A 72,089-nucleotide genomic window follows, 5' to 3' on the forward strand; every position below is an offset into this window, starting at 1 on the left:
ATGGGGTGCCTAGATAATATTTAGAATTTTTTTGATTCGTGAAAATTTAGAATATCGTTATTTTACTTGGGAGAGCATATTGAGTAGGTGTACATAGTCCAAAACAGAGTAGAAAAGGGCATTGTGTATATTATCTGACAGATTATATTCAGAGCAATTTTGCTTTTAAACTTCGGGAGCCTAGATAATATTTAGATTTTTTTCGATTTGCGTATATTTAGAACTTCGGTATTTTATATGAGAGAGCATATTGAGTTGTTGTATATACACCAACACCGAGTGGAAAAGGGCATTGTATATTTTTTTTGACAAACTATATTAAGAGCAATTTTGCTTTTAATATTACGTTGCCTAGATAATATTTACATATTTTTTGATTCGCGTCAAAATAGAATTTTGTTATTTTACATGGGAGAGCGTATTAAGCTGATGTATATACGTTAAAACAAAGTAGAAAAAAGCATTGTATAATTTTTCTAACATATTATATTCAGAGAAATTTTGCTTTTAACATTGGTGTGCCTAGATAATATTTAGATTTCTTTCAGTTCGTGTAAAATTTGAATTTCAGTATTTTATATGGGAGAGCATATTGAGTTGGTGTATATACTCCAAAACAGAGTAGAAAAGGCCATTGTATATTATTTATGACAGATTATATTCAGAGCAATTTTGCTTTTAATATTGGGGTTCCTAGATAATATTTAGATATTTTTCGATTCCCTTAAAATTAGAATTTTGGTATTTTACATGAGAGAGCATATTGAGTTGGTGTATATACTTTAAAACAAAGTATAAAAGGGCATTGTATATTTTTTGTGATAGATTATATTCAGATCAATTTTTCTATTACCATTGGGGTGCCTAGATAATATTTAGATTTCATTTGATTAGCGTAAATTTTCCATTTAAATATTTTACGTGAGAGAGCATATTGAGTTGGTGTATATACTCCAAAACAGAGTAGAAAAGGGCATTGTATATTTTCCCTAACATATTATATTCAGAACCATTTTATTTCCACATTGCAGTGCCTAGATATTATTTAGATTTTTTTCGATTTGCGTGTATATAGAATTTTGGTATTTTACATGAGAGAGCTTATTGGGTTGGTGTATATACTCCAAAACAGAGTAGAAAAGGGAATTGAATATTTTTTCTGACAGATTATATTAAGAGCGATTTTGTTTTTAACATTGGGGTTCCTACATACTATTTAGATTTTTTTCGATTTGCTTAAATATAGAATTTCTGTATTTTACATGAGAGAGCATATGGAGTTGGTGTATATACTCCAAAACATAGTAGAATAGGGCATTGTATATATTTTTTTTACAAATCATATTCAGAGCACTTTTGTTTTTAACATTGGGGTGCCTAGATAATATTTAGATTTTTTCGATTCGGGTAAAATTAGAATTTCTGTATTTTCCATGAGAGACCATAATGAATGTCTGTATATACCCAAAAACAGAGCAGAAAAAGGCATTGTTTATTTTTTTCTAACACACTATATTTAGAGCCATTTTCTTTTGACTTTGGGGTGTCTAGATATTATTTAGATATTTTTCGATTTGCGTAAAATTAGAATTTCGGTATTTTACATGAGAGAGCATATTGAGTTGGTGTATATACTCCAAAACACAGTAGAAAAGGGCGTTGTATATTTTTTCTGACAGATTATATTCAGAGCAATTTTGCTTTTAACATTGGGGTGCCTAGATATTATTTAGATTTTTTTCAATTAGCTTAAATATATAATTTCTGTATTTTACATGAGAGAGCATGTGGAGTTGTTGTATATATTCAGAAACAGAATAGAATAGGGCATTGTATATTTTTTCTGACAGATTATATTCAGAGAAATTTTGTTTTTAACATTGGGGTGCCTAGATAATATTTAGATTTATTTCGATATGCGTAAATATAGAATTTCTGTATTTTACACTAGAGAGCATACTGAGTTGGTGTATATACTCCAAAACATAGTAGAATTAGGCATTGTATATGTTTTCTAACAGACTATATTCAGAGCCATTTTTTTTTAATTTTTTGCACCTAGATATTATTTAGATATTTTTTGATTTGCGTAAAATTAGAATTTAGGTGTTTTACATGAAAGAGCATATTGAGTTGCTGTACATACTACAAAAGAGAGTAGAAAAAAAGCATTGAATATTTTTTGTGACAGATTATATTCAGAACAATTTTGCTTTTAACATTGGGGTGCCTAGATAATACTTAGAATTTTTTCGATTCACGTAAAATAAGAATTTCTGTATTTTACATGAGAGAGCATAATGTGTTTGTGTATATACTCCAAAACAGAGTAGAATAGGGCATTGTATATTTATTCTGACAGATTATATTTAGAGCAATTTTGTTTTTAACATTGGGGTGCCTAGATGATATTTAGATTTTTTCGATTTGGGTAAGATAAAAATTTCTATATTATACATGAGGGAGCATATTGAGTTGCTGTATATACTTAAAAAAATGTAGAAAAGGGCATTGTATATTTTTCCTGACAGATTATATTAAGAGCAATTTTTATTTTAACATTGGGGTTGCTAGATAATATTGAGATTTTTTTCGATTCACTTAAATATAGAATTTCCATATTTTATATGAGAGAGCATATGGAGTTGGCGTATATACTCCAAAACAGGATAGAATAGGGCATTGTATATTTTTTCTGACAGATTATATTCAAAGCAATTTTTTTTTAACATTGGGATGCCTAGATAATATTTTGACTTTTTCAATTCGGGTAAAATTAGAATTTCTGTATTTTACATGAGAGAACATATTGAGTTGGTGTATATCCTAAAAAACAGAGAAGAAAAGGGCATTGTTTATTTTTTCTAACACACTATATTTAGAGCCATTTTCTTTTGACTTTGGGGTGTCTAGATATTATTTAGATATTTTTCAATTCGTGTGAAATTAGAATTTCGGTATTCTACATGAGAGAGCATATTGAGTTGATGTATATAATTCAAAACAGAGTAGAAAAGGGCATTGTGTATTTTTCCTGACGGATTATATTGAGAGCAATTTGGCTTTTAACATTTGGGTGCCTAGATGATATTTAGATTTTTTTCGATTCATGTAAAATTAGAATTTCGGTATTTTACATGAGAGAGCATACTGAGTTGGTGTATATACTTTAAAACAAAGTAGAATAGGGCACTGTATATTTTTTCTGTCAGATTATATTCAGAGCCATTTTGTTTTTAACATTAGGGTGCCTAGATAATATTTAGATATTTTCTATTTCGGTAAAATTAGAATTTTGGCATTTTACATGAAAGAGCATATTGAGTTGGTCTATATACTACAAAACAGAGTAGAAAAGTGCATTGTATATTTCCTCTGAAAGATTATATTCAGAGCAATTTTGCTTTTAACATGGGGTGCCTAGATAATATTTAGATTTTTCTCGATTCGCTTAAATATAGAAATCTGTATTTTATATGAGACAGCATATGGAGTTGGTGTATATACTCCAAAAGAGAGTAGAATAGGGCATTGTATATTTTTTCTAAGAGATTATATTCAGAGCAATTTTATTTTTAACATTGGGGTGCCTAGATAATATTTAGATTTTTTTCGATTCACGTAAAATTAGAATTTCTGTATTTTACATGAGAGAGCATATGGAGTTGGTTTATATACTCCAAAACAGAGTAGTGTAGGGCATTGTATATTCTTTCTGACAGATTATATTCAGAGCAATTTTGTTTTTAACATTGGGGTGCCTAGTTAATATTTAGATTTTTTCGATTCGGGTAAAAGTAGAATTTCTGTATTTTACATGACAGAGCATACTTAGTTGGTGTATATACTCCAAAACAAAGTAGAATAAGGCATTGCATATTTTGTCTAACAGACTATATTCAGAGCCATTTTCTTTTAACTGTAGGACGCCTAAATATTATGTAGATTTTTTTTGATTCACGTAAAATTAGAATTTCGGTATTTTACATGGGAGAGCATATTGAGTTGGTGTAAATACTGCAAAACAGAGTAGAAAACGGCATTGTATATTTTTTCTGATGCATTATATTCAGAGCAATTTTGCTTTTAACATTGGGGTGCCTAGATTATATTTAGATTTCTTTCGATTCACGTAAAATTAGAATTTCGGTATTTTACCTGAGAGAGAATATTGAGTTGGTGTATATACTCCAAAATAGAGTAGAATAAGACATTGTATATTTTTTCTAACAGACTTTATTTAGAGCCATTTTGTTTTAACTTTGGGGCACCAAGATTTCATTTAGATTTTTTTCGATTCTTGTAAAATTAGAATTTCGGTATTTTACATGAGGGAGCATATTGAGTTGGTTTATATACTACTAAACAGAGTAGAATAGGTCATTTTATATTTTTTTTGACAGAGCATATTCAGAGAAATTTTCCTTTTAACAATGGGGTGCCTAGATAATATTTAGATATTTTTTCATTGGCATAAATATAGAATTTCTGTATTTTACATGAGAGAGAATATGGTGTTGGTGTATATTTTCCAACACAGAGTAGAATAAGGCATTGTATATTTTTTCTTACAGGCTATATTCAGAGCCATTTTTTTTTTAACTTTGTGGTGCCTAGATATTATGTAAATTTCTTTTGATTCGTGTAAAATTTGACTTTCGGTATTTTATAGGAGAGAGCATATTGAGTTGGTGTATATACTCCAAAACAGAGTAGAAGAGTGCATTTTATATTTTATCTGACAGATTATATTTAGAGAAATTTTGCTCTTAACTTAGGGTGCCTAGATAATATTTAGATTTTTTTCGATTAACGTAAAATTAAAATTTCTGTATTTTAAATGAGAGAGCATACTGAGTTGGTGGATATACTCCAAAACAGAGTAGAATAGGGCATTGTATATTTTTTCTGACAGACTATATTCAGAGCAATTGTATTTTTAACATTGGGGTGCCTAGATAGTATTTAGATTTTTTGATTCGGGTAAAATTACAATTTTGATATTTTACATGAGAGAGCATATTGAGTTGGTGTATATACTATAAAACAGAGTAGAAAAAAGCATTGTATATTTTTTCTGACAGATTATATTCGGAGCAATTTTGCTTTTAACATTGGTGTGCCTAGATGATATTTAGATTTTTTTCGATTCGCATAAATATAGAATTTCTGTATTTTACATGAGACAGAATATAGAGTTGGTGTATATACTCAAAAACATAGTAGAATAAGGTATTGTATATTTTTTCTGAAAGATGATAATCAGAGCAATTTCGTTTTTAACATTAAGGTGCCTAGATAATATTTAGATTTTTTTCGATTCATGTAAAATTTGAATTTTTGTATTTTACCGGAGAGAGCATACTGAGTTGGTGTATATACTCAAAAACTTAGTGGAATAAAACATTGTATATTTTATCTAACAGACTGTATTCAGAGATGTTTTCTTTTAACTTTGGAGCGCCTAGATATTATTTAGATTTCTTTCGTTTCGTGTAAAGTTAGAATTATGGTATTTTACATGAGAGAGCATATTGTGTTGGTGTATATAATCCAAAACAGAGTAGAAATGGGCATTGTGTATTTATTCTGACAGATAATATTCAGAGCAATTTGGCTTTTAACATTCGGGTGCCTAGATACTATTTAGATTTTTTTCAAATCACGTAAAATTAGAATTTCGGTATTTTTCATGGGAGAGCATAGAGAGTTGGTGTATATACTCCAAAACAGAGTAGAATTAGGCATTGTATATTTTCTCTAACAGACTATATTCAGAGCCATTTTCTTTTATCTTTGTGGTGCCTAGATATTATTTATATTTTTGTCTATTCGTGTAATATTACAATTTTGATATTTTACATGAGAGAGCATATTGAGTTGCTGTCTATTCTTCAAAACAGAATAGAAAAGGGCATTGTATATTTTTTCTGACAGACTATATTCAGAGCAATTTTGTTTTTAACATTGGGGTGCCTAGATAATATTTAGATTTTTTTCCAATTTCTCAAAAGAGAATTTCTGTATTTTACATGAGAGAGCATATTGAGTTGTTGTATATACTCCAAAAGAGAATAGAAATGGGCATTGTATATTTTTTTCTGACAGATTATATTCAGAGCAATTTTGCTTTAAACATCGGGGTGCCTAGATAGCATTTAGATTTTTTTCGATTCGCTTAAATATAGAATTTCTGTGTTTTACATGAGAGAGCATATGGAGTTGGTGTATATACCCCAGAAGAAAGTAGAATAGGGCATTGTGTATTTTTTCTGACAGATCATATTCAGAGCAATTTTGTTTTAAACATTGGGGTGCCTAGATAATATATGATTTGATTCGATTCGCTTATATATAGAATTTCTGTATTTTACATGAGACAGCATATGGAGTTGGTGTATATTCTCCAAAACAGAGTAGAATAGGGGATTGTATATTTTTTCTGACAGGATATATTCAGAGCAATTTTGTTTGTAACATTGGGATGCCTAGATAATATTTAGATTTTTTCTCTTCAAGTAAAATTAGAATTTCTCTATTTTACATGAAAGAGCATACTGAGTTGGTGTATATACTCCAAAACAGAGTACAATAAGGCATTGTATATTGTTTCTAACAGACTATATTCAGAACCATTTTCTATTAACTTTCGGGCGCCTAGGTATTATGTAAATTTTTTTCGATTCGTGTAAAATTAGACTTTCGGTATTTTACAGGAGAGAGCTTATTGAGTTGGTGTATATACTCCAAAACAGAGTAGAATAGGGCATTGTATATTTTTTCTGACAGATTATATTCAGAGCAATTTTGTTTTTAACATTGGTGTGCCTAGATAACATTTAGATTTTTTCGATTCGGGTAAAATTAGAATTTGGGTATTTTACATGAGAGAGCATGTTGAGTTGGTGTATATAAAACAAAACAGAGTAGAAAAAGGCATTGTATATTTTTTCTGACAGGTTATATTCAGAGAAATTTTGCTTTTAACATTCGGGTGCCTAAATAATATTTAGATTTTATTCGATTCACGTAAAATCAGAATTGCGGTATTTTACATGGGAGAGTATACTGAGTTGGTGTATATACTCCAAAACTAAGTAGAATAAGGCATTGTATATCTTTTCAAACAGACTATATTCAGAGCCATTTTCTTTAAACTTTGAAGCACCTAGATATTATTTAGATTTTTGTCGATTCTCTTAAATATAGAATTTCTGTATTTTACATGCGAGAGCATATTGAGTTGGTGTATATACTCCAAAACAGAGTAGAATAAGGCATTTTATATTTTTTCTAACAAACTATATTCAGAGCTATTTTCTTTTAACTTTGGGGCGCCTAGGTATTATTTAGATTTTTTTCGATTTGCGTAAAATTAGAATTTTGGTATTTTACATGAGCGAGAATATATAGTTGGTGTATATACCCCAACACAGAGTAGAAAAGGGCATTTTATATTTTTTATGACAGATTATATTAAGAGTAATATTGCTTTTAACATTGGGGTGCCTGGATAATATTTAGATTTTTTCTGATTCGCTTAAATATAGAATTTCTCTATTTTACATAAGAGAGCATATGGCGTTGGTGTATATACTCAAAAATATAGTAGAATAGGGCATTGTATATATTTTCTGACAGATTATATTCAGAGCAATTTTGTTTTCAACACTGGGGTGCCTAGATAATATTTAGATTTTTTCGATTTGGATAAAATTAGAAATTCTGTATTTTACATGAGAGAGCACACTGAATTGGTGTATATACTTCCAATCAGAGTAGAAAAAGGCATTGTATATTTTTTCTGACAAACTATATACAGAGCAATTTTCTTTTAACTTTGGGGCACCTAGATATAATTTAGATTATTTTCGATTCACGTAAAATTAGAATTTCTGTATGTTACTAGAGAGAGCATATTGAGTTGGTGTATATACTCCAAAACAGAGTAGAAAAGGGCATTGTATATTTTTTCTGACAGATTATATTCAGAACAATTTTGCTTATAACATTCGGTAGCCTAGATAATATTTAGAGTTTTTTCGATTCACGCAAATTTAGAATTTCGGTATTTTACATGAGAGACAATACTGCGTTGGTGTATATACTCCAGAACAGAGTAGAATAAGGCATTTTATATTTTTTCTAACAAACTATATTCAGAGATATTTTCTTTTAACTTTGGGTCGCCTAGGTATTATTTAGATTTTCTCAATTCGTGCAAAATTAGAATTTCGGTATTTTACATGAGAGATCATATGGAGTTGGTTTTACTCCAACACAGAGTAGAAAAGGGCATTGTATATTTTTTCTGACATATTATATTCAGAGCAATTTTGTTTTTTCACCTTGGGGTGCCTAGATAATATTTAGATTTTCTCGAATCTGGTAAAATTTGAATTTCTGTATTTTACATGAGAGAGCATACTGTGTTGGTATATATACTCCAAAACAGATTAGAGTAAGGCATTGTATATTTTTTCTAACAGACTATATTCAGAGCCATTTTCTTTTAACTTTGGGGTGCCTAGATATTATTTAGAATTTTTTCGTTTTGCGTAAGATTAGAATTTCGGTATTTTACATGACAGAGCATATCGAGTTGATCTGTATAATCCAAAACGTAGTATAAACAAGCATTTTATATTTTTTCTGACAGATTATATTCAGAGCAATTTTGTTTTTAACATTGGGGTGCCTAGATTATATTAATATTATTTTCGATTCGCTTAAATATAGAATTTCTGTATTTAAAATGAGAGAGCATATGGAGTTGGTGTATATACTCCAAAACATAGTAGAATAAAGCATTGTTTATTTTTTCTGACAGATTATATTCAGAGCTATTTTGTTTTTACATTGGGGTGCCTAGGTAATATTTAGATATTTTTGATTCTGGTAAAATTATAATTTCTGTATTTTACATGAGAGAGTATACTCAGTTGGTGTATATACTCCAAAACAGAGTAGAAAAGGGCATTGTATAATTTTTCTGACAGATTATATTCAGAGAAATTTTGCTTTTAACATTCGGTTTCCTAGATAATATTTAGATTTTTTTTTGATTCGCGTAAAATTAGAATTTTGGTGTTTTACATGAATGAGCATACTGAGTTGATGTATATATTCCAAAACATAGTAGAATAAGGCGTTGTATATATTTTTTAAAAGACTATATTCAGAGACATTTTCTTTTAACTTTGGTGCACCTAGATATTATTTAGATTTTTTTCTATTCACGTAAAATTAGAATTTCGGTATTTTACATGAGAGAGCATATTGAGTTGGTGTATATACTCCAAAATAGAGTAGGAAAGGGCATTGTATATTTTTTTGATAGATTATATTCAGAGAAATTTTGCTTTTAACATTCGGTCGGATAGATTATATTCAGAGAAATTTTGCTTTTAACATTCGGTCGCCTAGATAATATTTAAATTTTCTTCGATTCACTTACAATTAGAATTTCGGAATTTTACATGAGAGTGCATTTGGAGTTGGTGTATATACTCCAAAACAGAGTAGAAAAGGGCATTGTATATTTTTTCTGACAGATTATATTCAGAGCAATTTTCCTTTTAACATTGGGGTGCCTAGATAATATTACATTTTTTTTCGATTCACTTAAATATAGAATACCTTTATTTTACATGAGAGCAGTTGGAGTTGGTGTATATACTCCAAAAAAGGGTAGAATAGGGCATTGTATATTTTTTCTGACAGACTATATTCCTAAAAATTTTGCTTGTAACATTGGGGTGCGTAGATCATATATAGATTTTTTTCGTTTCACGTAAAATTAGAATTTCTGTATTTTACATCAGAGAGCATAGTGAGTTGGTTTATATACTCCAAAACAGAGTAGAATAAGGCATTGTATATTTTTTCTAACAGACTATATTCAGAGCCATTTTCTTTTATATTTGGGGCGCCTAGATATTATTTAGATTTTTTTCGATTTGCGTAAAATTAGAATTTTGGTATTTTACATAAGAGAGCATATGGAGTTGGTGTATATAATCCAACACAGAGTAGAAAAGGGCATTTTATATTTTCTATGACAGATTATATTCAGAGTAATATTGCTTTTAACATTGGGGTGCCTGGATAATATTTAGATTTTTTTCGATTCACTTAAATATAGGATTTCTCTATTTTACTAGAGAGCATATGGCGTTGGTGTATATACTCAAAAATTTAGTAGAATAGGGCATTGTATATTTGTTCTGACAGATTATATTCAGAGCAATTTTGTTTTTAACATTGGGGTGCCTTGATAATATTTAGATATTTCCGATTCAGGTAAAATTAGAATTTCTGTATTTTACATGAGAGAGCATACTGAATTTGTGTATATACTCCCAATCAGAGTAGAATAAGGCATTGTATATTTTTTCTAACAGACTATATACGGAGAAATTTTTTTTTAACTTTGGGGCGCCTAGATATCATTTAGATTATTTTCGATTCACGTAAAATTAGAATTTTGCTATTTTACATGAGAGAGCATATTGAGTTGGTGTATATAGTCCAAAACAGAGTAGAATAGGGCATTGTATATTATTTCTGACAGATTATATTCAGAGCAATTTTGCTTTTAACATTCGGTTGCCTAGATAATTTTTAGAGATTTTTCGATTCACGTAAATTTTGAATTTCGGTATTTTACATCAGAGAGCATACTGAGTTGGTGTATATACTCGAAAACAAAGTAGAAATAGGTATTGTATATTTTTTCTAACAGACTATATTCAGAGCCATTTTCTTTTAACTTTGGGGCGCCTAGATATTATTTATATTTTTTTCGATTCGCGTAAAATTAGAATTTCGGTATTTTACATGAGAGAGCCTATGCAGTTGGTGTATATACTATAAAACAGAGTATAAAAGGGCATTGTATATTCTTTCTGACAGATTATATTCAGAACAATATTGCTTTTAAATTAGGGTGCCTAGATAATATTTAGTATTTTTGATTCTTTTAAATATACAATTTCTGTATTTTACATGACAGAGCATATGGAGTTGGTGTATATACTTCTAAACAAAGTAGAATAGGGCATTGTATATTTTTTCTGAGAGATGATATTCATAGCAATTTTGTTTTTAACATTGGTGTGCCTAGATAATATTTAGATTTTTTTTGATTCGCTTAAATAGAGAATTTCTGTATTTTACATGAGAGAGCATATGTAGTTGGTGTATATACTCCAAAACAGAGTAGAATAGGGCATTGTATATTTTTTCTGACAGATTATATGCAAAGCAATTTTGCTTTTAACATTGGGGTTCCTAGATAATATTTAGATTTTTTTCAATTCCCTTAAATATAGAATTTCTGTATTTTAAATGAGAGAGCATATGGTGCTGGTGTATATACTCCAAAACAGAGTAGAATAGGGTATTGTATATTTTTTTCTGACAGATTATATTCAGAGCAATTTTGTTGTTAACAGTGGGGTACATAGATAATATGTAGATTTTTTTCGATTTACGGAAAATTGGAATTTCGGTATTTTACATGAGAGAGCATAGAGTGTTCGTGTATATACTCCAAAACAGAGTAGATTAGGGCATTGTATATTTTTTCGGACAGATTTCATTCAGAGCAATTTTGTTTTTAACATTGTGGTGCCTCGATAATATTAAGATTTTTTCGATTCGGGTAAAATTAGAATTTCTGAATTTTATATGAGGGAGCATATTGAGTTGGTGTATATACTACAAAACAGAGTAGAATAGGGCATTGTATATATTTTCTGATAGATTATATTCAGAGCTATTTTGTTTTTAACATTGGGGTGCCTAGATGATATTTAGATTTTTTCGATTCGGGTAAAATTTAAATTTCTGTATGTTCCATGACAACGTATATTGAGTGGTGTATATACTCTAAATCAGAGTAGAAAAGAGCATTGTATATTTTCTCTGACAGATTATATTCAGAGACATTTTCTTTCAACATTGGGGTGCCTAGATAATATTTAGATTTTTTTCGATTAGCGTAATATTAGAATTTCGGTATTTTACATGAGAGCATATGTAATTTGTGTATATACTACAAAACAGGGTAGAATAGGGCATTGTATATTTTGTTTGACAGATTATATTCAGAGCAATTTTGCTTTGAACGTTGGGGTGCCTAGATAATATTTAAATTTTATTCGATGCGCTTAACTATAGAATTTCTGTATTTTACATGAGAGAGCAGTTTGAGTTGGGGTATATGCTCAAAAACAGAGTACAATAGGGCATTGTATTTTTTTCTGACAGACTATATTCAGCGAATTTTGTTTTTAATGTTGGGATGCCTAGATAATATTTAGATTTTTTTCGATTCGCTTAAATATAGAATTTCTGTATTTTACATGAGAGAGCATATGGAGTTGGTGTATATACTCCAAAACAGAGTAGAATACAGTATTGTATTTTTTTTCTTACAGATTAGATTCAGAGCACTTATGTTTTTAACATTTGGTGCCTAGAAATTATTTAGAATTTTTCGATTTGAGTAAAATTAGAATTTCAGTATTTTACATGAGAGAGCATACTGAATTGGTATATATGCTCCAAAACAGAGTAGAATAAGGCATTGAATATTTATTCTAACAGACTATATTCGGAGCGATTTTCTTTTAACTTTGGGGCGACTAGATATTATTTAGATTTTTTTCGATTCGCGTAAAATTACAATTTTTGTATTTTATATGAAAGAGCATATTGAGTTAGTGTATATACTCCAAAACAGAGTAGAAAAGGGCATTGAATATTTTTTCTTACAGATTATATTCAGAGCAATTTTGTTTTTATCATTGTGGTGCCTAGATTATATTTAGATTTTTTCCGATTCTCTTAAATATAGAATTTCTGTATTTTACATGAGAGAGAATATTGAGTTGGTATATATACTCCAAGACAGAGTAGAATACGGCATTGTATATTTTTTCTGACAGATTATATTTAGAGCAATTTTGTTTTTAACATTGGGGTGCCTTGATAATATTTAGTTTTTTTTCGATTCGCCTAAATATAGATTTTCTGTATTTTACATGAGACAGCATATTGAGTTGGTGTATATACTCCAAAAGAAAGTAGAACAGGGCACTGTATATTTTTTCTGACAGATGTTATTCAGAGAAATTTTGTTTTTAACATTGGGGTGCCTAGATAATATTTAGATTTTTTTGAATCGGGTAAAATTAGAATTTTTGTATTTTACAGGAGAGAGCATACTGAGTTGGTGTATATCCTCCAAAATATAGTAGAACATGGCGTTGTATATTTTTTTTGAGAGATCATATTCAAAGAAATTTTGTTTTTAACATTGGGGTGCCTAGATAATATTTTGATATTTTCAATTCAGGTAAAATTGGAATTTCTGTATTTTACATGAGAGAGCATATTGAGTTGGTGTATATACTACAAAACAGAGTAAAAAAAAGCATTGTATATTTTTTCTGAAAGATTATATAAAGAGAAATTTTGCTTTAATCGTTGGGGTGCCTTGATAATATTATGATTTATTTCGATTCACGTAAATTTACAGTTTCGGTATTTTATATAAGAGAGCATATTGAGTTGGTGTATATACTCGAAAACAAAGTAGAAAAGGGCATTGTATATTTTTTCTGACAGAGTATATTCAGAGCCATTTTCTTCTCACATTGAAGTGTCTAGATAAGATTTAGATTATTTTTGATTCACATAAAATTAGAATTTCGGTATTTTACATGAGAGAGAATATCGAGATGGTGTATAAAATCCAAAACAGAGTAGAAAGAGACATTGTATATTTTTTCTGACAGATAATATTTAGAGCAATTTTCCTTTTAACATTAAGGTGCCTAGATAATATTTAGACTTTTTCGATTCACGTAAAATTAGAAATTCGGTATTTACATGGGAGAGCATATTGAGTTGGAGTACATACTCGAAAACAGAGTATAAACGGACATTGTATATATTTTCCGACAGATTATTTTCAGAGCAATTTTGCTTTTAACATTGGATTGCCTATATAATATTTAGATTTTTTTCGATTCTCGTATATTTAGAATTTCGTTTTTTTACATGGGAGAGCATATTGATTTGGTGTATATACTACAAAAAAGAGTTGAAAGGGGCATTTTAAATTTTTCTTGACAGATTATATTCAGAGAAATTTTGCTTTTAACATTGGGATGTCTAGATAATATTTAGATTTTTTCGATTCGCTTAAATATAGAATTTCTGTATTTTAAATGAGAGAGCATAATGAGTTGGTGTATATACTCCAAAATAGAGTAGAATAGGGCATTGTAAATTTTTTTCACAGATTGTATTCAGAGCAATTTTGCTTTTAACATTGGGTGCCTAGATAATGTTTAGATTTTCTTCGATTCGCTTAAATATAGAATTTCTGTATTTTCCATGAGAGAGCATATGGTGTTGGTGTATATACTCCAAAACAGAGTAGAATAAGGCATTGTTTATTTTCTCTAAAAGAATATATTCAGAGCCATTTTCTTTTAACTTAGGAGCGCCTGGATATTGTTTAAATTTTTGTTGATTTGCGTAGAATTAAAATTTCCTTATTTTACATGAGAGAGCATACTGTGTTGGTGAATATACTTTAAAACAGAGTAGAATAAAGCATTGTATATTTTTTCTACAGACTGTATTCAGTGCCATTTTCTTTTAACTTTGGGGTTCCTAGATATTATTTAGATTTTTTTCGATTTGCATAAAATTTGAATTTTGGTATTTTACATGAGAGAGCATATTGCCTTGGTTTATATACTCCAAAACAGAGTAGAAAAGGGCATTCTATATTTTTTCTGACAGAGTATATTCAGAGCAATTTTACTTTTAACATTCAGGTGCCAGGATAATATTTAGATTTTTTTCGATTCGCAAAAATTTAGAATTTCTGTATTTTACATGGGAGAGCATATGGAGTTGGTGTATATACTTCAAAACAGAGTAGAATAGGGCATTGTATATTTTTTCTGAAAGATTATATTCAGAGCAATATTGTTTGTAACATTGGCGTTCCTAGATAATATTTAGATTTTTTCAATACACGTAAAATTAGAATTTTGGTATTTTACATGAGAGAGCATACTGACTTGGTGTACATCCTCCAAAACAGAGTAGAATAAGGCATTGTATATTTTTTCTAACAGACTATATTCAGAGCCATTTTCTTTTAACTTTGGGGTGCCTAGATATTATTTGGCTTTTTTTCGATTCACATAAAATTAGAATTATGGTATTTTACATGAGAGAGCATACTGACTTGGTGTATATACCCCATAACAGAGTAGAATAAGGCAGTGTATATTTTTTCTAACAGACTATATTCAGAGCCGTTTTCTTTTAACTGTGGGGCGTCTAGATATTATTTAGATTCTTTTTCGATTCGAGTAAAATTAGAATATTTTTATTTTACATGAGAGAGCATATTGAGTTGGTGTATATATTACAAAATAGAGTAGAATAGGGCCTTATATATTTATTCTGACACATTATATTCAGAGCAATTTATCTTTTAACCTTGGAATGTCTAGATAATATTTAGATTTTTTTCGATTCTCTTAAATATAAAATTTCTGTATTTTACATTAGAGAGTATACGGAGTTGGTTTATATACCTCAAAAGAGAGTGGAAGAGGGCATTGTATATTTTTTCTGTCAGATTATATTAAGAGCAATTTTGTTTTTAACATTGGGGTGCCTCGATAATATTTAGATTTTTTCGATTTGGGTAAATTAGAATTTCTGTATTTTATGTGAGAGAGTATACTGAGTTCGTATATATACTCGAAAAAAGAGTAGATTAAGGCAATGCATATTTTTTCTAACAGACTATATTCAGAGACATTTTCTTTTAACTTTGAGGCGCCTAGATATTATTTAGATTTTTTTCGATTCACGTAATATTAGAATTTCGGTATTTTACATGAGAGAGCATATCGCGTTGGTGTATATACTACAAAACCGAGTATAAAAGGTCATTGTATATTTTTTCTTACTGATTATATTCAGAGCAATTTTGCTTTTAACGTTGGGGTGCCTTGATAATATTTAGATATATTTTGATTCAGTTAAATATAGAATTTCTGTATTTTACATGAGAGAGCATATGGAGTTGGTTTATATACTCCAAAGCAGAGTTAAATAAAGAATTGTATATTTTTTCTGAGAGATAATATTCAGCGCAATTTTGTTTTTAACATTGGGGTTCCTAGATAATATTTAGATTTTTTTCGATTCGCTTAAATGTAGAATTTTTGTATTTTACATGAGAGAGCATATGGAGTTGGTGTATATACTCCAAAAGGGACTAGAATAGGGCATTGAATATTTTTTATAACAGACTATATTCAGAGCAATTTTGTTTTTAATATTGGGGTGCCTAGATAACATTTAGATTTTTTTCAATTCACTTAAATATAGATTATGTGTATTTTACATGAGAGAGCATATGGAGTTGGTGTATATACTTTAAACCAGAGTAGAATAGGGCATTTTATATTTACTCTGATAGATTATATTCAGAGTGATTTTGCTTTTAACATTGTGGTGCCTAGATAATATTTAGATTTTTTTTGATTCACGTAAAATTAGTATTTTGGTATTTTACATGAGAGACCATACTGAGTTGGTGTATATACTCCAAACAGAATAGGATAAGGCATTGTAAATTTTTAATAACAGACTATATTCAGAGCCATTTTCTTTTAACTTGGGGACCCCTAGATAATATTTAGATTTTTTTCGATTGGCGTAAACTTAGAATTTCTGAATTTTACATGAGAGAGCATATTGAGTTGATGTATATACTCCAAAACGGAGTAGAAAACGGCATTGTATATTTTTTCTGACAGACTATATTCAGAGCAATTTTGCTTCTAACATTCGGTTGCCTAGATAATATTTAGATTTTTTCCGATTCACGTAAAATTAGAATTTCGGTATTTTACTTGAGAGAGCATACTGAGTTTGTGTATATACTCCAAAACAGAGTAGAATAAGGCATTGTATATTTTTTCTAACAGACTGTATTCAGAGCCTTTTTCTTTTAACTTTGGGGAGCCTAGATATTATTTAGATTTTTTTCAATTCACGTAAAATTAGAATTTCGGTATTTTACATGAGAGACCATACGGAGTTGGTTTATATACTCCAAAACAGAGTAGAATAGGGCATTGTATATTTGTTCTAACAGACAATATTCAGAGACATTTTCTTTCACCTTTAAAGCGCCTACATATTATTTAGATGTTTTCCATTCTCTTAAATGTAGAATTTCTGTATTTTACATAAGAGAGCATATGGAGTTGGTTTATATACCCCAAAACAGAGTAGAATATGGCATTGTATATTTTTTCTGACATATTATATTCATAGCAATTTTGTTTTTAACATTGGGGTGCCTAGATAATATTTAGATTTTATTCGATTCACGTAAAATTAGAATTTTGGTATTTTATATGAGAGAGGATATTGAGTTGGTTTATATACTCCAAAACAGAGTACAATTAGGCATTATATATCTTTTCTTACAGACTGTATAAAGAGCCATTTTCTATTACCTTTGGGGTGCCTAGATATTATTTAGATTTTTTTCGATTCGCGTAAAATTTCAATTTAGGTATTTTACATGAGAGAGCATATTGAGTTGGTGTATATACTACAAAACAGAGTAGAAAAGGGCATTGCATATTTTCTCTGACAGATTATATTCAGAGCAATTTTGCTTTTAACATTGGGGTGCCTAGATTATATTTAGAGGTTTCTCGATTCTCTTAAATTTAGAATTTCTGTATTTTACATGAGAGAGCATATTGAGTTGGTGTATATACTTTCAAAAAGAGTAGAAAATGGCATTGTATATATTTTCTGACAGATAATATTCAGAGAAATTTTGCTTTTAACATTTGGATGCCTAGATAATATTTAAATGTTTCTCGATTCGCTTAAAATTTGAATTTCCGTATTTTACATGACAGAGCATATGGAGTTGGTGTATATAGTCCAAAACAAAGAAGAAAATGTTATTGCATATATTCTCTGACATATTATATTCAGAGAAATTTTGCTTTTTACATTGGGGTGACTAGATAATATTTAGATTTTTTTCGATACGTGTAAAATTTGAATTTCGGTATTTTACATGAGACAGAATATTGAGTTGGTGTATATACACCAAAACAAAGTACAAAAAAGCCTTGTATATTTTTTCTGACAGATTATATTCAGAGCAATTTTGTTTTTAACATTTGGGTGCCTAGTTAATATTTAGATTTTTTTCGATTTCCTTAAATATAGAATTTCTTAATTTTACATGAGAGAGCATATGGAGTTGCTGTATATACTTCAAAACGGAGTAGAATAGGGCATTGTATATTTTTTCTGAGAGATTATATTCAGAGCAATTTTGTTTTTAACATTGGGGTGCCTAGATAATATTTAGATTTTTTCGATTAGGGTAAAATTAGAATTTTTGTATTTTAAAAGAGAGAGCATACTGAGTTGGTGTATATACTCCAAAACAGAATAAAATAAGGCATTGTATGTTTTTTCTATCAGAGTATATTCAGAGCCATTTTCTTTAACTTTAGTGCACCTAGATATTATTTAGATTATTTTGATTTGGGTAAAATTAGAATTTTAAGATTTTACATGAGAGTGCATATTGCGTTGGTGTATATACTCCAAAAAAGAGTAGAAAAGGGCATTGTATATTTTCTCTGACACATGATATTAAGAGCAATTTTGCTTTTAACATTGAGGTGCCTAGATAATATTTAGATGTTTTTCGATTCACGTAAATTTAGAATTTCGGTATTTTACATGAGAGAGCATATTGAGTTGGTGTATATACTACAAAAAAGAGTAGAAAAGGGCATTGTATATCTTTTCTGACAGATTATATTCAGAGCAGTTTTGCTTTTAACATTGGGGTGCCTAGATAATATTTAGGTTTTTTTAATTCAGGTAAAATTAGAATTTCTGTATTTTACATGAGAGAGCATATTGAGTTGTTGTATATACTACAAAACAGAGTAGAAAAGGGCATTGTAAATTTTTTTTTACAGAATATACTCAGAGCAATTTTTCTTTTAACATTGGGGTGCCTTGATAATATTTAGATATTTTTCGATTCGCTTAAATATAAAATTTCTGTATTTTACATGAGAGAGCATATGGAGTTGGTGTATATACTACAAAACCGAGTAGAATAGGGCATTGTATATTTTTTCTGACAGATTATATTCGGACCAATTTTGTTTTTATCATCGAGGTGCCTAGATAATATTTAGATATTTTTCGATTCGCTTAAATATAGAATTTCTGTATTTTACATGAGAGAGCATATGGAGTTGGTGTATATAATCCAGAACACAAAAGAATAGGGCATTGTATATTTTTACTGACAGATTATATTCAGAGCAATTGTGTTTTTAACATTGGGGTGCCTAGATAATATTTAGATATTTTTCGATTTGCTCAAATATAAAATTTCTGTATTTTATATGAGGGAGCATATGGAGTTCATGTATATACTCCAAAACAGAGTAGAATAGGGCATTATATATTTTTTCTAACAGACTATATTCAGAGCCATTTTCTTTTAACGTTGGGGCGCCTAGATATTATTTATATTTTTTTGAATTCACGTAAAATTAGAATTTCGGTATTTTTCATGAGACAGCCTATTGAGTTGGTGTATATACTCCAAAACAGAGCAGAAAAGGGTATTGTATATATTTTCTGACAGATAATATTCAGAGCAATTTTGCTTTTAACATTGGGGTGCTTACATAATATTTAGATTTATTTCGATTCATGTAAAATTAGAATTTCTCTATTTTACATGAGAGAGCATACTGAGTTCGTGTATATACTGCAAAAAAGAGTAAAATACGTCATTGTATATTTGTTCTGACAGATAATATTAAGAGAAATTTTCTTTTTAACATTCGGGTGCCTAGATAATATTTAGATTTTTTTCGATTCAGGTAAATTTAAACTTCTGGTATTTTACAAAAGAGAGCCTACTCAGTTGGTGTATATACTCGAAAAAAGAGTAGAATAAGGCATTGTATATTTTTTTCAACAGACTATATTCAGAGCCATTTTTTTTGAACCTTGAGGCACCTAGATATTATTTAGATTTTTTTCCATTTGCGTAAATTTAGAATTTCGGTATTTTACATAAGAGAGCATATTGAGTTGGTGTATATACTTCAAAACAGAGTAGAAAAAAACATTGTATATTTTTTTCTTATAGATTATATTTAGAGCAATTTTGCTTTTAACACTGGGGTGCCTAGATAATGGTTAGATTTTTTTCAATTCGTTTAAATATAGAATTTTTGAATTTTACATAAGAGAGCGTATTGAATTGGTGTATATATTCTAAAACAGAGTAAAATAGTGCATTTTATATTTTTTCTGATAGATTATATTCAGAGCAATTTTGCTTTTAACATTGGGGTGCCTAGATAATATTTAGATTTTTTTCGATTCACTTAAATTTAGAATTTCGGTATATGACATGAGAGAGCATACTGAGTTGGTGTATATACTCCAAAACAGAGTAGAATAAGGAATTGTATATTTTTTGCAACAGACTATATTCACAGCCATTTTCTTTTAACTTTCGGGCACCTAGATATTATTTAGATTTTTTTTGATTCGCTTAAATATAGAATATCTCTATTTTACATGAGAGAGCATAGGGATTTGGTGTATATACTTCAAAACAGAGCAGAATAGGGCATTGTATTTTTTTTCTGACAGATTATATTGACAGCAATTTTCGTTTATACAATGTGATGCCTAGATAATATTTTGATTTTTTTAGATTCACGTAAAATTAGAATTTTGGTATTTTACGTGAGAGAGCATACTGACTGGTGTATATACTCCAAAACAGAGTAGAATAAGGCATTGTATATATTTTCTGACAGAATATATTCAGAGCAATTTTGCTTTGAACATTGGGGTGCCTAGATAATATTTAGATTTTTTTCGATTCGCTTAAATATAGAATTTCTGTATTTTACGTGAGAGAGCCTATGGAGTTGGTGTATATACTCCAAAACAAAGTAGAATAAAGCATTTTATATTTTCTCTAACTGATTATATTCAGAGCAATTTTGTTTTTAACATTGGGCCGCCTAGATAATATTTAGATTTTTGTGATTCGGGTAAAATTAGAATTTCAGTATTTTACATGAGACAGCATACTTAGTTAGTGTATATACTCCAAAACAGAGTGGAATAAGGCATTGTATATTTTTTCTAACAGACTATATTCAGAGCCATTTTCTTTTAACTTTGGGGCACGTAGATATTATTTAGATTTTTTTGATTCGCGTGAAATTAGCATTTCGTTATTTTGCATGAGAGCATATTGAGTTGGTTTTTATAACCCAAAACAGAGTAGAAGAAAGCATTGTATGTTTTTTCTGACAGATTATATTCAGAGCATTTTTGCTTTTAACATTGGGGTGCCTAGATAACATTTAGACTTTATTCGATTCACTTAAATTTAGAATTTCGGTATTTTACATGAGAGATCATACTGAGTTGGTGTATGTACTTTATAAAAGAGTAGAGAAAGGCATTGTATATTTATTTTAAAAGAATATATTCAGAGCCATTTCCTTTTAACTTTGATGCACTTAGATATTACTTAGATTTTTATCGATTCGTGTAAAATCAGAATTTCGGCATTTTACATGAGGATGCATATTGAGTTGGTGTATATACTACAAAACAGAGTAGAAAACGGCATTGTATATTTTTTTTGAAAAATTATATTCAGAGCAATTTTGCTTTTAACATTGGGGTGCCTAGATAAATTTAGATTATTTTCGATTCACTTAAATATTGAATATGTGTATTTTACATGAGAGTGCATATGGAGTTGGTGTATATACGGAGTAGAATAGGACATTGAATATTTTTTCTGAGTGATTATATTCAGAGCAGTTTTGTTATTAACAATGGAATGCCTACATAATATTTAGATTTTTTCGATTCTGGTAAAATTAGAATTTCTGTATTTTACATAAGAGAGCATACTGAGTTGGTGAATATACTCCAAACCAGAGTAGAATAAGGCATTTTGTATTTTCTCTAACAGACTATATTCAGAGCCATTTTCTTTTAACTTTCGGAAGCCTAGATATTATTTAGATTTTTTTCGATTCGCATAAAGTTAGAATTTCGGTATTTTACATGAGGCAGCATATTGAGTTGTTGTATATACTCCAAAAAAGAGTAGAAAAGAGCATTTTGTATTATTTCTGACAGATTATATTCAGAGCAATTTTTCTTTGAACATTGGGGTGCCTAGATAATATTTAGATTGTTTCGATTCACTTAAATATAAAATTTCTCTATTTTACATGAGAGAGCGTATGGAGTTGGTGTATATACTCGAAAACAGAGTAGAATAGGGCATTTTATATTTTTTCTGACTGATTATATTCAGAGCAATTTTGTTTTTAACATTGGGGTGCCTAGATAATATTTAGATTTTTTCAATTTGGGTAAAATTAGAATTTCAGTATTTTACATGAGGCAGCATACTGAGTTAGTGTATATACTCCAAAAAATAGTAGAAAAGGGCATTGTATATTTTTTCTGACAGATTATATTAAGAGAAATTTTGCTTTTAACATTGGGGTGCCTAGATAATATTTAGGTTCTTTTAGATTCAGGTAAGTATAGAATTTCGGTATTTTACATGAGAGAGCATACTGAGTTGGTGTATATACTCCAAAATTGAGTAGAATAAGGCATTGTATATTTTTTCTAACAGACTATATACAGAGCAATTATTTTTTAACTCTGGGGCGCCTAGATATTATTTAAATTTTTTTCGATTGGTGTAAAATTAGAATTTCGGTATTTTAAATGAGGGAGGATATGGAGTTGGTGTATATATTCCAAAACAGAGTAGAAAAGAACATTGTATATTTTTTCTGACAGAATATATTCAGAGCGATTTTGCTTTTAACATTGGGGTGCCTAAATAATATTTACGTTTTTTTCATTCGCTTAAATATTGAATTTCTGTATTTTACATGAGAGAGCATATGGAGTTGCTATATATAATACAAAACATAGTAGAATACGGCATTGTGTATTTTTTCTGACAGATTATATTCAGAGCTATTTCGTTTTTAACATTGAGGTTCCTAGATAATATTTAGATTTTTTCGATTCGGGTAAAATTAGAATTTCGGTATTTTACATGAGAGAGCATATTGAGTTGTTGTATATACTACAAAATAGAGTAGAAAACGGCATTGTATATTTTTTCTGACAGATTATATTCAGAGGAATTTTCCTTTTAACATTGCGGCGTCTAGATAACATTTAGGTTATTTTTGATTCGCTTTAATATGGAATTTTTGTGTTTTACTTGTGACATCATATTGAGTTGGTGTATATACTCCAAAACAGAGTAGAAAAAAGCATTGTATATTTTCTCTGCCAGACTATATTCAGAGCAATTTTGCTTTTAACATTGGGGTGCCTTGATAATATTTAGATTGTTTTCGATTCGTGTAAAAATAGAATTTCGGTATTTTACATGGGAGAGCATATTGAGTTCATGTATTTACACCAAAACAAAGTAGAAAAGGGCATTGTATATTTTTTCTGACAAATTATATTCAGAGAAATTTTGCTTTTAACATTGGGGTGCCTAGATAATATTTAGATTTTATTTGATTCGTATAAAATTAGAATATCCGTATTTTTCATGAGAGAGAATATTGAGTCGGTGTATATACTTTCAAAAAGAGTAGAAAAAGGAATTGTATATTTTTTCTGACAGATTTTATTCACAGCAATTTTGCTTTTAACATTGAGGTACCTAGATAATATTTTCATTTTTTTCGATTCGTGTAAATTTAGAATTTCGGTATTTTACATGAAAGAGCATATTGAGTTGGTGTATATACTTCAAAACACAGTAAGAAAGGGCATTGTATATTTTTTCTGACTGATTATATTCAGAGCCATTTTTTTTAACATTGAGGTGCCTAGATAATATTTTCATTTTTTTCGATTCGTGTAAATTTAGAATTTCGGTGTTTTAAATGAGAGAGCATATTGAGTTGGTGTATATACTCCAAAACAAAGTAGAAAAGGGCATTGTATATTTTTCCTGACAGATTATTTTCAGAGCAATATTTCTATTAACATTGGGGTGCCTAGATAGTATTTAGATTTTCTTCTATTAGCGTGAATTTAGAATTTCGGTATTTTACATGAGAGAGCCTATGAGTTGGTGTATATACTCCAAAACAGAGTAGAATAGGGCATTGTATATTTTTTCTAACGGACTATATTCAGAGACATTTTCTCTTAACTTTGGGGCACCTATATATTATTTAGATTTTTTTCGATTCGCTTAAAGTTAGAATTTCATTATTTTACATGAGAGAGCATATGGAGTTTGTGTATATACTGCAACACAACGAAGAAAAGGGCATTCTATATTTTTTCTGACAGATTATATTCACAGCAATTTTGTTTTTAACATTGTGGTGCCTAGATAATATGTAAATTTTTTTATTCGGGTAAAATTGGAATTTCTGTATTTTTCATGAGAGAGCATACTGAGTTGGTGTATATAATCCGAAACAAAGTAGAATAAGGCAGTGTATTTTTTTTCTAACAGACTATATTCAGAGCCAATTTCTTTTAACTTTGGGGTGCCTAGATATTATTTAGATTTATTTTGATACACGTAAAATTAGAATTTTGGTATTTTACGTAAGAGAGCATACTGAGTTGGTGTATATACTCCAAAACAAAGTAGAATAAGGTATTGTATATATTTTCTGACAGATCATATTCAGAGCAATTTTTCTTTTAACATTGGGGTACCTAGCTTATATTTAGGTTCTTTTCGATTTGCTTAAATATACATATTTTGTATTTTAAATGAGAGAGCATATGGAGTTGGTGTATATACTCCAAAACAGGGTAGAATAGGGCATTGTTTATTTTTTCTGAGAGATTATATTCAGAGAAATTTTGTTTTTACCATTGGGGTGCCTAGATAAAATTTAGATTTTTTTCGAATCGCTTAAATATATAATTTCTGTATTTTACATGAGAGAGCATATGGAGTTGGTGTATATACTCCAAAACAGAGTAGAATAGGGCATTGTATATTTTTTCTGACAGATTATATTCAGAGCAATATTCTTTTTAACATTGGGGTGCCTAGATTATATTTAGATCTTTTTCGATGCGCTTCAATATATAATTTCTGTATTTTACATGAGAGAACATACTGAGTTGGTGTATATACTCCAAACCTGAGTAGAAAAGGGCATTGTATATTTTTTCTAACAGACTATATTCAGAGCCATTTTCTTTTAACTTCGGGGCGCCTAGATAATATTTAGATTTTATTCGATTCATGTAAAATTAGAATTTTGGTATTTTACATGAGAGAGCATACTGAGATAGTGTATATACTCAAAAACAAAGTAGAATAAGGTATTGTATATATTATTTGACAGATTATATTTAGAGCAATTTTGCTTTTAACATTGGGGTATCTAGATTATATTTAGATTCTTTTCGATTCACTTAAATATTGATTTTCTGTATTTTACATGAGAGAGCATATGGAGTTGGTGTATATACACCAAAACTGAGTAGAATAGGGCATTGTATATTTTTCCTGACAGATTATATTCAGAGCAATTTTGTTTTTAACATTCGGGTGCCTAGTTCATATTTAGATTTTTTCGATTCAGGTAAAATTTGAATTTCTGTATTTTACATGAGAGAGCATACTGAGTTGGTGTATATACACCAAAACAGAGTGGAATAAGGCATTTTATATTTTTTCTAACAGACAATATTCAGAGCCATTTTCTTTTAACTTTGGGGCGTCTAGATATTATTTAGATTTTCTTCGATTTGCGTAAAATTATAATTTCGGTATTTTACATGAGAGAGCATATTGGGTTGGTGTATATACGCCCAGACAGAGTAGAATAGGGCATTGTGTATTGTTTCTAACAGATTATATTCAGAGCAATTTAGGTTTTAACATTGTAGTGCCTAGATAATATTTAGATTTTTTTCGATTCACGTCAAATTAGAATTTCGATATTTTATATGAGAGAGCATATTGAGTTGGTGTATATACAGAAACAAAGTAGAATAGGGCATTGTCGATTTTCTCTGAAAGATTTTATTCAGAGCAATTTTTCTTTTAACATTGGGGTGCCTAGATAATATTTAGATTTTTTCCATTCGTGTAAAATTAGAATTTCAGTATTTTACTTGAGAGAGCATATTGAGTTTGTGTAGGTACTCCAAAACAAAGTAGAAAAGGGCATTGTATATTTCTTCTGGCAGATTATACTCACAGCAAATTTGCTTTTAACATTGTGGTGCCTAGATAAACTTTAGATTTTTTTCGATTCGCGGAAATTTAGAATTTTGGTATTTTGCATGAGAGAGCATATTGAGTTGGTGTATATATTCCAAAAAAAAAAAAAGAAAAGTGCATTGTACATTTTTTCTGACAGATAATATTCAGAACAATTTTTTATTTAACATTGGGTTGAGTAGGTAATATTTAGATTTTTTCGATTTGCATTAATTTAAAATTTTTGTATTTTACATGAGAGAGCATATTGAGTTGGTGTATATACTCCAAAATTGAGGAGAGAAAAGCATTGTATATTTTTTCCGACCGATTATATTCAGAGAAATTTTGCTTTTATCGTTGGGGTGCCTAGGTAATATTTAGATTCTTTTCGATTCTCGTAAATTTAGAATTTCAATATTTTACATGAGAGAGCATATTGAGTTGGTGTATATACTCCAAAACAGAGTAGGGAAAAGCATTGTGTATTTTCTCTTACAGATTATATTAAGAGCAATTTTGTTTTTATCCTTTGGGTGCATAGGTAATATTTAGTTTTTTCAATTCTGGTAAAATTAGAATTTTTGTATTTTACATGAGAGAGCCTATTGAGTTGGTGTATATACTCCAAAAAATAATAGAAACGGGCATTGTGTATTATCTTTGACAGATTATATTCAGCGTAATTTTCCTTTTAATATTGGGGTGCCTAGATAAAATTTAGATGTTTTTTGATTCATGTAAAATTAGAATTTCGGTATTTTACATGAGAGAGCATATTGAGTTGGTGTATATACTCCAAAACAGAGTAGAAAAGAGCATTGTATATTATTTCTGACAGATTATATTCAGAGCCATTTATCGTTTAATATTGGGGTTCCTACATAATATTGAGATTTTTTTCGATTCCCTTAAAATTAGTATTTCTGTATTTTACATGAGAGAGCATATTGAGTTGGTGTATATACTCCAAAACAGAGTAGAATAGGGCATTGTATATTTTTTCTGACAGATTATGTTCAGAGCAATTTTGTTTTTAACATTGGGGCGCCTAGATAATATTTAGATTATTTTCGATTCGGGTAAAATTAGAATTTCTGTATTTTACATGAGAGAGCATATTGAGTTGGTGTATACACTCCAAAACAGAGTAGAATAGGGCATTGTATATTTTTTCTGACAGATTGTATTCAGAGAAATTTTGCTTTTAACATTCGGATTCCTATATAATATTTATATTTATTTCGATTCAGGTTAAATTAGAATTTCGGTATTTTACATGAGAGAGCATACTGATTTGGTTTATATACTACAAAACAGAGTAAAATAGGGCATTGCATATGTTTTCTGTAAAATTAGAATTTCGGTATTTTACATGAGATAGCATATTGAGGTAGTGTATATACTACAAAACAGGGTAGAAAAGGGAATTGTATATTTTTTCTGACAGATTATATTCAGAGCAATTTTGCTTTTAACATTAAGGTACCTAGATAATATTTAGATTTTTTTCGATTCGCTTAAATATAGAATTTCTGTATTTTACTTGAGAGAGCATATGGAGTTGGTGTATATACTTCAAAACAGAGTAGAATAGGGAACTGTATATTTTTTCTGACAGATTATATTCAGAGAAATTTTGTTTTAAACATTGGTGTGCCTAGGTAATAGTTAGATTTTAAGTATTCCGGTAAAATTAGAATTACTCTATTTTACATGAGAGAGTAAACGAAGTTGGTTTATGTTCTCCAAAACAGAGTAGAAAAAAACATTGTATATTTTTTCTAACAGACTATATTCAGAGCCATTTTCTTTTAACTTTGGGGCGCCTAGATATTATTTAGATTTTTTTCAATTCACGTAAAATTAGAATTTCACTTTTTTACATGAAAGAGCATACTGAGTTTGTGTATATTCTCCAAAACAAAGTAGAATAAGGCATTGTATATTTTCTCTAACAGTCTATATTAAGATCCATTTTCTTTTAACTTTGGCGCCCCCAGATATTATTTAGATTTCTTTCGATTCGCGTATAAGTAGAATTTCCGTATTTTACATGAGAGAGCATATTGAGTTGGTGTATATACTCCAAAACAGAGTAGAAAAGGGCATTGTATATTTTTTCTGACAGATTATATTCAGAGCAATTTTGCTTTTAACTTTGGGGTGCCTAGATAATATTTAGATTTATTTCGATTTGCTTAAATATAGAAATTCTGTATTTTACATGAGAGAGCATATGGAGTTGGTGTATGTACTCCAAAACAAAGTAGAATAGTGCATTGTATATTTTTTATGACAGATGATATTTAGAGAAATTTTGTTTTTAACATTGGGTTGCCTAAATAATATTTAGATTTTTTCGATTCGGGTAAAATTAGAATTTTTGTATTTTACATGACAGAGCATACTGAGTTGGTGTATATACAACAAAACAGAGTATAAAAGGGCCTTTTATATTTTTACTGACAGATTATATTCAGATCAATTTTGCTTTTCACATTGGGGTGCAAGGATAATATTTAGATTTATTTCGATTCTCTTAAATATAGAAATTCTGTATTTTACATAAGAGAGCACATGGAGTTGGTGTATATACTTTAAAACAGAGTAGAATAGGGCGTTGTATATTCTTTCTGACAGATTATATTCAGAGCAATTTTGTTTTTAACATTGGGGTGCCTAGACAATATTTATATTTTTTCGATTCAAGTAGAATTAGAATTTTTGTATTTTTCACGAGAGAGCATATTGAGTTGGTGTATATATTCCAAAACAAAGTAGAATAAGGCATTGTATATTTTTTCTAACAGACTATATTCATCACTAGTTTTTTGGAACGTTGGGGCACCTAGATATAATTTAGATTTTTTTCGATTCGCGTAAAATTAGAATTTCGGTATTTTACATGAGAGAGCATATGGAGTTTCTGTATATACTCCCAAAAAGAGTAGAATAAAGCATTGTATATTTTTTCTGACAGATTATATTCATAACAATTTTGTTTTTAATATTGGGGTGCCTACATAATATTTGGATTTTTTCGATTCGGGTAAAATTAGAATTTCTGTATTTTACAAGAGAGAGAATATTGAGTTGGTGTATATACTAAAAACAAACTAGAAAACGGCATTGTATATTTTTTCTGACAGATTATATTCAGAGGAATTTTGCTTTTAACATTCGGTGCCTAGATAATATTTAGATTTGTTTCGATTCGCTTAAATACACAATTTCTGTATTTTACATGAGAGAGCATATTGAGTTGTTGTATATACTCCAAAAGAGAGTAGAATAAGGCATTGTATATTTTTTCTAACAGACTATACTAAGAACCATTTTCATTAAAGTTTGGGACGCCTAGGTATTATTTAGATTTTCTTCAATTCGCGTAAACTTAGAATTTCGGAATTTTACATGAGAGAGCATATTGATTTGGTGTATATACTACAAAACAGAGTAGAAAATGGCATTGTGTATGTTTTCTGACAGATTATATTCAGAGAAATTTTGCTCTTTACATTCAGGCGCCTAGATAATATTTAGATATATTTTGTTTTCCTTAAATATAGAATTTCTGTATTTTACATAAGAGAGCATATGGAGTTGGTGTATATTCTCCAAAATAGAGTAGAATAAGCCATTTTATATTTTTTCTGACAGATAATATTCAGAGAAATTTTGTTTTAAACATTGGGGTGCGTACATAATATTTTCATTTTTTCGATTCGGGTAAAATTAGAATTTCTGTATTTTACATGAGAGACCATATTTAATTGGTGTACATAATAAAAACAGGGTAGAAAAGGGCATTGTATATTTTTTCTGACAGATTATATTCAGAGAAATTTTGCTTTTAACATTCGGGTGCCTAGATAATATTTAAATTTTTTTCGATTCGCTTAAATATACAATTTCTGTATTTTACATGAGAGAGCATACCGAGTTGCTGTATATACTCCAAAACAGCGTAGAATAGGGCATTGTATCATTTTTCTGACAGATAATATTCAGAGCAATTTTGCGTTTAACATTGGGGTGCCTACATAATATATAGATTTTTTTCGATCCACATTAAATTAGAATTGCGGTATTTTACATTAGAGAGCATACTGAGTTGGTGTATATACAACGAAACAGAATAGAAAATGGCATTGTGTATTTTTTCTGACAGATTATATTTAGAGCAATTTTGCTTTTAACATTGGGGTGCCTTGATAATATTTAGATATTTTTTAATTTGCTGAAATATAGAATTTCTGTATTTTAGATGAGAGAGCATATGGAGTCGGTGTATATACTCCAAAACAGAGTAGAATAGGGCATTGTATATTTTCTCAGATAAATTATTTTCAGAGCAATTTTGTTAATATCATTGGGTTGACTAAATAATATTTAGATTTTTTCGATTCGGGTAAATTTAGAATTTCTGTATTTTACATGAGAAATAATACTGAGTTGGTGTATATGGTCCAAAACAGAGTAGAATAAGGCATTGTATACTTTTTCTAACAGAGTATATTCAGAGCCATTTACTTTTACCTTTGGGGCGCCTAGATATTATTTAGATTCTTTTTGATACGCGTGAAATTAGAATTTCGGTATTTTACATGAGACAGCATATTGAGTTGGTGTATATACTCCAAAACAGAGTAGAATAAGGCATTGTATATTTTTTCTAACAGACTATATTCAGAGCCAATTTCTTTTAACTTTGGGGTGCATAGATTATATTTAGATTTTTTTCGATATATGTAAAATTAGAATTTCTTTATGTTACATGAGTGAGCATACTGAGTTGGTGTATATACACAAAAACGAAGTAGAATAGGGCATTGTATATTTTTTCTGAAAGATTATATTTAGAGCAACTTTGTTTTTAACATTTGGTTGCCTAGATAATATTTATATTTTTTTGATTCAGGTAAAATTAGAATTTCTGTGTTTTACAAGAGAGAGCATATTGAGTTGGTGTATATACTCCAAAACAAATTACATAAGGGCATTGTATATTTTTTCTTGCACATTATATTCAGAATAATTTTGCTTATAAGCTTCGGGTGTCTAGATAATATTTAAATTTTTTTTGATTCGCTTAAATATTGAATTTCTGTATTTTACATGAGAAATCATATGGAGTTGGTGTATATACTCCAAAACAGAGTAGAATAAGACATTGTATATTTTTTCTGAGAGATTAAATTCAGAGAAATTTTGCTTTTAACATTGAGGTGCCTAGATAATATTTAGATTTTTTTTGATTCGCTTAAATGTAGAATTTCTGTATTTTACATGAGAGAGCATATGGAGTTGGTGTATATACTCAAAAACAGAGTAGAATAGGGCATTGTATTGTTTCTCTGACGGATTATATTCAGAACAATTTTGTTTTTAACTTTGTGGTGCCTAGATTATATTTAGATTTTTTTTGATTCACGTTAAATTAGAATTGCTGTATTTTACATTAGAGAGCATACTGAGTTGGTGTATATACAACGAAACAAAGTAGAAAATGGCATTGTGTATTTTTTCTGACAGATTATATTCAGAGCAATTTTTCTTTTAACATTGGGGTGCCTAGATAATATTTAGATGTTTTTCGATTCGCCTAAATATAGAATTTCTGTATTTTAGATTAGAGAGCATATGGAGTCGGTGTATATACTCGAAAACCGAGTAGAATAGGACATTGTATATTTTCTCTGATAGATTATATTCAGAGCAATTTTGTTAATATCATTGGGTTGACTAAATAATATTTAGATTTTTTCGATTCGGGTAAAATTAAAATTTCTGTATTTTACATGAGAGATCATACTGAGTTGGTGTATATACTCCAAAACAGAGTAGAATAAGGCATTGTATATTTTTTCTAACAGACTATATTAAGAGCCATTTTCTTTTAACTTTGGGGCGCCTAGATATTATTTAGATTTTTTTCGATTCAGGTGAAATTAGAATTTCAGTATTTTATATGAGAGAGCATATTGAGTTGGTGTATATACTGCAAAACAGAGTATAATAAGGCATTGTAAATTTTTTTTCAGACAATATTCAGAGCCATTTTCTTTTAACGTTGGGGCACATAGATATTATTTACATTTATTTCGATTCGCCTAAAATTAGGATTTCTGTATTTTACATGAGAGAGCATATTGAGTGGGTGTATATACTTCAAAACAGAGTAGAAAAGGGCGTTGTATATTTATTGTGACAGATTATATGCAGAGCAATTTTGTATTTAACATTGTGGTGCCTAGATAATATTTAGATTTTTTTCGATTTGCTTAAATATAGAATTTCTGTATTTTACAGGAGAGAGCATATGGAGTTGGTGTATATACCCAAAAATAGAGTTGAATAGGGCATTGTATATTTTTTCTGACAGATTATATTCAGAGCAATTTTGAGGTTAACATTGGGGTCCCTAGATAATATTTAGATTTTTTTCGATTCGGGTAAAATTAGAATTTCTGTATTTTACATGAGAGAGCATACTGAGTTGGTGTATATACTCCAAAACAGAGTAGAAAATGGCATTGTATATTTTCTTGGACAGATTATATTCAGAGCAACTGTGTTTTTAACATTGGGTGCCTAGATAATATTTAGATCATTTTCGATTCACGTAAAATTTGAATTTTGATATTTTACCTGAAGAGCATACTGAGTTCGTGTATATAGTCCAAAACAGAATAGAATTAGGCATTGGATATTTTTCCTAACAGACTATATTCAGAGCCATTTTCTTTTAACTTTGGGACGGCCAGATATTATTTATATTTTTTTCGATTCGCGTATAATTTGAATTTTGGTATTTTACATGAGAGAGCATATTGAGTTGGTGTATATACTCCAAAACAGAGTATAATAAGGCATTTTAAATTTTTTTTTTAGACAATATTCAGAGCCATTTTCTTTTAACGTTGGGGCACATAGATATTATTTACATTTATTTCGATTCGCCTAAAATTAGGATTTCTGTATTTTACATGAGAGAGCATATTGAGTTGGTGTATATACTTCAAAACAGAGTAGAAAAGGGCGTTGTATATTTATTGTGACAGATTATATGCAGAGCAATTTTGTATTTAACATTGTGGTGCCTAGATAATATTTAGATTTTTTTCGATTTGCTTAAATATAGAATTTCTGTATTTTACATGAGAGAGCATATGGAGTTGGTGTATATACCCAAAAATAGAGTTGAATAGGGCATTGTATATTTTTTCTGACAGATTATATTCAGAGCAATTTTGAGTTTAACATTGGGGTGCCTAGATAATATTTAGATTTTTTTCGATTCGGGTAAAATTAGAATTTCTGTATTTTACATAAGAGAGCATACTGAGTTGGTGTATATACTCCAAAACAAAGTAGAATAAGGCATTGTATATTTTTTGTAACAGACTATATACAGAGCCATTTTCTTTTCACTTTGTGGCGCCTAGATATTATTTAAATTGTTTTCAATTTGTGTAAAATTAGAATTTCGGTATTTTACATGACAGAGCATATAGAGTTGGTGTATATACTCCAAAACAAAGTAGAATAAAGCATTGTATATTTTTTTCTGACAGATTATATTCAGCGCAATGTTGCTTTTAACATTGGGGTGCCTAGATAATATTTAGATTTTTTTCGATTAACGTAGAATTTGAATTTCTGTATTTTACATGAGAGAGCATACTGAGTTGGTGTATATACTCCAAAACAGAGTAGAATAGGGCATTGTATATTATCTCTGACAGATTATATTCAGAGCAATTTTTTTTTAACATTGGGGATGTTAGATAATTAGATTTTTTCGATTCGGGTAAAATTAAAATTTCTGTATTTTAGATTAGAGAGCATATTGAGTTGGTGTATATACTACAAAACAGAGTAGAAAAGGGCATTGTATATTTTTTCTGATAGATTGTATTCAGAGCAATTTTGCTTTTAACATTGGGGTGCGTAGATAATATTTAGATATTTTTCGATTCGTTTAAATATAGAATTTCTGTATTTTACATGAGAGAGCATATGGAGTTGGTGTATATACTCCAAAACAGAGTAGAAAATGGCATTGTATATTTTCTTGGACAGATTATATTCAGAGCAACTGTGTTTTTAACATTGGGTGCCTAGATAATATTTAGATCATTTTCGATTCACGTAAAATTTGAATTTTGATATTTTACCTGAAGAGCATACTGAGTTCGTGTATATAGTCCAAAACAGAATAGAATTAGGCATTGGATATTTTTCCTAACAGACTATATTCAGAGCCATTTTCTTTTATCTTTGGGACGGCCAGATATTATTTAGATTTTTTTCGATTCACGTATAATTTGAATTTCGGTATTTTACATGAGAGAGCATATTGAGTTGGTGTATATACTCCAAAACAGAGTAGAATAAGGCATTGTAAATTTTTTTTTCAGACAATATTCAGAGCCATTTTCTTTTAACGTTGGGGCACATAGATATTATTTACATTTATTTCAATTCGCCTAAAATTAGGATTTCTGTATTTTACATGAGAGAGCATATTGAGTTGGTGTATATACTCCAAAACAGAGTAGAATAAGGCATTGTATATTTTTTATAACAGACTATATTCAGTGCCATTTTCTTTTACCTTTGGGGCGCCTAGATATTATTTAGATTTTCTTCGATTCATGTAAAATTATAATTTCTTTATTTTACATTAGAGAGCATATTGAGTTGGTGTATATACTCCAACACAGAGTAGAAAAGGGCATTGTATATTTTTTATGACAGATTATATTCAGAGCAATTTTGCTTTTAACATTGGATTGCCTAGATAATATTTAGATTTATTTCGATTCACGTAAAATTAGAATTTCTTTATTTTATATGAGAGAGCACACTGAGTTGGTGTATAAACTCCAAAACAGAGTAGAAAAGGGCATTGTATGTTTTTTCTGACAGATTATATTCAGAGAAATTTTGCTTTTAACATTGGGGTGCCTAGATGAAATTTAGATTTTTTTCAATTTTCCTAAGTATAGAATTTATGTATTTTACATGAGAGAGCATATTGAGTTGGTGTATATACTCCAAAACAGAGTAAAATAGGGCATTGCATATGTTTTATGACAGATTATATTCAGAGAAATTTTGTTTTTAACATTGAGGTGCCTATATATTATTTGGATTTTTTCGATTCGGGTGAAATTAGAATTTCTGTGTTTTACATGAGAGAGCATACTGAGTTGGTGTATATACTCCAAAACAGAGTAGAATAAGGCATTGTATATTTTCTCTAAGAGACTATATTCAGAGCCATTTTCTTTTAAATTTAAGGCACCTAGATATTATTTAGACTTTTTTTGATTTGCGTAAATTTAGAATTTCCGTATTTTACCTGAGGGAGCATATTGAGTTGGTGTGTATACTCCAAAACAGAGTAGAATTGGGCATTGTATATTTTTTCTGACAGATTATATTCAGAGAAATTTTGCTTTTAACTTTGGGGTGCCTAGATAATATTTAGATTTATTTCGATTCGCTTAAATATAGAATTTCTCTATTTTACATGAGAGAGCATATACAGTTGGTGTATATACTCCAAAACAAAGTAGAATAGTGTACTGTATATTTTTTTCTGACAGATTATATTTAGAGAAATTTTGTTTTTAACATTGGGTTGCCTTAATAGTATTTAGATTTTTTCAATTCGGGTAAAATTATAATTTTTGTATTTTAAATGACAGAGAATACTGAGTTGGTGTATATACAACAAAACAGAGTATAAAAGGTAATTGTATATTTTTACTGACAGATTATATTCAGAGCAATTTTGCTTTTCACATTGGGGTGCAAGGATAATATTTAGATTTTTTTCGATTCTGTTAAATATAGAATTTCTGTATTTTACATGAGAGAGCATATGGAGTTGGTGTATATACTCCAAAACAGAGTAGAATAAGACTGTATATTTTTTCTTACACACTATAGTAAGAGCCATTTTCTTTAAACTTGGGACGCCTAGGTATTATTTAGATTTTTTTCAATTCGCGTAAACTTATAATTTCAGAATTTTACATGAGAGAGCATATTGAGTTGGTGTATATACTACAAAACACAGTAGAAAATGGCATTGTGTATGTTTTCTGACAGATTATATTAAGAGAAATTTTGCTATTTACATTGGGGTGCCTTGATAATATTTAGATATATTTTGTTTTCCTTAAATATAGAATTTCTGTATTTCACATGAGAGAGCATATGGAGTTGGTGTATATACTCCAAAAAAGAGTAGAATAAGGCATTGTATATTTTTTCTGACAGATTATATTCAGAGAAATTTTTCTTTTAACATTGAGGTGCCTAGATAATATTTAGATTTTCTTTGATTCGCTTAAATATAGAATTTTCGTATTTTACATGAGAGAGCATACCGAGTTTCTGTATATACTCCAAAACAGAGTAGAATAGGGCATTGTATAATTTTTCTGACAGATAATATTCAGAGCAATTTTGTTTTTAACATTGGGGTGCCTAGATAATATTTAGATATTTTTAGATTCACGTAAAATTAGAATTTCGGTATTTTACATGAGAGAGCATACTGAGTTGGTGTATATACTCCAAAACAGAGTAGAATAGGGTATTGTATATTTTTTATGACAAAGTATATTCAGAGCAATATTGTTTTTATCATTGGCGTGCCTTCATAATATTTAGATTTTTTCAATTTGGGTAAAATTACAATTTCTGTATTTTACATGAAAAAGCATATTGGGTTTGTGTATATAATACAAAACAGAGTACAAAATGGCATTGTGTATTTTCTCTGACAGATTATATTCAGAGCAATTTTGCGTTTAACATTGGGGTGCCTAGATAATATATAGATTTTTTTCGGTTCACGTTAAATTAGAATTGCGGTATTTTACATTAGAGAGCATACTCGGTGTATATACAACAAAACAGAATAGAAAATGGCATTGTGTATTTTCATTGACAGATTATATTCAGAGCAATTTTGCTTTTAACATTGGGGTGCCTAGATAATATTTAGATATTTTTGGATTCGCTTAAATATAGAATTTCTGTATTTTAGATGAGAGAGCATATGGAGTCGGTGTATATACTCCAAAACAGAGTAGAATAGGGCATTGTATATTTTCTCTGATAGATTATATTCAGAGCAATTTTTTTAATATCATTGGGTTGACTAAATAATATTTAGATTTTTTTGATTCGGGTAAAATTAGAATTTCTGTATTTTACATGAGAGATCGTACTGAGTTGGTGTATATGCTCCAAAACAGAGTAGAATAAGGCATTGTATATTTTTTCTAGCAGACTATATTCAGAGCCATTTCCTTTTAACTTTGGGGTGCATAGATAATATTTAGATTTTTTTAGATACATGTAAAATTAGAATTTCTTTATTTTACATGAGTGAGCATACTGAGTTGGTGTATATACATTAAAACAGAGTAGAATAGGGCATTGTATATTTTTTCTGACAGATTATATTTAGAGCAACTTTGTTTTTAACATTTGGTTGCCTAGATAATATTTAGATTTTTTTGATTCAGGTAAAATTAGAATTTCTGTGTTTTACGAGAGAGAGCATATTGAATTGGTGTATATACTCCAAAACAAATTACAAAAAAGCATTGTATATTTTTTCTTGCACATTATATTCAGAGTAATTTTGCTTATAACCTTCCGGTGCCTAGATAATATTTAAATTTTTTTCGATTCGCTTAAATATTGAATTTCTGTATTTTACATGAGAGAGCATATGGAGTTGGTGTATATACTCCAAAACAGAGTAGAATAAGGCATTGTATATTTTTTATGACAGATTATATTCAGAGAAATATTGCTTTTAACATTGAGGTGCCTAGATAATATTTAGATTTTTTTTGATTCGCTTAAATGTAGAATTTCTGTATTTTACATGAGAGAGCATATGGAGTTGGTGTATATACTCAAAAACAGAGTAGAATAGGGCATTGCATTGTTTCTCTGACGGATTATATTCAGAACAATTTTGTTTATAACTTTGGGGTGCCTAGATAATATTTAGATTTTTTTCGATTCACGTATAATTAGAATTTTGGTATTTTACATAAGAGAGCATCCTGAGTTGGTGTATATACTGCAAAACAGATTAGAATGCGGCATTGTATATTTTTTCTGACAAATTATATTCAGAGCAATTTTGTTTTTAACATTGTGTTGCCTAGATAATATTTAGTTTTTTTCAAAATGGGTAAAATTAGAATTTCTATATTTTACATGAGAGAGCATACTGAGTTGGTGTATATACTCTATAACAGATTAGAATAAGGCATTGTATATTTTTTTAACAGACTATATTCAGAGCCATTTTCTTTGAACTTTGAGGCACCTAGATATTATTTAGATTTATTTCGATTCGCATACAATTAGAATTTCGGTATTTTACATGAGAGAGCATATTGAGTTGGTGTATATACTCCAAAACACATTAGAATAAGGCATTGTATATTTTTTCTAAAAGACTAGATTCAGAGCCATTTTCTTTTAACTTTGGGGTGCCTAGATATTATTTATACTTTTTTCGATTCATGTAAAATTAGAATTTCTGTATTTTACCTGAGAGAGCATATTGAGTTGGTGTATATACTCCAAAACATGGTAGAAAAGGGCATTGTATATTTTTTCTGACAGATTATATTCAGAGCAATTTTGCTTTTAACATTGGGGAGCCTAGATAATATTTAGGTTTTTTTCAATTCGTTTAAATATAGAATTTCTGTATTTTACATGAGAGAGCATATTGAGTTGGTGTATATACTACAAAACAGAGTAGAAAAGGGCATTGTATGTTTTTTCTGACAGATTATATTCAGAGCAATTTTGCTTTAAACATTGGGTTGCCTAGATAATATTTAGATTTTTTTCGATTCGCTTAAATATATAATTTCTGTGTTTTACATGAGAGAGCATACGGAGTTGGTATATATACTCCAAAACAGAGTAGAATTAGACATTGTATATTTTTCCTAACAGACTATATTCCGATCCATTTTCCTTTAACTTTTGGGCGCCTAGATATTATTTAGATTTTTTTCGATTACCGTAAAATTTGAATTTCGGTATTTTACCTGAGAGAGTATATTTAGTTGGTGTATATACTCCAAAACAGAGTAGAAAAGCGCATTGTATATTTTTTCTGACAGATTTTCTTAGGAGCAATTTTGCTTTTAACATTGGGGTGCCTAGATAATATTTAGATTTTTTTCGATTCGCTTTAATATAGAATTACTGTATTTTACATTAGAGAGCATATGGAGTTCGTGTATATTCTGCAAAACAGAGTAGAAAGGGGCATTGTATATTTTTTCTGACAGATTATATTCAGAGCAATTTTGCTTGTAATATTAAGATGCCTAGATAATATTTAGATATTTTTCGATTCGCTTAAATATAGAATTTCGGTATTTTACATGAGAGAGCATACTGAGTTGGTGTGTATACTCCAAAACAGAGTATAATAAGGCATTGTATATTTTTTAACAGACTATATTCAGAGCCCTTTTCTTTTAACTTTAGGGCTCCTAGATATTATTTAGATTTTTTTGATAAACGTAAATTAGAATGCCGGTATTTTACATGAGAGAGTATATTGAGTTGGTATATATACTCCAAAACAGAGTAGAAAATTGCATTGTATATGTATTCTGAGAGATTATATTCAGAGCAGTTTGTTTTTAACATTAAGGTGCCTAGATAATATTTAGATTTTTTCAATTCGGTTAAAAATGAATTTCTGTATGTTACAAGAGAGAGCAGACTGAGTTGGTGTATATACTCCAAATCAGAGTAGTATAAGGCATTGTATATTTTTTCTAACAGACAATATTCAGAGCCATTTTCTTTTAACTTTTTGCAGCCTAGATATTATTTAGATTTTTTTCGATTCGCGTAATATTAGAATTTCTGTATTTTATATGAGACAGAATATTGTGTTGGTGTATATACTCCAAAACAGTGTAGAAAAGGACATTGTATATTTTTTCTGACAGATTATATTCAGAGAAATTTTGCTTTTAACATTGGGGTGCCTAAATAATATTTAGAATTATTTCGATTCACGTAAAATTATAATTTCGGTATTTTACAGGAGACAGCAAACTGAGTTGGTGTATATACACCAAAACAGAGAAGAATAAGGAATTGTATATTTTTTTGACAGATAATATTTAGAGCAATTTTTTTTTTAACATAAGGGTGCCTAGATTATATTTAGATTATTTCGATTCGGGTAAAATTAGAATTTCTGTATTTTACATGAGAGAGCATATTGAGTTGGTATATATACTCCAAAACAGAGTAGAATAAAGCATTGTATATTTTCTATGACAGACTATGTTCATAGCCATATTCTTTTAACTTTGGCACGCCTTGATATTATTTAGATTTTTTTCGATTAGTGTAAATTATGATTTTCTGTATTTTATATGAGAGAGCATATTGAGTTGGTGTGTATACTCCAAAACAAAGTAGCAGAGGGCAGTGTATATTTTTTATGACAGATTATATTCATAGCAATTTTCTTTTACCATTGGGGTGCCTAGATAATATTTAGATTTTTTGATTTGGGTAAAGTTACAATTTCTGTATTTTACATGAGAGAGCCTATGGAGTTGGTGTATATACTCCAAAACAGAGTAGAATAGGGCATTGTATATTTTTTTTTACAGATTATATTCAGAGCAATTTTGATTTTAACATTGGTGTTCCTAGATAATATTTAGATTTTTTTCTATTTGTTTAAATATAGAAGTTCTGTATTTTACATGAGAGAGCATATTTTGTTGGTGTATATACTCCAAAACAGAGTAGAATAGGGTATTGTATATTATTTCTGACAGATTACCTTCAGAGCAACTTTGTTTTTAACATTGGGAAGCCTAGATAATATTTAGATTTTTTCGATTTGGGTAAAATTATAATTTCTGCATTTTACATTTGAGCATACTGAGTTGGTGTATATACTCCAAAACAGAGTAGAACAAGGCATTGTATATTTTTTCTAAAAGACTAGATTCAGAGCCATTTTCTTTTAACTTTGGGGCGCCTAGATATTATTTAGGTTTTTTTCGAATCGCGTCAAATTAGAATTTCGGTATTTTAATTGAGATAGCATACTGAGTTGGTTTATATACTGCAAAACAGAGTAGAAAAGGGCTTTGTATATTTTTTTTGACAGATTGTATTCACAGTAATTTTGGTTTTAACATAGGGGTGTCTAGATAATATTTAGATTTTTTCAATTCGGGTAAGTTAGAATTTCGGTATTTTACATGAGAGAGCTTACGGAGTTGGTGTATATACTCCAAAACAGAGTAGAATAAGGCATTGTATATTTTTTCTAACATACTATATTCAGAGCCATTTTCTTTTAACTTTGGGGCGCCTAGATATTATTTAGATTGTTTTCGATTCGCCTAAATATAGAACCTCTGTATTTTACATGAGAGAGAATATGGAGTTGGTGTATATACTCCAAAAAAGAGTAGAATAGGTCATTGTATATTTTTTCTGACAGATTATATTCAGAGCAATTTTGTTTTTGACATTGGTGTATCTTGATAATATTTATATTTTTTCGATATGGGTTAAATTAGAATTTCTGTATTTTACATGAGAGAACATACTGAGTTGGTGTATATACTACAAAAAAGAGTAGAAAAGGGCATTGTATATTTTTTCTGACACATTGAATTCAGAGCAATTTTGCTTTTAACATTGGGATGCCTAGATAATATTTAGATTTTTTCGATTCGGGTGAAATTAGAATTTCTGTATTTTACATGAGAGAGTATACTGAGTTGGTGTATATACTCCCAAACAGAGTAGAATAAGGCATGGTACATTTTCTCTAACAGACTATATACAGAGCCATTTTCTTTTAAATTTGGGGCGCCTAGATATTAGTTAGATTTTTTTCGAATCACGTAAAACTTGAATCTCGCTATTTTGCATGAGAGAGCATACTGAGTCGGTGTATATACTCCAAAACAGAGTAGAATAGGGCATTGTATATTTTTTCTGGCAGGTTATATTCAGAGCAATTTTGTTTTTAACATTAAGGTGCCTAGATAATATTTAGATTTTTTTCGATTCACGTAAAATTAGAATTTCGGTATTTTACATTAGAGAGCATACTGAGTTAGTGTATATACTCCAAAACAGAGTGGAATAGGGCGTTGTATATTTTTTCTGGCAGATTATATTCAGAGCAATTTTGCTTTTAACATTCAGGTGCCTAGATAATATTTAGATTTTTTTTTATTCACGTAAAATTAGAATTTCGTTATTATACATAAGAGAGCATACGGAGTTGGTGTATATCCTTTAAAACAGAGTAGAATAAGTCATTGTATATTTTTTCTGACAGATTATATTCAGAGCAATTTTGCTTTTAACATTAAGGTGCCTAGTTAATATTTAGATTTTTTTTCGATTTGCTTAAATATACAATTTCTGTATTTGACATGAAAGAGCATATGAAGTTGGTTTATATACTCCAAAACAGAGTAGAATAGGGCATTGTATATTTTTCTGACAGGTTATATTCTGAGCCATTTTGTTTTTAACATTGGGGTGCCTATATAATATTTAGATTTTTTCCATTCCGGTAAAATTAGAATTACTGTATTTTACCTGAGAGAGCATACTGAGTTGGTGTATATACTCCAAAACAATGTAGAATAAGGCATTGTATATTTTCTCTAACAGACTATATTCAGAGCCACTTTCTTTTAACTTTGGGGCGCCTATATATTATTTAGATTTTTTTTGATTCCTGTAAAATTAGAATTTCCTTATTTTACATGAGAGAGCATACTGAGTTGGTGTATATCCTCCAAAACAGAGTAGAATAGGGCATTGTATATTTTTTCTGACAGATTATATTCAGAGTAATTTTGCTTTTAACATTGGGGTGCCTAGATAATATTTAGATTTTTTTCGATTCAAGTAAAATTAGAATTTCGGTATTTTACATGAGAGAGTATACTGAGTTGGGGTTTATATTTTAAAATAAAGTAGAATAAGGCATTGTATATTTTTTCTGACAGATTATATTCAGAGCAATTTTGCTTTTAACATTGGGGTGCCTAGATAATATTTAGAATTTTTTCTCTTTGCCTAAATATAGAATTTCTGTATTTTACATGAGAGAGCGTATGGAGTTGGTGTATATGCTCCAAAGTAAAATAGAATAGAGCATAGTATATTTTTTCTAACGGACTATACTCAGTGCCATGTTCTTTTATCTTTGAAGGCCGAGATATTAAGATTCTTTTCAATTCGCGAAAAATTCGAATTTCGGCATTTTACATGAGAGAGCATATTTAGTTGTTCTATATACTCACAAACAGAGTAGAAAAGCACATTGTGTATTTTTTCTGACAGATTATATTCAGAGAAATTTGTTTTTAACATTCGGTTGCCTAGATAATAATTAGATTTTTTCGATTCACGTAAAATTAAAATTTCGGTATTTTACATGAGGTTGCATATTGAGTGGGTGTATATACTCCAAAACAGAGTAGAATAAGGCATTGTATACTTTCTCTAACAGACTATATTTAGAGCCATTTTCCTTTAACTTCGGGGCGCCTACATAATATTTAGATTTTTTTCGATTCGCTTAAATATAAAATTTTTGTATTTTACTTGAGAGAGCATATTGAGTTGGTGTATATACTTCAAAACAGAGTAGAATAGGGAACTGTGTATTTTTTCTGACAGATTATATTCAGAGCAATTTTGTTTCAAACATTGGTGTGCCTAGGTAATAGTTAGTTTTTAAGTATTCTGGTAAAATTAGAATTACTGTATTTTACAAGAGAGAGAAAACGAAGTTGGTGTATATACTCCAAAACAGAGTAGAAAAAAACATTGTATATTTTTTCCAAAAGACTATATTCAGAGCCATTTTCTTTTAACTTTGGGGAGACTAGATATTATTTAGCTTATTTTCGATTCACGTAAAATTAGAATTTCGCTTTTTTACATGAAAGAGCATACTGAGTTTGTGTATATTCTCCAAAACGAAGTAGAATAAGGCATTGTATATTTTTTCTAACAGTCTATATTAAGAGCCATTTTCTTTTAACTTAGGGGCCCCCAGATATTATTTAGATTTCTTTCGATTTGCATATAATTAGAATTTCCGTCTTTTACATGAGAGAGCATATTGAGTTGGTGTATATACTCCAAAACAGAGTAGAAAAGGACATTGTATATTTTTTCTGACAGATTATATTCAGAGCAATTTTGCTTTTTACTTTGGGTTGCCTAGATAATATTTAGATTTATTTCGATTCGCTTAAATATAGAATATTTGTATTTTACATGAGAGAGCATATTGAGTTGGTGTATGTACTCCAAAACAGAGTAGAATAGGGCATTGTATATTTTCTCTGACAGATTGTATTCAGAGCAAGTTTGTTTTTTACATTGGGTGCCTAGATAATCTTTAGATTTTTTCGATTCAGGTAAAATTATAATTTCGGTATTTTACATAAGATAGCATATTGAGGTAGTGTATATACTACAAAACAGATTAGAAGAGGACATTGTATATTTTCTCTGACAGATTATATCCAGAACAATTTTGTTTTTAACATTGGTGTGCCTAGATTATATTTAGATTTTTTTCGATTCGCTAAATATAGAATTTCTGTATTTTACATGAAAGAGCATATGAAGTTGGTGTATATAATCCAAAACAGAGTAGAAAATGCATTGTATATTTTTCTGACAGATTACTTTCAGCGCACTTTTGTTTTTAACATTGGGGTGCCTAGATAATATTTAGATTTTTTCGATTCACGTAAAATTTGAATTTTGGTATATTACATGAGGGAGCATACTGAGTTGGTGTATATACTGTAAAACAGAGTAGAATAAGGCATTGTATTTTTCTCTGACAGATTATTTTCAGAGCAATTTTTGTTTTATAATCAGGGTGCCTAGATAATTTTTAGATTTTTTAGATTCTGTTAAAATTAGAATTTCTGTATTTTACATGAGAGAGCATATTGAGTTGGTGTATATACTCCAAAACAGAGTAGAAAAGGTCATTGTATATTTATTCTGACATATTATATTCAGAGAAATTTTGCTTTTAACATAGAGATGCCGAGATACTCTTTAGATTTTTTTCGATTCGCTTAAATATAGAATTTATGTATTTTCTATTAGAGAGCATATGGAGTTGGTGTATATACTCCAAAACAGAGCAGAATAGGGCATTGTATATTTTCTCTAACAGACTATATTTAGAGCCGTTTACTTTAAACTTTGGGTCGCCTATATATTATTTAGAGTTTTTCGATTCGGGTAAAATTTGAATTTTGTTATTTTACATGAGAGAGCTTACTGAGTTGTTGTATATACTCCAAAACAGAGTAGAAAAGGGCATTGTATATTTTCTTTGACGGATTATACCCAGAACAATATTGTTTTCAACATTAGGGTGCCTAGATAATATTTAGATTTTTTTCGATTCGCTTAAATATAGAATTTCTGTATTTTACATGAGAGAGCATATGGAGTTGGTGTATATACGCAAAAATTGATTAGAATAAGGCATTCTATATTTTCTCTGACAGACTCTATTCAGAGTAATTTTGCTTTTAACATTGGGGTGCCTAGATTATATTTAGATTTTTTTTCGATTCGCTAAATATAGAATTTCTGTGTTTTAAATGAGAGAGCATATGGAGTTGGTGTATATACTCCAAAACAGAGTAGAATAGGGCATTGTATATTTTCTCTAACAGATTATATTCAGAGTAATTTTGTTTTTAACATTGAGGTACCTAGATTATATTTTGATTTTTCAATTGTGGTAAAATTAGAATTTCGTTATTTTACATGAGGGAGCATACTGAGTTGGTGTATATACTCCAAAACAGAATAGAATAAGGCATTGTATATTTTCTCTAACAGACTATATTCAGAGCCATTTTCTTTTAACTTTGGGGCACCTAGATATTCTTCAGATTATTTTCGATTCGCGTAAAATTAGAATTTCGGTATTTTACATGACAGAGCATATTGAGTTGGTGTATATACCCCAAAATAGACTAGATAAGGGCATTGTATATTTTTTTTGAAAGATTATATTCAGAGAAATTTTGATTTTAACATTCGGGTGCCTAGATAATATTAGATAATTTTGGATTCACGTAAAATTAGAATTTCTGTATTTTACATGAGAGAGCATTCTGAGTTGGTGTATATACTCGAAAACTGAGTAGAATAAGGCATTGTTTATTTTTTCTCACAGACTATATTCAGAGCCATTTTCTTTTAACTTTGGGGCGCCTAGATGTTATTTACATTTCTGTCGATTCGCGTAAATTTAGAATTTCGGAATTTTACATGAGAGAGCATATTGAGTTGGTGTATATACTCCAAAACAGAGTAGAAAAGAACATTGTATATTTTTTCTGACAGATTATATTCAGAGAAATTCTGCTTTTAACATAGGGATGCCTAGATAGTACTTAGATTTTTTTTGATTCGCTTAAATATAGAATTTATGTATTTTTTATTATAGAGCATATTGAGTTGGTGTATATACTCCAAAACAGAGTAGAATAAGGCATTGTATATTTTTTTTAACAGACTATATTCAGAGCCGTTTTCTTTAAACTTTGGGGCGCCTATATATTATTTAGAATTTTTGGATTCGGGTAAAATTTGAATTTCGTTATTTTATATGAGAGAGCATACTGAGTTGGTGTATATACTCCGAAACAGAGTAGAATAAGGCATTGTATATTTTTTCTTACAGACTATATTCATAGCCATTTGCTTTTAAGTTTGGGGCGCCTATATATTTTTTAGGTTTTTTTCCATTCACTTAAAATTAGAATTTCGGTATTTTACATCAGAGAGCATATGGAGTTGGTGTATATACTCCAAAACAGAGTAGAATAGGGCATTTTATATTATTTCTGACAGATTATATTCAGAGAAATTTTGCTTTTAACTTTCGGGTGCTTAGATAATATTTAGAATTTTTTGGATTCACGTAAAATTAGAATTTTGATATTTTACATGAGAGAGCATACTGAGTTGGTGTATATTCTCCAGAACAGAGTAGAATAAGGCATTGTATATTTTTTCTAACTGACTATATTCAGAGCCATTTTATTTTAATTATGGGGCGCCTAGATATTATTTAGATTTTTTTCGATTCGCGTAAAATTAGAATTTCGGTATGTTACATGAGAGACCGTATTGAGTTGGTTTATATACTCCAAAAAGTGTAGAAAAGAGCACTGTATATTGTTTCTGACAGATTAAATTCAGAGCAATTTTGCTTTTAACATTGTGGTGCCTAGATAATGTTTAGATTTTTTCGATTCGCTTAAATATAGAATTCCTTTATTTTGCATGAGAGAGTATATGGAGTTGGTGTATATACTCTAAAACAGAGTAGAATAGGGCTTTGTATATTTTTTCTGACATACTATATTCAGAGCAATTTTGTTTTTCACATTGGGGTGCCTAGATAATATTTAGATTTTTTCGATTCGGGTGAAATGAGTATTTCTGTATTTTACATGAGAGAGCATACTGACTTGGTGTATATACTCCAAAACAGAGTAGAATAAGGCATTGTATATTTTTTCTAACAGACTATATTCTGAGCCATTTTCTTTTAACTTTGTGGCGCCTAGGTATTATTTAGATTTTTTTCGATTCACGTAAAATTCGAATTTCTGTATTTAACATGAGGGAGCATATTGAGTTAGTGTATACACTACAAAACAGAGTAGAAAAGTGCATTGTATATGTTTTCTGTCAGATTATATTCAGAGCAATTTTTCTTTTAACATTGGGGTTCCTAGATACTATTTAGATTTTTTTCGATTCGCTTAAATATAAAATTTCTGTATTTTACATGAGAGATCATAGGGAGTTGGTGTATATACTCCAAAACACAGTAGAATAGGGACTTGTATATTATTTCTGGAAGATTATATTCAGAGTAATTTTGTTTTTAATATTGGGGTGCATAGATAATATTTAGATGTTTTTCGATTTTCTTAAATATACAATCTCTGTATTTCACACGAGAGCATATGGAATTGGTGTATATACTCGAAAACAGAGTAGAATAGGGTATTGTATATTTTATCTGACAGATTATATTCAGATCAATTTTGTTTTTAACATTGTGGTGCCTAGATAATATTTAGATTTTTTCGATTCGGGTAAAATGAGAATTTCTGTATTTTACATAAGAGAGCATACTGAGTTGGTGTATATACTCCAAAACAGAGTAGAATAAGGCATTGTATACATTTTCTAACAGACTATATTCAGAGCCATTTTGTTTTAAGTTCGGGGTGCCTAGATATTACTTAGATTTGTTTCGATTTGCCTAAAATTAGAATTTTGCTATTTTATGTGGGGGAGCATATTGTTGGTGTACATACTCCAAAACAGTGTAGAAAAGGGCATTGTATTTTTTTTCTGTCAGATTATATTCAGAGCAGTTTTGCTTTTAATATTGGGGTGCCTAGATAATATTTAGATTCTTTTCAATTCACGTAAATTTAGAATTTTGGTATTATACATAAGAGAGTATACTGAGTTGGTGTATATACTCCAAAACAGAGTAGAATAAAGCATTGTATATTTTTTCTGACACATTATATTCACAGCAATATTTTTTTTAACACTGGGGTGCCTAGATAATATTTAGATTATTTTGATTCGGGTAAAATTAGAATTTCTGTATTTTACATGAGAGAGCATACTGAGTTGCTGTATAAACTCCAAAACAGAGTAGAATAAGGCATTGTATACATTTTCTAACAGACTATATTCAGAGCCATTTTCTTTTAAGTTTGGGGCGCCTAGATATTAGTTAGATTTGTTTCGATTCGCGTAAAATTAGAATTTTGGTATTTTATATGAAAGAGCATATTGAGTTTGTGTACATTCTCCAAAACAGTGTATAAAAGGGCATTGTATATTTTTTTCTGTCAGAGTATATTCAGAGAAGTTTTGCTTTTAACATTGGGGTGCCTAGATAATATTTAGATTCTTTTCGATTCACGGAAATTTAGAATTTCAGTGTTATACATAAGAGAGAATACTGAGTTGGTGAATGTACTCCAAAACAGAGTAGAATAAAGCATTGTATATTTTTTATGACATTATATTCAGAGCAATTTTGTTTTTAGCATTGGGGTGCCTAAATAATATTTATATTTTTTTGGATTTGCTTAAATTTATAATTTCTGTATTTTACATGAGAGAGCATATGGAGTTGATGTATATATTCCAAAACAGAGTAGAATAGGGCATTTTATATTTTTTCTGACAGATTATTTTCAGAGCAATTTTGTTTTTAACATTTGGGTGCCTAGATAATATTTAGATTTTTTTTCGATTCGATGAAATATAGAATTTCTGTATTTTATATGAGAGAGCATATTGAGTTTGTATATATACTCCAAAACAGAGTAGAAGAAGGCATTGTATATTTTTTCTACCAGAATATATTCAGAGCCATTTTCTTTTATCTTTGGGGCACCTAGATATTATTTAGATTATTTTCAAGTCGCGTAAAATTAGAATTTCGGAATTTTGCCTGAGAGAGCATATTGAGTTTGTTTATATACTCTAAAACAGAGTAGAAAATTTTTTCTGACAAATTATATTCAGAGAAATTTTGCTTTTAACATTGGGGTGCCTATATAATATTTACATGTTTTTGATTCGCTTAAATATAAAATTACTGTATTTTACATGAGAAAGCATATGGAATTGGTGTATATACTCCAAAACAGAGTAGAATAGGGCATTGTATATTTTTTCTGACAGATTATATTCAGAGCAATTTTGTTTTTAACACTGGGGTGCCTAGATAGTATTTAGATTTTCTCGATTCGGGTAAAATTAGAATATGTGTATTTTACAAGAGCGAGCATGCTGAGTTGGAGTATATCCTCTAAAACAGAGTGCAAGAAGACATTGTATATTTTTTCTAACAGACTATGTTCATAGCCATTTTCTTTAAACTTGGGGGCGCCTAGATATTATTTACATTTTTATCCATTCGTGTAAAATTAGAATTTCTGTATTTTACATGAGAGAGCATATTGAGTTGATGTATATACTTTAAAACATAGTAGAAAAGGGCATTGTATATTTTCTTCTGACAGATTATATTCAGAGCAGTTTTGCTTTTAACATTCGGGTGCCTAGATAATGTTTAGATTTTTTTCAATTCACGTAAATTAGAATTTCGGTATTTTACATGAGAGAGCATATTATGTTGGTGTATATACTTCAAAACAGAGTAGAAATGGGCATTGTATATTTTCTCTGACAGATTATATTCAGAGCAATTTTGCTTTTAACATTGGGGTTCCTAAATATTATTTAGATTTTTTGGATTCGCTTAAATATAGAATTTCTCTATTTTACATGAGAGAGCATCCTGAGTTGGTTTATATACTCCAAAATAGAGTAGAATAAAACATTGTATATTTTTTCTAACAGACAATATTCAGAGTCATTTTCTTTTAATTTTAGGGCACTAGATATTATTTAGATTTTTTCGATTCGCGTAAAATTAGAATTTCGCTATTTTACGTGAGAGAGCATATTGATTTGTTGTATATACTCCAAAACAGAATAGAAAACGGCATTGTATATTTTTTCTGACAGATTATATTCAGAGCATTTTTTCTTTTAACATTGTGGTGCCTAGATAATATTTAGATATTTTCGATTAGCTTAAATATAGAATTTCGGTATTTTACATGAGAGAGCATACTGAGTTGGTGTATATACTCCAAAACAGAGTAGAATAAGGTATTCTATATTTTGTCTAGCAGACTATATTCAGAGCCATTTTTTAACTTTGGGGCTCCTAGATATCATTTAGATTTTTTTCTATTCGCGTAAAATTAGAATTTCGGTATTTTACAAGATAGAGCTTACTGAGTTGGTGTATATACTGCAAAACCGAGTAGAATAGGGCCTCGTATATTTTTTATGACAGATTATATTCCGAGCAATTTGGCTTTTTACATTGGGGTGCCCAGATAATATTTAGATTTTTTTTCGATTCACGTAAAATTAGAATTTTGGTATTTAACACGAGAGAGCATACTGAGTTGCTGTGTTTACTTTAAAACAGAGTAGAAAAGGGCCTTGTATATTTTTTGTGACAGATTATAAGCAGAGCAACTTTGCATATAACATTGTGGTGCCTAGATAATATTTAGATTTATTTCAATACGCTTAAATATACAATTTCTGTATTTTACATGAGAGAGCATATGGAGTTGGGCTATATACTCCAAATAAGAGTAGAATACGGCATTGTATATTTTTTCTGACAGATTATATTCAGAGCAATTTTGCTTTTATACTTCGGGTCCCTAGATAATATTTAGATTTTATTCGATTTCGGTAAATTTAGAATTTTGGTATTTTCCATGAGAGAGCATACTGAGTTGGTGTATATATTCCAAAACAGAGTAGAATAGGGCGTTGTATATTTTTTCTGACAGATTATATTCAGAGCAATTTTGTTTTTAAAATTGGAGTGCCTAGATAATATTTAGATTTGTCTCTCCTCGTTTAAATACAGAATTTCTGTATTCTACATTATAGAGCATATTGAGTTGGTGTAGATACTCCATAACAGAGTGGAATAAAACATTGTATATTTATTCTGACAGATTATATTCAGAGCAATTTTACTTTTAACTTTGGGGTGTCTAGATAATATTTAGATTTTTTTAGATTCATGTAAATTTAGAATTTATCTTTTTTACAGGATAGAGCATACTGAGTTGGTGTATATACTTTAAAACAGAGTAGAATAGGGCGTTGTATATTTTTTCTGACAGATTATATTCAGAGCAATTTTTTTTTTAACATTGGGGTGTCTAGACAATATTTATATTTTTTCGATTCAAGTAGAATTAGAATTTTTGTATTTTACACAAGAGAGCATATGGAGTTGGTGTATATATTCCAAAGCAAAGTAGAATAAGGCATTGTATATTTTTCCTAACAGAGTATATTCAGAGCTATTTTTTTGGAATGTTGGGGCGCATAGATATAATTTAGATTTTTTTCGATTCACGTAAAATTAGAATTTTGGTATTTTACATGAGAGAGCATATGGAGTTTCTGTATATACTCCAAAAAAGAGTAGAATAAAGCATTGTATATTTTTTCTGACAGATAATATTCAGAACAATTTTGTTTTAAATATTGGGGTGCCTACATAATATTTGGATATTTTCGATTCGGGTAAAATTAGAATATCTGTATTTTACAAGAGAGAGCATATTGAGTTGGTGTATATACTGAAAACAAAGTAGAAAAGGGCATTGTATATTTTTTCTGACAGATTATATTCAGAGGAATTTTGCTTTTAACATTCGGGTGCCTAGATAATATTTAGATTTGTTTCGATTCGCTTAAATATACAATTTCTGTATTTTATATGAGAGAGCATATTGAGTTGGTGTATATACTCCAAAACAGAGTAGAATAAGGCATTGTATATTTTTTCTTACACACTATAGTAAGAGCCATTTTCTTTAAACTTGGGACGCCTAGGTATTATTTAGATTTTTTTCAATTCGCGTAAACTTATAATTTCGGAATATTAAATGAGAGAGCATATTGAGTTGGTGTATATACTACAAAATACAGTAGAAAATGGCATTGTGTATGTTTTCTGACAAATTATATTAAGAGAAATTTTGCTATTTACATTAAGGTGCCTTGATAATATTTAGATATATTTTGTTTTCCTTAAATATAGAATTTCTGTATTTCACATGAGAGAGCATATGGAGTTGGTGTATATACTACAAAAAAGAGTAGAATAAGGCATTGTATATTTTTTCTGACAGATTCTATTCAGAGAAATTTTGCTTTTAACATTGAGGTGCCTAGATAATATTTAGTTATTTTTTGATTCGCTTAAATATAGAATTTTTGTATTTTACATGAGAGAGCATACCGAGTTTTTGTATATACTCCAAAACAGAGTAGAATAGGGCATTGTATAATTTTTCTGACAGATAATATTCAGAGCAATTTTGTTTTTAACATTGGGGTGCCTAGATAATATTTAGATATTTTTCGATTCACGTAAAATTAGAATTTCGGTATTTTACATGAGAGAGCATACTGAGTTGGTGTATATACTCCAAAACAGAGTAGAATAGGGCATTTTATGTTTTTTCTGACAAAGTATATTCAGAGCAATATTGTTTTTATCATTGGCGTGCCTTCATAATATTTAGATTTTTTCGATTCGGGTAAAATTACAATTTCTGTATTTTACATGAAAGAGCATATTGGGTTTGTATATATAATACAAACCAGAGTAGAAAATGGCATTGTGTATTTTCTCTGACAGATTATATTCAGAGCAATTTTGCGTTTAACATTGGGCTGCCTAGATAATATATAGATTATTTTCGGTTCACGTTAAATTAGAATTGCGGTATTTTACATTAGAGAGCATACTCAGTTGGTGTATATACAACGAAACAGAATAGAAAATGGCATTGTGTATTTTTATTGACAGATTATATTCAGAGCAATTTTGCTTTTAACATTGGAGTGCCTAGATAATATTTAGGTATTTTTGGATTCGCTTAAATATAGAATTTCTGTATTTTAGATGAGAGAGCATATGGAGTCGGTGTATATACTCCAAAACAGAGTAGAATATGGCATTGTTTATTTTATCTGATAGATTATATTAAGAGCAATTTTGTCAATATCATTGGGTTGACCAAATAATATTTAGATTTTTTTGATTCGGATAAAATTACAATTTCTGTATTTTACATGAGAAATCGTACTGAGTTGGTGTATATGCTCCAAAACAGAGTAGAATAAGGCATTGTATATTTTTTATAACAGACTATATTCAGAGCCATTTTCTTTTAACTTTGGGGTGCATAGATAATATTTAGATTTTTTTAGATACATGTAAAATTAGAATTTCTTTATTTTACATGAGTGAGCATACTGAGTTGGTGTATATACACCAAAACAGAGTAGAATAAGGCATTGTATATTTTTTCTGACAGATTATATTTAGAGCAACTTTGTTTTTAACATTTGGTTGCCTAGATAATATTTAGATCTTTTCGATTCAGGTAAAATTAGAATTTCTGTGTTTTACAAGAGAGAGCATATTGAGTTGGTGTATATACTCCAAAATAAATTACAAAAAAGCATTGTATATTTTTTCTTGCACATTATATTCAGAGTAATTTTGCTTATAACCTTCCGGTGCCTAGATAATATATAAATTTTTTTCGATTCGCTTAAATATTGAATTTCTGTATTTTACATGAGAGAGCATATGGAGTTGGTGTATATACTCCAAAACAGAGTAGAATAAGGAATTGTATATTTTTTCTGACAGATTATATTCAGAGAAATATTGCTTTTAACATTGAGGTGCCTAGATAATATTTAGATTTTTTTTGATTCGCTTAAATGTAGAATTTCTGTCTTTTACATGACAGAGCATATGGAGTTGGTGTATATACTCAAAAATAGAGTAGGATAGGGCATTGTATTGTTTCTCTGACGGATTATACTCAGAACAATTTTGTTTTTAACTTTGGGGTGCATAGATAATATTTAGATTTTTTTTGGATTCACGTAAAATTAGAATTTTGGTATTTTACATAAGAGAGCATACTGAGTTGGTGTATATACTGCAAAACAGATTAGAATGGGGCATTGTATATTTTTTCTGACAAATTATATTCCGAGCAATTTTTTTTTAACATTGTGTTACCTAGATAATATTTAGTTTTTTTCGAAATGGGTAAAATTAGAATTTCTATATTTTACATAAGAGAGAATCCTGAGTTGGTGTATATACTCCAAAACAGATTAGAATAAGGCATTGTATATTATTTTTAACAGACTATATTCAGAGCCATTTTCTTTGAACTTTGAGGCACCTAGATATTATTTAGATTTATTTCGATTCGCATAAAATTAGAATTTCGGTATTTTAGAAGAGAGAGCATATGGAGTTGTTGTATATACTCCAAAACAGAGTAGAATCGGGCATTGTATATTTTTTCAGACAAATTATATTCAGAGCAATTTTGTTTTTAACATTGGGGTGCCTAGGCAATATTCAGATATTTCCGATTCAGGTAGAATTAGAATTTCTGTAATTTACATAAGAGCATATTGATTTGGTGTATATATTACAAAACAGAGTAGAAAAGGGCATTATATATTTTTTCTGACAGAATATATTCAGAGCAATTTTGCTTTTAACCTTGTGGTGCCTAGATAATATTTAGATTTTTTTCGATTCGATTACATGTGGAATTTCTGTATTTTACATGAGAGAGCATATGGAGTTGGTGTATATACTCCAAAACAGAGTAGAATAGTGCATTGTATATTTTTTTTACAGATTATATTCAGAGCAATTTTGCTTTTAACATTGGGGTGCCTAAATAATATTTAGATTTTTTTCTATTCGTTTAAATATAGAAGTTCTGTATTTTACATGAGAGAGCATATTTAGTTGGTGTATATACTCCAAAACAAAGTAGAATAGGGTATTGTATATTTTTTCTGACAGATTACCTTCAGAGCAACTTTGTTTTTAACATTGGGGTGCCTAGATAATATTTAGATTTTTTGGATTTGGGTAAAATTATAATTTCTGCATTTTACATATGAGCATACTGAGTTGGTGTATATACTCCAAAACAGAGTAGAACAAGGCATTGTATATTTTTTCTAAAAGACTAGATTCAGAGCCATTTTCTTTTAACTTTGGGGCGCCTAGATATTATTTAGGTATTTTTTCGATTCGCGTCAAATTAGAATTTCGGTATTGTAACTGAGATAGCATACGGAGTTGGTGTATACACTCCAAAACAGAGTAGAAAAGGGCATTGTATATTTTCTCTGACAGATTGTATTCACAGTAATTTTGCTTTTAACATTGGGGTGTCTAGCTAATATTTAGATTTTTTCAATTCGGGTAAGTTAGAATTTCGGTATTTTACATGAGAGAGCATACGGAGTTGGTTTATATACTCCAAAACAGAGTAGAATAAGGCATTGTATATTTTTTCTAACATACTATATTCAGAGCCATTTTCTTTTAACTTTGGGACGCCTAGATATTATTTAGATTGTTTTCGATTCGCCTAAATATAGAATCTCTGTATTTTACATGAGCAAGCATATGGAGTTGGTGTATATACTCCAAAAAAGTAGAATAGGGCATTGTATATTTTCTCTGACAGATTATATTCAGAGAAATTTTGTTTTTGACATTGGGGTATCTTGAAAATATTTATATTTTTTCGATACGGGTTAAATTAGACTTTCTGTATTTTACATGAGAGAGCATACTGAGTTGGTGTATATACTACAAAAAAGAGTAGAAAAGGGCATTGCATATTTTTTCTGACACATTGTATTCAGAGCTATTTTGCTTTTAACATTGGGGAGCCTAGATAATATTTAGATTTTTTCGATTCGGGTGAAATTAGAATTTCTGTATTTTACATGAGAGAGCATACTGAATTTGTGTATATACTCCCAAACAGAGTAGAATAAGGCATTGTATATTTTCTCTAACAGACTATATTCAGAGCCATTTTATTTTAAATTTGGTGTGCCTAGATATTATTTAGACTTTTTTCAATTCGCGTAAAATTAGAATTTCCGTATTTTACCTGAGAGAGCATATTGAGCTGGTGTATATACTCCAAAACACAGTAGAATAAGTCATTGTATATTTTCTCTGACATACTATAGTTAGAGCCATATTCTTTTAACTTTGTGGCGCCTAGATATTATTTAGATTTTTTTCGATTCGCGTAAAATTAGAATTTCGGTATTTTACATGAGAGGGCATATTGAGTTGTTGTATATAGTTTCAAACTCAGTAGAAAAAATCATTGTATATTTTTTTTTACAGATTATATTCAGAGCAATTTTGCTTTTAACATTGGGGTGCCTAGATAATATTTAGATTTTAATCGATTCACGTAAAATTAAAATTTCGGTATATCACATGAGAGAGCATACTGAGTTGTATACACTCCAAAACAGAGTAGCATAGGGCATTGTATATTTATTCTGACAGATTATATTCAGAGCAATTTTGTTTTTAACATTGGGGTGCCTAGATTATATTTAGATTTTTTTTGATTAATGTAAAATGAGAATTTCCGTATTTTACATGAGAGAGAATACTGAGTTGGTGTATATACTCTAAAACAGAGTAGAACAGGGCATTGTATATTTTTCTAACAGAGTATATTCAAAGCCATTTTCTTTTAATATTGGGTCGCCTAGATATTATTTAGATTTTTTTCGATTCGCGTAAATTAGTATTTCGGTATTTTACATGAGAGAGCATATTGATTTGCTGTATATATGGCAAAACAGAGTAGTAAATTGCATTGTTTATTTTTTCTGACAGATTATATTCAGAGAAATGTTGATTTTCACATTGGGTTGCCTAGATAATATTTAGATTTTTTTCAATTCTCTTAAAAATAAAATTTCTGTATTTTAATTGTGAGAGCATATGGGGTTCGTGTATACACTCCAAAACCGAGTAGAATAAGGAATTGTATATTTTTTACTACACACTGTATTCAGAGCCATTTTCTTTAAACTTTGAGGCGCCTAGATATTATTTAGATTTTTCTCGATTCTCGTAAATTTAGAATTTCTGTATTTTACATGAGAGAGCAAACTGAGTTGGTGTATATACTCCAAAACAGAGTAGAATAGGGCATTGTATATTTTTTCTGACAGATTGTATTCAGAGAAATTTTGCTTTTAACATTGGGGTGCGAAGATAATATTTAGAATTTGTCAATTCGCTTAAATATAGAATTTCTGTATTTTACATGAGAGAGCATATAGAGTTAATGTATATACTCCAATACAGAGTAGAATAGGGCATTGTATATTTTTTCTGACAGATTATAATCAGAGCAATATTGCTTTTAACATTTGGGTGCCTAGATAATATTTAGATATTTTTTGATTCACGTAAAATTTGAATTTCGGTATTTTACATGAGAGAGCATACTGAGTTGGTGTATATACTCCAAAACAGGTTAGAGTGGGGCATTGTATATTTTTTCTGACAGATTATATTCAGAGAAATTTTGCTTTTAACATTGGGGTGCCAAGATAATATTTAGATTTTTTTCAATACTCTCAAATACATAATTTCTGTATTTTACATGAGAGAGCACATGGAGTTGGTGTATATACTCCAAAACAACGTAGAATAAAACATTGTATATTTTCTCTAACAGATTATATTCAGTGCCATTTTATTTTAACTTTGGGGCACCTAGAGGTTATTTACGTTTTTTTTGATTCGCGTAAAATTAGAATTTCTGTATTTTACATGAGAGAGCATACTGAGTTTGTGTATATACTCCAAAACAAAGTAGAATAAAACATTGTATATTTGTTCTAACAGACAATACTTAGAGCCATTGTACTTTAACTTTGGGACACCTAGATATTATTTAGATTTTTTCGATTCGCGTAAAATTAGAATTTCTGTATTTTACATGGGAGAGCATATGGAGTTGCTGTATATAGTCCAAAACAGATTAGAATAGGGTGTTGTATATTTTTTCTGACAGATTGTATTCAGAGGAATTTTGTTTTTAACATTGGGGTGTCTAGATAATATTTAGATTTGTTTCGATTCGCTTAAATATAGAATTGCTATATTTTACATAAGAGAGCATATTGAGTTGGTGTATATACTACAAAACAGAGTAGAATAAAGCATTGTATATTTTTTCTGACAGATTATATTAAGAGAAATTTTGTTTTTAACATTGGGGTGCTTATATAATATATAGATTTTTTTGATTTGGGTAAAATTAGTATTTTGGTATTTTACATGAGAGAGCATACTGAGTATGTGTATATACTCCAAAAGAGAGTAGAATAAGGCATTGTATATTTTTTCTAACAGTCTATATTCAGAGACCTTTTCTTTTAACCTTGGGGAGCCTAGATATTATTTAGATTTATTTCGATTCACGTAAACTTTGAATTCGGTATTTTACATGAGAGAGCATATTTAGTTAGTGTATATACTACAAAAAAGAGTAGAAAAGGGCATTGTATATTTTTTCTGACATATTATATTCAGAGCAATTTAGCTTTTAGCATTGGGCTGCCTTGATAATAATTAGATTTTTTTCAATTCACCTAAAATTAGAATTTCGGTATTTTACATGAGAGAGCATACTGAGTTGGTGTATGTACTCTAAAACAGAGTAGCAAAGAGCATTGTATATTTTTTCTGACAGATTATATTCAGAGCAATTTTGCTTTCCACATTGGGGTGCCTAGATAATATTTAGATTATTTTGATTCGCTTAAATATAGAATTTCTGTATTTTACAAGAGAGAGCATATGGAGTTGGTGTATATACTCCAAAACAGAATAGAATAGGGCATTGTATCTTTTATCTGACAGACTATATTCAGAGCAATTTTGTTTTTAACATTGGGGTGCCTAGATAATATTTAGATTTTTTCGATACAGGTAAAATAAGAATTTCTGTATTTTATATGAGAGAGCAAGTAGAGATGGTGTATATAGTCAAAAACAGAGTAGAATAGGGCATTGAATATTTTCTATGACAGATTATATTCAGAGCAATTTTGTTTTTAACATTGGGGTGTTTATATAATATATAGATTTTTTTGATTTGGGTAAAATTAGAATTTCGCTATTTTACATGAGAGAGCATACTGAGTTGGTGTTTATACTCCAAAACAAAGTAGAAGAAGGCATTGTATATTTTTTCTAAAAGTCTATATTCAGAGACATTTTCTTTTAACCTTGGGGCGCCTAGATATTATTTACATTTATTTCGATTCACGTAAAATTAGAATTTCGGTATTTTACATGAGAGAGCATATTGAGTTAGTGTATATACTACAAAAAAGAGTAGAAAAGGGAATTGTATATTTTTTCTGACAGATTATATTCAGAGCAATTTTGTTTTTAACATTGGGGCGCCTAGGTAATATTTAGATTTTTTCGATTCGGGTAAAATTAGAATTTCGGTATTTTACATGAGAGAGGACAATGAGTTCGTGTATATATTACAAAACAGAGTAGAATGAAGCATTGTATATTTCTTCGGACAGATTATATTCAGGGTAATTTTGCTTTTATCATTGGTGTGACTATATAATATTTAGATATTTTTCGATTCGCTTAAATATAGAATTTCTGTATTTTACATGAGAGAGAATATGAAGTTGGTGTATATACTCCAAAACAGAGTAGAATAGGGCATTGTATATTTTTTCTAACAGATTATATTCAGAGCAATTTTCTTTTTAACATTGGGGTGCCTAGATAATATTTACATTTTTTCGATACAGGTAAAATTAGAATTTCTGTATTTTACGTGAGAGAGCATCCTGAGTTGGTGTATGCACTCCAAAACCGAGTAGAATAAGGCATTGTATATTTCTTCTAACAGATAATATTCAGAGCCATTTTCTTTTAACTTTGGGGCACCTAGATGTTATTTACATTTCTTTCGATTCACGTAAAATTAGAATTTCTGTATTTTACATGAGAGAGCATACTGAGTTGTTGTATATACTCCAAAACAGAGTACAATAAGGCATTGTATATTTTTTCTAACAGATTATATTCAGAGCCATTTTCTTTTAATTTTGCGGCACCTAGATGTTATTTACATTTTTTTCGATTCGCATAAAATTAGAATTTCTGTATTTTACATGGGAGAGCATATGGAGTTGCTGTATATACTCCAAAACAGATTAGAATAGGGCATTGCATATTTTTTCTGTCAGATGGTATTCAGAGCAATTTTGTTTTTAACATTGGGGTGCCTAGATAATATTCAGATTTATTTCAATTCGCTTAAATATAGAATTTCTGTATTTTACATTAGAGAGCATATGGAGTTGGTGTATATACTACAAAACAGAGTAGAATAAAGCATTTTATATTTATTCGGACAGATTATATTCAGAGCAATTTTGTTTTTAACATTTGGGTGCTTATATAATATATAGATTTTTTTGATTTGGGTAAAATTAGAATTTCGCTATTTTACATGAGAGAGCATACTGAGTTGGTGTATATACTCCAAACCAGAGTAGAATAAGGCATTGTATATTTTTTCTAACAGTCTATATTCAGAGATATTTTCTTTTAACCTTGGGGCACCTAGATATTATTTAGATTTATTTCGATTCGCGTAAACTTAGAATTTCGCTATTTTACATGAGAGAGCATATTGAGTTAGTCTATATACTACAAAAAATAGTACAAAAGGGCATTGTATATTTTTTATGACAGATTATATTCAGAGCAATTTTGCTTTTAACATTGGGGTGCATAGATAATAATTAGATTTTTTTCGATTCACGTAATATTAGAATTTAGGTATTTTACATGAGAGAGCATACTGAGTTGGTGTATGTACTCCAAAAAAGAGTAGAAAAGAGCATTGTATATTTGTTCTGACAGATTATATTCAGAGCAATTTTGCTTTTAACATTGGGGTGCCTAGATAATATTTAGATTTTTTCAATTCGCTTAAATATAGAATTTCTGTATTTTACAAGAGAGAGCATATGGAGTTGGTGTATATACTCCAAAACAGAATAGAATAGGGCATTGTGTATTTTTTTTGACAGATTATATTAGAGCAATTTTGTTTTTAAAATTGGGGTGCCTAGATAATATTTAGATTTTTTCGATTCTGGTAAAATTAGAATTTTGGTATTTTACATGAGAGAGCATACAGGGTTGGTGTATATTCTCCAAAACAGAGTAGAATAAGGCATTGTATATTTTCTCTAACAGTCTATATTCAAAGACATTTTCTTTTAACCTTTGGGCGCCTAGATATTATTTAGATTTATTTCAATTCACGTAAAATTATTATTTCGGTATTTTACATGAGAGAGCATATTGAGTTAGTGTATATACTACAAAAAAAAGTTGAAAAGAAAATTGTATATTTTTTCTGACAGATTATATTCAGAGCAATTTTGTTTTTAACATTGGGGTGCCTAGGTAATAATTAGATTTTTTTCGATTCACGTAAAATTAGAATTTCTGTATTTTACATGAGAGAGCATACTGAGTTGGTGTATGTACTCCATAACAGAGTAGAAAAGAGCATTGTTTATTTTTTCTGACAGATTATATTCAGAGCAACTTTGCTTTTAACATTTGGGTGCCTAGACAATATTTAAATTTTTTTCAATTCGCTTAAATATAGAATTTCTGTATTTTATATGAGAGAGCATATGGAGTTTGTTTATATACTCCAAAACAGAATAGAATAGGGCATTGTTTATTTTTTCTGATAGATTATATTCAGAGCAATTTTGTTTCTAACATTGGCGTGCCTAGATAATATTTAGATTTTTTTGATTCGGGTAAAATTAAAATTTCTGTATTTTACATGAGAGAGCACACTGAGTTCGTGTATATACTCCAAAACAGAGTAGAAAAACATTGTATATTTTTTCTAACAGACTATATTCAGAGCCATTTTCTTTTAACTTTGGGGCGACTAGATATTATTTAGATTTTTTTCGATTCACGTAAAATTAGAATTTCGCTTTTTTACATAAAAGAGCATACAGAGTTGGTGTATATTCTCCAAAACAGAGTACAATAAGGCATTGTATATTTTCTCTAACAGAGTATATTCATAGATTTTATTTGGAACGTTGTGGCACCCAGATATAATTTAGATTTTTTTTCGATTCGTGTAAAATTTGAATTTTTTATTTTACATGAGAGAGCATATTGAGTTGGTGTATATACTAAAAACAGAGTAGAAAAGGGCATTGTATATTTTTTCTGACAGATAATATTCAGAGGAATTTTGCTTTTAACATTAGGGTGCCTAGATAATATTTAGGTTTGTTTCGATTCGCTTAAATATACAATTTCTGTATTTTACATGAGAGAGCATACTGAGTTGGTGTATATACTCCAAAACAGAGTAGAATAAGGCATTGTATATTTTTTGTAACAGACTATATTAAGAGCCATTTTCTTTAAACTTTGGGACGTCTAGGTATTATTTAGATTTTTTTCAATTCGCGTAAAATTAGAATTTCAGAATTTTACATGAGAGAGCATATAGAGTTAATGTATATACTCCAAAACAGAGTAGAATAGGGCATTGTATATTTTTTATGACACATGATATTTAGAGCAACTGTACTGTTTACATTCCGGTGCCTAGATAATATTGAGATTCTTTTGATTCGGGTAAAATTAGAATTTCTGTATTTTACATGAGAGAGCAAATGGAGTTGGTGTATATACTCCAAAACAGAGTAGAATAGGGCATTGTATATTTTTTCTGACTGTTTATATTCAGAGCAATTTTTTTTTAACATTGGTGTGCCTAGATAATATTTAGATTTTTTCGATTCGGGTAAAATTAGAATTTCGGTATTTTACATGAGAGAGGACAATGGGTTGGTGTATATACTACAAAACAGAGTAGAATGAAGCACTGTATATTTCTTCGGACAGATTATATTCAGGGTAATTTTGCTTTTAACATTGGTGTACCTAGATAATATTTAGATATTTTTCGATTCACTTAAATATAGAATTTCTGTATTTTACATGAGAGAGCATATGGAGTTGGTGTATATACTCCAAAACTAAGTAGAATAGGGCATTGTATATTTTTTCTAACAGATTATATTCAGAGTAATTTTGTTTTTAACATTTGGGTGCCTAGAGAATATTTAGATTTTTTCGATACGGGTAAAATTAGAATTTCTGTATTTTACATGATAGAGCATACTGAGTTGTTGTATGTACTCCAAAACCGAGTAGAAAAAGGCGTTGTATATTTTTTCTAACAGACTATATTCAGAGCCATTTAATTTTAACTTTGGGGTGACTACATATTATTTAGTGTTTTCGATTTGCGTCAAATTAGAATTTCGGTATTTTACATGAGAGAGCATACTGAGTTGGTGTATATACTACAAAAGAGAATAGAATAGGGCATTGTATATTATTTCTGACAGATTATATTCAGAGAATTTTGCTTTTAACATTGGGGTGCCTAGATAATTTTTAGATTTTTTCGATCCGGGTAAAATTAGAATTTCTGTATTTTACATGAGAGAGCATATTGAGTTGGTGTATATACTACAAAATAAAGTATAAAAGGGCATTGTATATTTTTTTGGACAGATTATATTCAGTGGAATTTTGCTTTAACATTGGGGTGCCTGGATAATATTTAGATTTTTTCGATTCGGGTAAAATAAGAATTTCTGTATTTTACATCATAGAGCATACTGTGTTGGTGTATATACTCCAAAATAGAGTAGAATAAGTCATTGTATAATTTTTCTAACAGACTATATTCAGAGGCAGTTTCTTTTAATTTTGGGGCACCTAGGTATTGTTTAGATTTTTTCCGATTCTCGTAAAACTAGAATTTCGGTATTTTACATGAGAGAGCATATTGAGTTGGTGTATATACTCCAAAAAAGAGTAGAATAGGGCATTGTATATGTTTTCTGACAATATTCAGAACAATTTTGTTTTTAAGATTTGTGTTCCTACAGAATATCTAGATTTTTTCGATTCGCTTAAATAGAGAATTTCTCTATTCTACATGAGAGAGCATATGGAGTTGGTGTATATACCCCAAAACAGGGTAGAATAGGGCACTGTATGTTTCTTCTGACAGACTATATACAGAGCAATTTTGTTTTTAACATTGGGGTGCCTAGATAATATTTAGATTTTTTTTCGATTCACGTAAAACTTGAATTTCGCTATTTTGCATGAGAGAGAATACTGAGTTGGGGTATATACTCCAAAACAGAGTAGAATAAGGCATTGTATATTTCTTCTAACAGACTATATTCAGAGCCATTTTCTTTTAACTTTGGGGTGCCTAGATTTTATTTAGATTTTTTTCGATTCACGTAAAATTAGAATTGCGGTATTACACATGAGAGAACATACTGAGTTGGTATATATACTCCAAAACAGAGTAGAATAGGGCATTGTATATTTTTTCTGGCAGGGTGTATTCAGAGCAATTTTGTTTTTAACATTAAGGTGCCTAGATAATATTTAGATTTTTTTCGATTCACGTAAAATTAGAATTTCGGTATTTTACATTACAGAGCATACTGATTTGGTGTATATACTCCAAAACAGAGTGGAATAGGGAGTTGTGTATTTTTTCTGGCAGATTATATTCAGAGCAATTTTGTTTTTAACTTTGGTGTGCCTAGATAATATTTAGATTTTTTCGATTCACGTTAAATTAGAATTTCTGTATTTTACATGAGAGAGCATTCTGAGTTGGTGTATATACTCCAAAACAGAGTATAAATGGGCATTGTATATTTTTCTGACATATTATATTCAGAGCAATTTTGCTTTTAACTTTCAGGTGCCTAGATAATATTTAGAATTTTTTGGATTCACGTAAATTTAGAATTTCCGCATTTTACATGAGAGAGCATACTGAGTTGGTGTATATACTCCAGAACAGAGTAGAATAAGTCATTGTATATTTTTTCTAACTTACTATATTCAGAGCCATTTTATTTTAATTTTTGGGCGGCTAGATATTATTTAGATTTTTTTTGATTTACGTAAAATTAGAATTTCGATATGTTACATGAGAGACAGTATTGAGTGGGATTATATACTCCAAAAAGAGTAGAAAAGAGCATTGTATATTCTTTCTGACAGATTAAATTTAGAGCAATTTTGCTTTTAACATTGGGGTGCCTTGATAATATTTAGAATTTTTTTGATTCGCTTAAATACATAATTCCTTTATTTTACATGAGAGAGTATATGGATTTGGTGTATATACTCCAAAACAGAGTAGAATAGGGCATTGTATATTTTTTCTGACATACTATATTCAGAGCAATTTTGTTTTTCACATTGGGGTGCCTAGATAATATTTAGATTTTTTTTGATTCGGGTGAAATTCGTATTTCTGTATTTTACATGAGAGAGCATACTGACTTGGTGTATATACTCCAAAACAGAGTAGAATAAGGCATTGTATATTTTTTCTAACAGACTATATTTAGAGCCATTTTCTTTTAACGTTGGGGCGCCTAGGTACTATTTAGATTATTTTCGATTCACGTAAAATTGGAATTTCTGTATTTAACATGATAGAGCATATTGAGTTAGTGTATACACTACAAAACAGAGTAGAAAAGTGCACTGTATATGTCTTCTGTCAGATTATATTCAGAGCAATTTTGCTTTTAACATTGGGGTGCATAGATAATATTTAAATTTTTTTGATTTGCTTAAATATAAAATTACTGTATTTTACATGAGAGAGCATATGGAGTTGGTGTATATACTCCAAAACAGAGTAGAATAGGGCATTGTATATTTTTTCTGACAGATTATATTCAGAGCAATTTTGTTTTAAACGCTGGGGTGCCTAGATAGTATTTAGATTTTCTCGATTCGGGTAAAATTAGAATATCTGTGTTTTACAAGAGAGAGCATGCTGAGTTGGAGTATATCCTCTAAAACAGAGTACAAGAAGACATTGTATATTTTTTCTAACAGACTACGTTCATAGCCATTTTCTTTTAACTTGGGGGCGCCTAGATATTATTTACATTTTTATCGATTCGTGTAAAATTAGAATTTCTGTATTTTACATGAGAGAGCATATTGAGTTGGTGTGTATACTCCAAAACAGAGTAGAATAGGGCATTGTATATTTTTTCTGACAGATTATATTTAGACCAATTTTGTCTTGAACGTTGCGGTTACAAGATAATATTTAGATTTCTATGATTCGGGTAAAATAGGAATTTCTGTATTTTACTTTTGAGAGCATACTGAGTTGGTGTATATACTCCAAAACAGAGTAGAATAAGGAATTGTATATTTTTTGTACCAGACTATATTCAGAGCCATTTTCTTTTAACATTGGGGCGCCTAGATATTATTTAGATTTCTTTGGGGTCTTGTAAAATTAGGATTTCGGTTATTTACATGAGAGAGTATATTGAGTTGGTGTATACACTACACAGCAGAGTAGAAAAGGGCATTGTATATTTTTTCATGACAGATTATATTCAGAGCAATTTTGCTTTTACCATTCGGGTGCCTAGATAAATTTTAGATTTTTTTGATTCGCTAAAATATGGAATTTCTGAATTTTACATGAGAGAGCATATGGAGTTGGTTTATATACTCCAAAACAGAGAAGAAAAGGGCATTCTATATATTTTTTCTGACAGATTATATTCAGAGCAATTTTGTTTATAACATTGGGGTGCCTAAATATTATTTAGATTTTTTCGATTCGCTTAAATATAGAATTTCTGTATTTTACATGAGAGAGCATACTGAGTTGGTGTATATACTCCAAAATAGAGTAGAATAAGGCATTGTATATTTTGTCTAACAGACTATATTCACAGCCATTTTCTTTTAACTTTGGGGCGCCTCGATATTATTTAGATTTTTTTCTATTCCACGTAAAATTAGAATTTTGGTATTTTACATGAGAGAGCATACTGAGTTGGTGTATGTACTCCAAAACAGAGTAGAAAAGAGCATTGTATATTTTTTCTGACAGATTATATTCAGAGAAATTTTGCTTTTAACATTGGGGTGCCTAGATAATATTTAGATTTTTTTCGATTCTCTTAAATATTGAATTTCTGTATTTTACATGAGAGAGCATACTGAGTTGGTGTATATAATCCAAAACAAAATAGAATAGGGCATTGCATATTTTTTTCTGACAGATTATATTCAGAGCAATTTTGCTTTTAACATTGGGGTGCCCAGACAATCTTTAGATTTTTTTTCGATTCACGTAATTTAGAAATTCGGTATTTTACATGAGAGAGCATACTTAGTTGGTGTATATACTACACAACAGAGTAGAATAAGGCATTGTACATTTTTTATAACAGACTATATTCAGAGCCGTTGTATTTTCCCTTTGGGGAGCCAAGATATTATTTATATTTTTTTTCAATTTACGTTAAATTAGAATTTCGGTATTTTACATGAGAGAGCATATTGAGTTTGTGTATATACTCCAAAACAGAGTTGAAAATGGCATTGTATATTCTTTCTGACAGATTATATTCAGAGCAATTTTGCTTTTAACATTCGGGTGCCTAGATAATATTTAGATTTTTTTTTATTCACGTAAAATTAGAATTTCGGTAGTATACATAAGAGAGCATACGGAGTTGGTGTATATCCTCCAAAACAGAGTAGAGTAAGGCATTGTATATTTTTCTGACAGATTATATTCAGAGCAATTTTGCTTTTAACATTAAGGTGCCTAGATAATATTTAAATTTTTTTTCGATTCGCTTAAATATACAATTTCTGTATTGGACATGAAACAGCATATGAAATTGGTGTATATACTCCAAAACAGAGTAGATTAGGGCATTTTATATTTCTCTGACAGATTATATTCCGAGCCATTTTTTTTTTAACATTGGGGTGCCTATATAATATTTAGATTTTTTCCATTCGGGTAAAATTAGAATTTCTGTATTTTACCTGAGAGAGCATACTGAGTTGGTGTATATACTCCAAAATAATGTAGAATAAGGCATTGTATATTTTTTCTAACAGACTATATTCAGAGCCACTTTGTTTTAACTTTAGGGCACCTAGATATTATTTAGATTTTTTTCGATTCACGTAAAATTAGAATTTCGGTATTTTACATGAGAGAGCATACTGAGTTGGTGTATATACTCCAAAACAGAGTAGAATAGGGCATTGTATATTTTTTCTGACAGATTATATTCAGAGTAATTTTGCTTTTAACATTAAGGTGCCTAGATAATATTTAGATTTTTTTCGATTCACGTGAAATTAGAATTTCGGTATTTTACATGAGAGAGTATACTGAGTTGGTGTTTATATTTTAAAACAGAGTAGAATAAGGCATCGTATATTTTTTCTGACAAATTATATTCAGAGCAATTTTGCTTTTAACATTGCGGTGCCTAGATAATATTTAGATTTTTTTCTCTTTGCCTAAATATAGAATTTCTGTATTTTACATGAGAGAGCATATGGAGTTGGTGTATATACTCCAAAGCAAAGTAGAATAGAGCATAGTATATTTTTTCTAACGGACTATACTCAGTGCCATGTTCTTTTAACTTTGGAGGCCTAGATATTATTAAGATTCTTTTCGATTCACGAAAAATTCGAATTTCGGTATTTTACATGAGAGAGCATATTTAGTGGTTCTATATACTCCCAAACAGAGTAGAAAAGTGCATTGTATATTTTTTCTGACAGATTATATTCAGAGCAATTTTTTTTTAACATTCGGTTGCCTAGATAATAATTAGATTTTTTCGATTCACGTGAAATTATAATTTCGGTATTTTACATGAGAGAGCATACTGAATGGGTGTATATACTCCAAAACAGAGTAGAATAAGGCATTGTATATTTTCTCTAACAGACTATATTCAGAGCCATTTTCTTTTAACTTTGGGGCGCCTACATAATATTAAATTTTTTTCGATTCGCTTAAATATAGAATTTCTGTATTTTACTTGAGAGAGCATATGGAGTTGGTGTATATACTTCAAAACAGAGTAGAATAGGGAACTATATATTTTTTCTGACAGATTATATTTAGAGCAATTTTGTTTTAAACATTGGTGTGCCTACGTAATAGTTAGATTTTAAGTATTCTGGTAAAATTAGAATTACTGTATTTTTCATGAGAGAGTAAACGAAATTGGTGTATATACTCCAAAACAGAGTAGAAAAAAAATTGTATATTTTTTCTAACAGAATATATTCAGAGCCATTTTCTTTTAACTTTGGGGCGACTAGATATTATTTAGATTTTTTTCGATTCACGTAAAATTAGAATTTCGCTTTTTTACATGAAAGAGCATACTGAGTTGGTGTATATTCTCCAAAACAGAGTAGAATGAGGCATTGTATATTTTTTCTAACAGACTATATTCAGAGCTATTTTTTTGGAACGTTGGGGCGCCTAGATATAATTTAGATTTATTTCGATTCGCGTAAAATTAGAATTTCGGTATTTAACATGAGAGAGCATATGGAGTTTCTGTATATACTCCAAAAAAGAATAGAATAAAGCATTGTATATTTTTTCTGACAAATTATATTCAGAGCAATTTTGTTTTTAACATTGGGGTGCCTAGGCAATATTTAGATATTTTCGATTCAGGTAGAATTAGAATTTCTGTAATTTACATAAAAGAGCATATTGATTTGGTGTATATAGTACAAAACAGATTGGAAAAGGGCCTTGTATATTTTTTCTGACAGATTATATTCCAAGCAATTTTGCTTTTAACCTTGTGGTGCCTAGATAATATTTAGATTTGTTTCGATTCGCTTACGTATACAATTTCTGTATTTTACATGAGAGCATACTGAGTTGGTGTATATACTCCAAAACAGAGTAGAATAAGGCATTGTATATTTTTTCTGACAGACTATATTAAGAGCCATTTTCTTTAAACATTGGGACGCCTAGGTATTATTTAGATTTTTTTCAATTTGCGGAAAATTAGAATTTCGGAATTTTACATGAGAGAGCATATTGAGTTGGTGTATATATTACACAACAGAGTAGAAAATGGCATTGTGTATTTATTCTGACAGAGTATATTCAGAGAAATTTTGCTATTTACATTGGGGTGCCTAGATAATATTTACATATTTTTTGTTTTACTTAAATATAGAATTTTTGTATTTTACATGAGAGAGCATATGGAGTTGGTGTATATACTCCAAAACAGAGTAGAATAAGGCATTGTATATTTTTTCTGACAGATTATATTCAGAGAAATTTTGCTTTTAACATTGTGGTGCCTAGATTGTATTTAGATTTTAGATTCGCTTAAATATAGAATTTCTGTATTTTACATGAGAGAGCATATGGGGTTTGTGTATATACTCCTAAATAGAGTAGAATAGGGTATTGTATATTTTTTCTGACAGATTATATTCAGAGGAATTTTGCTTTTAACATTGTTGTGCCTGGAAAACATTTAGATTTTTTTTGATTCACGTAAAATTAGTATTTCGTTTTTTTTACATGAGAGAGCATACTGAGTTGGTGTATATACTCCAAGACAGAGTAGAATGGGGCATTGTATATTTTCTCAAACAGAATATATTCAGAGCCATTTTCTTTTAACTTTGTGGCGCCTATATATTATTTAGATTTTTTTCGATTCATGTAAAATTAGAATTTCGGTATTTTACATGAGAGAGCATATTGAGTTGGTGTATATACTACAAAACAGAGTAGAAATGGGCACTGTATATTTTTTCTGACAGATTATATTCAGAGAAATTTTTCGTTTAACAGTGGGGTACCTAGATAATTTTTAGATTTTTTTTGATTTACTTAAATATAGAATTTCTGTATTTTACATGAGAGAGAATATCGAGTTGGTGTATATACCACAAAAAACAGAAGTAAAGGGCATTGTATATTTTTTCTGACAGATTATATTCAGAGCAATTTTTCTTTAA

Source organism: Callithrix jacchus, chromosome 20 (assembly GCF_049354715.1).
Source record: "Callithrix jacchus isolate 240 chromosome 20, calJac240_pri, whole genome shotgun sequence".
NCBI lineage: Eukaryota > Metazoa > Chordata > Mammalia > Primates > Cebidae > Callithrix > Callithrix jacchus.